The following is a 71,613-nucleotide window of genomic DNA, read 5'->3' on the forward strand; positions in this document are numbered from 1 at the left end:
CTAGGTCAAAATGTCTTCAAATGGGCTAGAAACAAGCTAAAATGCTACTCACACCCCCTATTATGCTAAAGGTACTTTATTCTAGCCTATATTTGCTATTTGGACCCCCAAAGTGAGCTCAATTATTTACAACATATTTGTAATCATTAAGAAGACCAGCAGGAAGAACTTTAGATGCTCTGGTCATCCGTTCAATTCTCCCTCTAGTGAGGTCTCTACTTTGAGATGACTTCTCTTTAAGTACTTTAGCATCCTTGGTCATCTCTTTGTGGACTTGATTTGTATCACTTATACTTGTTTTATCGTGTTTGATAAAAAAACAATTTGATTTCAGGCTCCATTCAAGACTCTCCCCCTTTCTGGAGCCAATTGTACCTACATTCAATCTATTCATGATCTTATTAAAAATATTAAAGTTGCAATGAGCGCCTAATCTAGTTGTTAGAGCATTTAGTCTTTTGGGTTGAGTGTGAAATCTTTTCAATTATTCATTTTGTGAAGTTATATTAGTGTGAGCTTTTCTTTGTATTTTTCTGTGTTTTTCTTATGAGTTCTTAATCTTGGAAGGAGGTTAAGAAGGTATAAAAAGGTGTAAATACTTGTTGAAACTTGAAGAGATGAAAATACTTGTAATAACGAGTTGGTTAGTGAAAGCTTTTAAACAATTGCTTAAGGAGACTGGATGTAGTTTGAATTTGGACGAACTAGGATAAATTTTGTGTTGATCTCTCATTACTTTTGTTGTTGCTTGTGTTTTAATTCTTACTGTTTGAAAATTTGTTAGGAAATCATACTAAACGATCTATTAAACAATCATACTAGACAATTTTTTAGACGTTTAAGACTTTATTCAACCCTTTCTAGAGTCCAGTGTACATTCATTTAAAACCAAAACCTTAATATATCTTACAAATAATTTTATTTTTTTATTTAGTTCTTTATTTTACATTATTAAATTATGATTTCATTGTTATAACTACAAATTATACATCAAGAATGTCAATTACTAACGTAACAAATTATATAATCCATAAATATAATTAACATACATTTTATATTGGATTACATAATCCAAATATAATAAATATCACTAATTAATATAATCTTTATATTAAAGCATGAGTATCTCAGACAAACAATATCTTCAAATATATATGAATTATCAAGTCTTTCTATTCCTAGATATAAATTCAAAAGAATTATCAAGATGTTCTTGGTTTAACTCAAATCAAAACATTGGAGAACAATTAGATTTAATTTGGTTTATATAAATATAATTCTAAATACAAAGTTTAATCATTAATGTATAGCTAATATTCGAAATCAGTTTATAATCACTCTCGGAATTATATTTCTTCCTTGAAACATTAAAGCACATGTATTTTCATAAAATCGGTTATGTATTGTATTTCAAATTAATTTGCAAACACATTCTATTCTTGATTTGAACAATTCATTTTGATTTAATTTATTTTCAATGAACTCACGGTATCAAAACGAGTTTAGAAAACATTTGATAAGCATTTGATCATGTAAGTAATTAAATTACTAAGTATGGAAACTTCCCTATCAAATGATTATCCAACACGTGATCGTCTGTCATAATGACTTGATCATCGTCTATCACATTACAGAGTTTTCATCGTCTAGAACTTGAGTGTTAACTCTTTCTAATACTTGTGTATTGGTCCATGGAGTTCTTCTGTAGAGATCTTCTACCATGCTTGGTGAGACCTTCGTATAACTCTTTCATCGTTTGCTCAACGTCTAATGAGTCCTTTGAGACATCGTTTTTCATTTGTATTGCTTAGCCTTGCTTTATGAATTCTTCTATGTGATTTGTCTAGTGAGTCTATTTGACTTCGTATGACGTTTTCAACTAAGACTATGTTTACTCTTTTCATTATCTCTCATGGATATATAGTATTTGACAATGTTAAATACTTGGGTAAGATAATCTTTTTCTTTCTTGGACAACATCTGTTGTTTTGGTAACTTTTCTCTTAATATTGTTGGATATCATATCACATCTTTATAGTTTTCTGTTATCATCAATACATACTTAAAGTATCTTATCATGAGATCATCTAGGGAGTCAAGGGATCATCTAAAGTCTTCACAAAAATATGATTATTTATGGGTACATATGAGATATGTAGTAGATATAATAAATTAACTATAAATAATATTAGTAGCGAGATTGAAACTAGATGCAAAAAGGAGAAGTTTAGATATTCACAACACATGTTGGGATTGAATCACTTTGTAAATATCTTTTGCTATTGTTATTTACAAATGCTTTGTTCTTCAAGTTCACTATTCCTTATGGCCAAACCAAGTTAATCCCTTAATCATGATTATCTAGAACAACAAACTATCATAATCAATCCCCTGCCTTACAATTAGCCCATTTTTGCATTAAGATAGAACAATTCAAGCCAAATACTCAATTTTCTTCCCATACATTGACATACATGGTTGATTTGAAATAGTTAAGAAAATGAATGTGTTTCCTAACATCATCCAATTTCCAAAATCATGAATGGTGATTCCTCACATATAAGCATTAAGCATTCAATCAAATCATAAGAATTGAATTTAAACAAACATTCATAAATAAAAACAACTTAAGAAATATTATATTGTTATTCAATCCCAACAAGATAAATTTAGTTACTCATGATAAAGCATACACAGAAACTCATACATGAGTAACTTGTAACAAAGGACAAGGAGCCTTGATTATTGCTTGCCAGTTGAGGTAGTTTTCCTGACTTTAGTACACATATGTTTGAACCTCCAAATGAAGTACCAAGACCTTTGTATTTATAGAATTTTAGTGAGGAGTTCCTTCAAATCAACCTTTCGCTCAGCATCAAGCCGATCCACTCAGCGAATTGGATTTCTACACTTTTAATAAACCTTTTGGCTCAAAGTCTGTGATGGGCTCAACAAAATCTAAGGTTTCGCTTCAAGTTTGATTCAGCGAAATCATCTTTCTTAAGCATGAAGAAACTTTTTGGCTTTGGATCCGCTTCAAGCCAAACTCAAGCGATTTGGATTTTTCCTACTCTTGAAGAAACCTTTTTTGCTCTGGATTAGCTTAAAGCCAAGCCTAATCGAATTTAGACTTTCTTGCACTTGAAGGATTCTTTTCTCTTAGTGCCTCTTGAATTCAATCAGCCTCCCAAACTCTACAAATGAGATTATTCTCTAGCTTAGATTCGCTCAGCGCATTCCTCCACGCTCAACACTTTCCTTAACACTCAACGCTTTAGAGATTCGTTATTTCATTGTTCTTTGTTTCTAATACGCTAGGCTAAGGGAATTGGTCATTCTGCTACTCCTTTGTTTTGTTGCAGTTTTCTTCATTTTCCTTAATGTTTCCTTCAATTAATACATTCCTTTATCTCCTTTTGGTCAAGCATGATTATTGTGTAAAAAGGCATCCTTTTCATGATATTTTACATACAATCCATTCATTTCCTAATTTGATATGAAAATTAAGAATATTCACCTAGAGAGATATAATATTTGTTGTAACTTGAAGATGTGAGAATATTTGTAACGAGTTGGTTAGTGAAAACTCTTAAATAGTTGTTTAAAATGATTAAACATAAAATGATTAAACATAATCTATACTTGAGTGAACCAGGATAATTTTTATGTTTCTCATTATTTTGTTGTTGTTTGTATTTTAATTCTTACTGTTTGACAATATGTTAGACCATCATACTATATCATCTATTACTTACTAGAGAATTTGTTGACATTTAAATCTCTATTCAACCGCTATCTAGAATTAACTACACCTTCATTTAAAACCATAACCTTAAAATATCTTTAAGTATAATTTTATTTTGTTATTTAGTTTTTTTTTAATTATTAAATGTATGATTTGATTGTTATATCTACAAATTATACATCATGAATGTCAACGTAACGAATTACATAATCCATATATATAAATATAATTAGCATACTACTCTGGATTTCATAATTCAAATATAACAAATCATATTACTTTTATGATCTAAATTTTACAAAAGAAAAACAAAACCCGTGCGTGGGACTAGTTTTCCCAGAAAATAAACAAAACATAACGTAAAATCATAATAAAAATTGAATCTAAAATAAAAATCACTAAAAATAAAATAACAATAATATCCAAATATAAATAAAAATAAGATCAAAATATACTTATATTTAATATTTATCTCCACAAAATCATCTTAACACATGAATATTTTTAGCTCGTGAAATAAAAGTGAAAATATATTAAGTGAAAACATTAATTTATTTTGACATTGAATTATTTTTTGTTATTGTTGTTAAATTAAAAATATGTGCGCCTCATTCTGTTTTTATAGTTTAATTTCCTAAATTTAAAATTTTAACTTTAACCACTTAAGTGCACATCTTGAACTAAATTAGTCAAATCTTGCATTTATCATTCTCATTTTTTCAACTTAATGATACGTAACAAAGTACCAAAAAAGGTGACGTTGTCAACATTGACACCATAACGCAAAACCATTTTTTTAACAAACTAAATAGAACCTTTAAAAATTCAAGAGATCTCATAACAAAACTATTGTTCTTTTGAAAGGCATACCCTAAGCAAAGTTAAAATTAAAATAAAAGATTAACCTTTTATTATTGAATCTATTTTTAATATCCGTTATAAAAAACAACTCTGCATAATATTTCTTTTTTCCTTTCAAACTTTTTGTAACGAATCCTTGAATAACTCTTCCCTATTGCCATCTCTCCTTTTATTCTCCTTTCATGTCATTATCCATATTTCTTTTTATTCATGTACCACTCTTTTAATTATCCACCATGTTTCTTTTACTTAAAAAATAAATAAATAAGAAAGAAAGAAACAAAATGATAAAGGAACCCACCACCACCATTCCCCCTTTTTAATTATTATAGTGATGACTTGCCCAAGATTGAAGGGTGGTCCTCTCCATTTTCTTTTATTTATTTATTTTACGTGGGACACTCTGAAGGACCACAAAGCTAACAAAATGAGTATTCATCTTCTATTTGTGAGCCATAGTTTAAATATTTGCAACCTGCTTAAGAAAAACAAGTAATGCCCCATAACAAGTACCATATTTGGTTATATCACAGTACTGAAAATTGATTATAGTATTAAAAAAATGCATTTTGCAAATCTGTTCTGGGCTAGCAAAGTACCTTATTGTTCAGGAAAATGACGTGTTTGCCATTCTTTTTTTTTTTATCAAAAAAACTAAAGACAAGAATAATTATAATCACAATGAGAAGCCAAACATCTCTCTCATGCAACATGGCCTCAATCATTAAATATTATGATTGTGTTTGATGAAAGCATAGTTAAATGAAGAGTTTAAACTAATTTCAAGTGGGGTCCAGTCACACTACACCCATGTGATTTCATTAGGGGATTCATTAAAATACAATTAGTCCAACAACTTCTAGTTCAAAGTATTATTATAAATTTATAATACAAGCGTTGGCATGCCCAAATAAAATGATACACAATGTCTTAAATATTCAGCGACGTACATATATAATAATATTATTATTAATAATATTAATAATCATAATACTAATAATGGTAATAAAAGAGTAATGAATCCAGCAACTTACTTAACCCATTATGATTGACCATAGGAGAATTATAAAATGAAGATTAGTTATACCCTATAGATACATGTGTTTGAGAGAATTTAGGTGACACGATCCTACAAAAAAAATTCAGGCTATCCTTCGTAATTATTCATAAGAGTAAAAATAACGAGGAATTCAAAACTCCAGCAGTTACAGAATTTTAGATCAGATTCATTTTCAATTAGATTTTAGCATAGATTTGGGATCCTCACTCTTTCCATCGTTATATGAGAGAGAAAAGATGATCCAAAAGTATTGCCGCAACCAAACACTACACTAGTATCTAGAGTAATTTTCAATCTCCTGAGATCAGCCGTGACAAATGGCAATCAACTATGACTTCTTTGTGCAGATTTACTAAGTAATAATAAACAAATTAAGGCATTTGATTGAAGTAGCAGGCTCTTAACGAGACATAAGGGTAATGATGCAAGTGCAAATGGGAAAAGTGTCAATGCTATGAAATGTAGAATAGAAACACTAATACCAGATTCGGTTCATAACTAAGTTGTGATGAACGGGTGATCAGATCAGTATTCAGCAACCACAATAAGTATTCATATGAATTCTTCTAGGGGAAGGGTATGCAGACAAAATGTATATCAAATGGAAATTTTGCAAACTACCAAATTAACAGAAGAAGTCACAGTGAATAATATAGGGTGCTGTTCATGAGCTATCTAAAACTACATGAGTAGTTTCATAGAGCAAATTGACCTAGTAGAGAGAAAGAGAGACTTTATCAAGGATCAAACAAAGCCTCAACTTTACAGGCTAATTAGTGTTACTTGTCAAGCATACAAGAAAAGTCCATCACTTTAGGCAATAAAAATGGGGCAAAATGCATAAATAAAATGCCCATATTTATAGAAATACACTAAATATCATAATTCATAAATTGGCATTCAGTTGCTAATTAATATGTTCACTTGCTTTACTGAAAAATAAATCCTAAAAACAGTTCATTAGCATAGAACCATGGCCAAGGCAAATTGAAGCAAGAAAGATCATAAAAAGCAGTAAGTTTTGAAGCACCTTTGAATTTAAAAATTAATTGGTAGTTCAAAGGTGCAAAAAGGCTCTCGTCAGCATCTCCAGGTTGAAACTGAGATGAGATCCTTCCTTTGCCAGCAAAGAACCAGGGAAGATTGTCTTTTCTCAACATGGAATCCCTTACCTGGAGTCCTCTGCACCAAACACTCTGCTTGAGATTCTGTAAAGTTACTAAAGGCCAATGGTGAAAACCCAGATGACATGAGAAGGTTTTTCCAAGAAAGTATTCTTTCCTGAAAACCATGTCGGCCCAAAACAAGCTTCTCCATTGCTGGTTGAAGATAATACTTCTCAATCATCTGAAGGACATCTGGGTGAACATTAACGGCATCAAGTGATTCAAGAAGCCCCGAATAAGATTGAAGTGCAAAAATCAGATGCTGAGGAAATGGTGCATCAGTTCGATCACAACTTCTATCCAATGTAACCACAACTTTTGGCATGAGCTGCTTCACAAAGCGAAGGGCCAAAGGAAGATATGATGGGTAGCTTGAGAATGAGCCAATAGGCATGTTAACCACTACAGCTTCACAATCACGAAGTGGCTGGGGCCAGGAAGCAGAATTTAAAGACTCAAAGCTCAAAATCTCAAGCTCAAAGGACATGTTTATCTCGCCAGCATATTGCTTCAAATTCTCCTGAGTGAAACTGAGCTCAATTTCATCATGGTGGGAGGGTGACAAAAATGCTGTGATCCTGAGTTCAGGTGCACCTCCATTTCTCAGTGCTAACTCTTGCATGAAAGAAGACCACTGCCCACCAAACCCAATATCAAAATCTATTATGTGAATGCGATCAAACCCTTCCACAGCTTCAAGCAGTGCTTGATTACAAGTGAAATTGGCGAACTGCAGAACTGGGGAGATTTCTGAGAATGATTTGTAGGCACCAATTTTGAGCAGAAGGCCAGTGGGTGAGAAGGTCATAGAACTGTTGTTGGCATTTGAATGAAGTCCTAATTGCAAGGCCTCTTTGAAATAAAAAGCAGCCCTCTGAAAAGGCTTCCCAAAGGGGGAAAGTTGGTGATTGAGCCGCGCCAATATCCCGTGCGCGAGTTCCAGATTACCGGCATCGATCAGCTCTGCAGTCTTGAAAAGCTGTTCAGTTATAGCCTGTTGAAGCTGGTGGGTTGCCAAATCTTCACCGCTGGGGCTCGCCATTTTCTGCTTTGGGGCCACCACCATGGATGGCCTCTGAAGCAGATGGTGAGGGAGCAGTTGAAGCTGCTGTTGCTGCCTCCGTAGTAACAGCTCTTGGCCAGAGTCCAAAAAGGGTGCCTTAGGAACCTGATAATTTGGGCCACAATTGAGGCGTTTGGCCGGAGGCTGTGGGAGAAGCTGATGATGTTCTTGCAACTGAGCATAAGTCAAAGGCAAAACCGAACCTGGGTTTGCCATAAACTGAGTTTGATTTTGGTTCAAAAAAAACTGGGGATTGAGAACTTGCAGCTTCTCATCCAGAGGCTCTATTGGTGGATTGTGTTGTTGATGTGGGTGAAGAACACCCTGAGGGAGTGAAACGGGTGAGAGATTTCTAGCCGAATCAGGGAAGGCAGGGTTTGGCAGATTCACACCAGAAGCAACTCTGGAAATATTGGAGCTAACGTTAGTGTGGGAATTGAAAGGGAAGTCGGAACAATTCCCAGGAGCAGAAGGGTGAATGGTGGTCATAAAGTTGACACTGGGAATGGGATCGAGAACAGAACTTTGATCCAGCAAACTAAAACCGACTCCAACCCCATTGAACTCAACATCCTGAGAGGCGCTTCCACCCTGCAAAAGCTTGGTCAATCCCACAGAAGGGTCCTCAATGTCTCCCATAATCAATTTCAAAATGGAATTATCTTGACCTGATGACTCAGACAACACACTCTCCCAATCCTCCATTCCCAGCCCACATCTTCCCTGCCCAACCTCTAACCCTGCTTGAGGTGGGTTGTTCTCCTTCTCAGTCGAGACCTTCGCTGCCCCAGCGCCGGTGGTGCTATCGGTCGAGCCGCAGCCTCCACCGCAGCCGCTGCTGGCGCGTGAGGAAGACAGTGTAGAGGAGGATGTGGGAGGGCTTGTTTTCCTTTTGAGGTCCAAACCAGAAGTGGGGTCAATGCCCACATAGCAATAGTTTTCCCTGTGGGGATTCCACCTTTGCAGAAATTGCTCTTGCTGTGGGAGTAACAGCGAATCTGAAACAGCAACACCACCAGAAGCAAAATCTAACACCCCGTTCCCTCTAAATTCCTGAAAGGGTAGGGGCACGGCCTTCATCTAAATCAACCCCAACAAGTTGGTAGAAGAGTAAACTCCACCCCACAAAAACCACGAAATTGGTTTTTAGTCAAGGACTCGGTGCACAAATTGATGACCTCAAAATACCAAGTAGGAAATTTGTGGTGAGAACAAAAGACAAAGATCTGAGCTTTAACACCCTAGTTGTCAAATACATGCAGTTTAGTTCAACAAACCCATTTCAGCAACAACAAACAAGAAACAACAAACAACTACAACTACAACAATAACAAACACACCTCACCTCATTCATTCTCCTCCTTCATCTTCTTTCACTGCACAGCTTCTTCTTGTTTTTCTCCAATATGTCTACTTTTTTTTTGTTTCTCTCTCTTTTATGTGATGGTTCAAAAACCCATCTTTGTTCTTCTTGTGATGTGCACAGTACAAAAAGAAAAAAGCTTTAAATGGGTTTTTCTTTCTTTCTCTTGTCTGTGGAGTACCCTTGTCCTCCTTGTGTTTTCTGCTGTGGATGGATGCGTGCAACATATAAAAGTGGTAAAGTGCTCTCTCTCTCTTTCCCTCTTTCTCTCTCTTAAATTTTATGCTTATTAATATAATATTTATGTGGCTTTTGTCTGTAGACGTTGTTATCTCGCATGGTAGGGTCTCTGTCACACTCTGTCCCCACTCGCAAATGTAGTGCGCACAATTTATAGTTTTGTTTTGAGAAAGGTGTATGTTATATTATCTCTCTATTTGTTAACATTCTGTTTTTTTAACTATTTTTTTAAATCTTATTAAATACTTGGAATGTTATAACATTCTATATTAAATACTTATAACCAAGTTTTTTTTTTATTTTAAAAAATTGATTCCATAATGTGATGTAAAAACTAAAACTGCTCATATTTTTATTACATAATTAAATGAGAAAAGTAAAAAATATGTCAATGAAAAAATATATATTCGAATAAAAATACCTAAGGTTAATGTTTATAAAATTACATAATCTCTTTAATATTGCATAAATTTTTAAAAATTCATTACTTGTATGTTTTTATATGAACTACTATAATTATATTTAATAATTATTATCTATTTTCCTTTTTTTTGTAAAATAACTTTTCCAATAACTATATATTTCAAGAACAACGATTAATCATCTTCTAAAGTCTTTAATCAAATGATACGTTTTTAAGAAAGATAAAATATAAAATCAATAAGGGAAAATTTGAAAAATATATATTTCTTAAAATATCAAAATAAAATATTACTATTTAATTGAAAAATATATATTTTTATGTAAAATAATTATAAGTTTTATACTAGTTTTGAAGAAGTTTTAAAAGATTAAAAATTGGCATAAATTTGGAAATAGTACATTAATAATTAGTGAAGATAGAATTTATTTTAGAAATATAAATTTTACAACTGTATTTATCAAATTAGATTCCTTTATTCTTTATGTTCTTAGTAAATTTACCAAAAAAAATAGAATTAATTATGATGTTCATATCTGATATGTGTATAGGTTCACTAAAAAATAATGTAATTGTATAGATTAAGAAGGCATGTATAGTACTGGAACTGGTAGTAACAATTGTCTTTGATCTCTCGGTCGTTCTCCTTTGTCTTTTTCGTACTCACTCCTACTTACTCGATCGTTCCTCCTTCACTCCTTTCGTACTCCTCAGCTCTTCAACTCTCGATCGGGAGTAAACCTGTAAAAGGTTCTCTAACGATCAAGTAAGTACTCTCTATTAAGAGTGTATGATTAAGGGTACCTTTCTCTTGTATAAAAGTCTTGTTTATAGTGTTTAGTAGTGGGCTATTTCATTCATGGGTCATATCTGATGCGTATATTCAATAAAACAGTATTAGCTTATTTATCTCATAATTCCTGGATTCATCGGGGTGCTATCCAGATTTATAGGGGTGTTACCTTGATTTGTAGGATGTTACCATACTTGTCGTGTGTTCTTTATTTGTTCTTTAATGTAGTCAATCATCCGGTCGGTCGGTCATCGAGGCCGAGTGATGTGGCTCGTTTGTCTCTGACCAGTACAAATAGGAATTCAGTTCTCGTAACCCAATTTTCCTTTTTAAAGAATAAAACAAATGAAAGTTTAAAAATAATTAATAATGAAAATAATAATAATAAATCTATATTTATATTTTGTTTGTGGATTTTAAATAGTTAATTTAATAAAAATAATTTAAATAATAAAATTGTAACATCCTTATTTATCACGTCTAATACTATATCATGCATGCAATATCTAATTAAATATGTGTAACTAAGATGAATTTCTCATGTCAGAATTCTACTGACCAACATACACATACATTTTGTTGGGAATTAATTGATAATTGGAATTGAAACTGAAATCTCTTTATTAGAAAAACTGTACTGATACAATACAAGCAATGCTATTTATAGCTGTTAAAAACAGAATGAATTAAAAACATTCTGATAACAGAAATATCTAGCTTTAAGTTTTGGATAGTTAGAGTTAACAACCTAACTCTTTTTATTTAGCTTATTTCAACACTCTTAAGCTAAATTCTGCAACACTTCTAACTCCTAACCACTCTCTTAGTTCTTCAAATCTGTCTAGTCTAAGTGGTTTGGTGAAAATATCAGCCACTTGCTCCTTGGTGTTGCAATGCTTCACTTCTAGCTTTCCTTTTCCAACTTGTTCCCTTAAGAAATGGAACTTGGTCTCTATGTGTTTACTCCTCCCATGTGAGATTGGATTCTTTGCAAGGTTGATGGCTGATTGGTTGTCCACACAAAGTTGCACAGGCTTCACATGATCCAACTTCAAATCATCAAGCACAGACTCAAGCCAAACACATTGACAAGCTGCCTCTGCTGCAACTATATACTCTGCCTCACAAGATGAGAGAGCAACTACAATTTGCTTCTTAGAACACCAAGAAATTGGTGCTTTCAAATATTTGAAAAAATATCCATAGGTGCTCTTCCTTCCCACTTTATCACCACACCAATCTGAATCACTCCAAGCCTTCAAACAGTCTTCAACTTCATTCAAGCTTACTGGAAACAGTAAGCCATACCCTGTTGTCTCCTTAAGATACCTCAATATGTGCTTTGCTGCTGCCATCTGAGGGGCTCTTGGATTACACATGAATCTGCTTATTAGTCCAACTGCATAGCTTACGTCACGCCTGTTGTTGCAGATGAACCTCAAACTTCCAACAATCTGTTTAAACAAAGTACTATCTACTGCAATCTCCTCCAAGGCTTCTGTCAGTTTCAAATTTCCAGCAGTAGGCACCCTACCTCCATTGCATTGATCCATATTGAATTTGTTGAGCACTTCTTTAATGTACTTCCTTTGATGCAGGATAATACCTTGATCTGTGTATACAAATTCCATTCTCAGAAAATAGCTAAGCATTCCCAAATCTGTCATTTCAAAAACAACCTTCAATCTATTTTTGAATTGCTCAATCTTTGTCATTGAGCTCCCTGTGATTAACAAATCATCCACATATAGACATACATAGATTAAGCTTTGACTTTGTGACTCTCTTACATACACTCCATATTCTACTGAACACTTTGTGAAGCCTAACTTGAGCAAAAATGAATCTATCAGTTTATTCCACACTCTAGGAGCTTGTTTGAGTCCATAAAGTGCCTTCTTAAGTTTGAACACTTTGTGGCTGACATCCTTTGCTTCAAAACCTGGTGGCTGAGTCACATAAATCTCCTCTTCTAAAATTCCATTCAAGAATGCAGATTTAAAATCCATTTGATAGATTTTCCTGTTTCTAGAACTGGCCACAACAATCACCAATCTAATGGTTTCCAATCTGGCCACTGGTGCATAGACTTCAGTGTAGTCTATTCCATGTTTCTGCATAAAACCCTTAGCAACTAATCTTGCTTTATGCTTGGCTATGCTGCCATCAGACTTGAGTTTTATCTTGAAAACCCATTTGACATCAATTGGTCTTTTTCCCTTTGGCAAAGCCACTAATTCCCAGGTTTCATTTCTCTCCAGTGATTCCAACTCTTCAATCATTGCACTCTTCCACTTTCTATCAACTATTGCCTCCTTCCAAGTGATTGGCTCAATGTCTGCCACAAATGCTAAGTGAACCAACTCTCCTTCATCAGTGATCAAATTATCACTGTTAACTTCATGACCTGTTCATCTAGAAGAAGGAAATCTTTGCCTTTGTGATCTTCTAGATTCTGGCTCAACTATATTTTCATGTTCTTCATATTGCTGTTGTCCACTGTCTTCTAAAAAACAATGAATCTGTTTTACATATTTACTCTAATTCCAGGATTCATTCTCATCTACAACAACATCTCTGCTGATGAGAATTTGCTGCTTTACTGGGTTGAACAACCTGTAAGCACCTGTTGGATGATATCTAATTAAGATAAGAGCTTCACTCTTATCTTCCAACTTCTTCCTCTTTTCATCTGGAATATGCCTATAGCACAAGGAACCAAATATTTTCAAATGACTAACAATTGGTTTAAGTCCAGACCAAACCGTTTCTGGTACAGCTGCCTCCAATTTTTTTGTAGGACACTTATTGAGAATATAGGCTGCAGTGGTGACAGCCTCTCCCCAAAAGCTATGAGGCAGCCCCTTGCCTTTGAGCATGCACCTTGCCATATCAAGCAAAGTTCTATTTCTTCTCTCTGCAATTCCATTATGTTGTGGAGTGTAAGGAGCTGTAACTTCATGTTCAATTCCTTTTGCAACACAAAATTCTTCCAACTCTTTGGAATTGAATTCTCCACCTCCATCAGTTCTGAAAATGGTTAAGGCATAGCCTGATTGCCTTTCAACCTTAGCACAGAATTTTACTAATCTTCCAAACACCTCACCTTTCTCCTTTAATAGGTAAATCCAAATTTTTCTAGTAAATTCATCCACAAAAGTAAGAAAATACCTATTACCTCCAAGTGAATTGCTATCAAAAGGGCCACATACATCTGAATATACAACCTCCAAAGGCCTCTTTGCTCTTTGCAGTACTGATTTCTTGAAATTCTTTCTTGATTGCTTCCCAAATAGGAAACCTTCACAAGTCTTATGAGATAGGTTGATTGGTGGCAACCCTGTGACCATTTGTTTACTGCTCAGTTTGTTCAAACTCTTGAAATTCAAATGGCCAAATCTGTAGTGCCACACCTGATTTGTTTCCTCCTTATCCCCAATTGAAGACAAGCATTGTGTAGTTGATGTATTAAGGTTACTCTTAAAGGTCCTATTTTTAGACAAAGGTGCCTTAAGAACTAACCTTGATTTCTGATCATAGATCTTGATAGAATTCTGCTCCATTGACATTTTGAATCCCTTTTCCAGTAGTTAGCCTAAGCTGAGAAGATTATTCTTCATTGATGGCACATATACGACATCATTCATGCAGCCAACTCTTCCATCTTTACAAGTGAATCTGACCTTGCCAATTCCTTCAGCAAAGATCATACTATTATATGCAAATCTCACACTGTTTTTTACAATAGAATCAAAATCGATAATCCACTTCCTGTTGCCAGTCATATGATTGGAACAGCCTGTGTCTAAGTACCAACTTGAAGCATCTTCATCCTGATTTGTAGTGGCCATTAATAACACTTGATCTAAATCAGAGTCTTCATCTTCTTGAGCTAGATGTGCCTCATCTTTCTTGAACAAATTTCCAGTGTTGTTACTGTTATCAGCTCCCCAACATTCAACTACAAAATGACCATACTTTCCACAATTATAACACTGCAGTTTTCTTTTATCCTGGAATTTCTTGGATCCATGATCTTGACTCCCTCTACCAGCAGCCAATTTTTGCTTCTGCACACTATTTTGACTCTAGTTCTGACTGCTTGAAGCAGGCCAGTCACTTGATTGACCTCCTCTTCCTCTTCCTCTTCCTTTCTTTTTCCAGCCACTTCTTCCTCTACCTCTGCCAGCAGTTTGAGCCTGGAAAACTTACTCTACTACCTTTTCTTGAAAGTAACCGTTGCTCATGTGCTTCAAGAGAATTTTGGAGTTCTTCTACTGTCATTTCATCAAGATCCTTGGATTCTTCAATTGCCACTACAATGTGATCAAAAGCAAGAGTCAAAGTTCTAAGAATCTTCCCACCACCTTTGAATCAAGCAACTACTCATCACAGCCTCGCATGGAATTTGCAATTGCTTGGATTTTACCAAAGTAATCACACACTGATTCTTGATCAGTCATGGACAACAATTCAAATTGTCTTCTGAGTGATTGAAGCCTCACCTTCTTAACCCTACCAGTATTTCCATAGGTCTGTTCCAGTATGTCCCAAATATGCTTGGCAGATTTAGCTTTTGAGATTTTCTGGAAAATGGCAGCTGAGACACACTGATGCAGTAACATCCGTGCCTTGCAATCAATCTTTTTATTTTCTTTTGATTGCTTCTCAGAATTTTTCTTCTGCTCCTCTGTTTCAAGCTTGGTTGAATCTTGAAACCAAATCTTGATAGCTTCTTCTAATTCTTGAAAACCAAGAATGGCTTCCATCTTCACAATCAAATCATCATAATCCTTCCCATCAAACACCGGAAGACTCCTTGGAACCACACCAAATGCAGCCATGACAGCTATCACCTATAGTAGTCAACCTCCAATTCTTGGCTTGCAAAACAGCAGATCCTCCTCTGCTCAAAGTTCCAGCAGCAGTCTTACCCTCACTGCCAGGAAACCACACAAGTCCCCTCCCTATGCTCTTGATACCAATCTGTTGGGAATTAATTGATAATTGGAATTGAAACTGAAATCTCTTTATTAGAAAAACTGTACTGATACAATACAAGCAATGCTATTTATATCTGTTAAAAACAGAATGAATTAAAAACATCCTGATAACAAAAATATCTAGCTTTAAGTTTTGGATAGTTAGAGTTAACAACCTAACTCTTTTTATTTAGCTTATTTCAACATTTGAGTCAACATACTTCTTTCTAGACGAATCTCAACACGGTATTTTCTTTCTTGAAAATACTATGTCTCGATTACAATTTCATATTTCATATCTCATACTACACATAACCAAACCTTTAAATCACACCAAAGCTTAGAAATTAAACAAACCAAAATTATCCAAGAAATCACATAAAAACATAAACTAAATGATTTTCAATTAGATATATAATTAAATTTTCACATAAAATTTAATTAAAATAGTAAAAAATAATACACCAGCCATTCAAAAGCAAAAATTAAATTTGAAGTGTTTTTTTAGCTTTGAGCGAAAATGGGTCTCATTCGAGCAAAAAATCTTGTCGCTTGAGCGAAAATGGGTCTCATTCGAGCAAAAAATCTTGTCGCTTGAGCAAAAATGAACCTAAAAGCACCTAAAAATTTCACCTCAGTGTAGCAAGAATCCCTTTCACTTAAGTGAAAATGGACCCGAGAGCACCTCATTTTTCACCACATTTTTCACTTGAGTGAGAATTTTTTTTCGCTTGAGGAAAAATTGGTCTGAGAGCAATTCAATTTCCAATGTCCTAATCTAGCTTGAGTGATGATCTTTTACTTGAGAGAAAATCCCTCGCTAGAGTGACAAGGGAAAAATAAAAATTCATCAAACTGGTATCTTTCAAGTTTTCTCTAAAAAATTCAACATCAAATCTATATTTTCACAAAAATATCAAATCAAAATAGATACCACTTTACTCAGTGTTATTCAGGCACTCTCATTGAGCTACTATGTTAACCGATATCTCTCTCTCTCTCTCTCTCTATATATATATATATATATTTATGACTTTAAACCAAATTCATTCAAAATTCAAAAACCAATACTCAGTAATCATTACACTTCAATTGAGTCATATAAAAATTCAAAACAAATTCATTGACTTATTCAGATCAAAATCAATTATGAAATCTACAACATCTACCATGTCTACAATTCCACATTTCAATTTCAATCAACACTCTAATTTACACAAAAACAAACAACCTTGCAAGAAAATTTGAAACTAATGACCACGTCACCACTACATCCAAATCTTCTAACCTAAGGTTCTTTTGAAAAATAAAACTAGCTTATCTTACCTGACTTTGACTAGGTGTTCTCATAAAAATCTATAATCCTACAGAACCCAAGGATAGCTTAACATGTACCACAGTTTTAATCAATGATCTAACCATATCACCAGGACTCTGAACTAATAGAGACTAATTCTTAAGCTAAAATCATCACATGTAACAAAACTAACCAAACTAACCTACAAATTAAAAACTGACTTAAAGGAAAAAAGAGCACAAATGAAATTACTCTAACTAAAATTTCGATCAAGCAATTTTGTAGTAATCGTTGCCAAAAGTCCATTGGTGGACACTGATCATGAGTCTGATGACGAATGGGGTCGCTTTCTTCTCTCAAAAAATGCAAGTTCCGCCATCTGGGCCTAGCAAGTAGCAGAATGATGTTCTAAGGTTCAAAAAGGTAGAGATAAGTCAAAGGAAGGAGAAAGAACGTTTCTAGAGAGATGATGGTTCTTTTAAAATAAAACTTGAATAACTGATTTTTCTATTTATATACTTTTTTTACTTGAGTAATAAAATATTCTTATGTCATTTTAAATATAACACTTATATTCTAAAAATTATTTCTAGATCCTTACATTCTACCCAACAAGAAAAAAAAATCCTTGAAAGTTGACTTACCAACAAAGAGGTAGGGATAAGTTTCTCTCATGGTTTATTCCATTTCCCAAGTTGAATCACCAGATTTATCATCCCACAACACTTTCACCATACATATGGTCTTGCCTCTAATTTGTTAAGTCAGTTGATCTTCAGTCCCAACTGGTTTAGGCTCAAAGGACAAGTTCTCTTTGATTTGCACATCATCCACTTCCAACACATGACTAGGATCTAGGATATACTTCCTGATGCAATCTTAGCTTGCATAACTTTGTGTCTTTTGTTTTATATTTTTGGGGTGCGAAATTTGGTGGGATTTGGTGGCTTAAATGAGTGAAAGAAACCATGAAGTATTGGTGTATGAAGAATGATAACGAAGCTTAAGAGAGATTAGGCCAACTCCTAAGAGGTTCCATGCTAAAACACTTACAAATAAGGCTAGCAAGGAGTGAGCTAAGAGACTAGTTGAGGTTGAAATTTGGCAGCATTTCAATAGTCTATTCAAAGTTGATTTACAAGGGGGGATAAGCCTTATATTTATAGTGCTATAGGCATCCAAGGTGCAATCTTTAATCCTAAAAACTCTTCACTCATAAAAGGACAAATGGCTTTCTCTAATTGGAGCAAATATTCTCAAATTAGAGATTGACAATTGTGTTCTTCTAATTGGAGAGAACCCTCTTCATTTCCATGAAGATAAATGGTCTTTTGGCATTGGTGGGAATCATCTCCATTAAGGGGATGACATGGGGACCTTCATGCCTTCCTTGCCACTCCATGCTTTCTATTTTCTCTCCAATAATTTATTTGTGCACCATAGATAGTCTAGAGTTGCATTGGGTCCAAGGAGGCCCAATTATAACTCTGCTAGACTCTTTATTTTTCTATTTACACCTGTTGAAGATGGGAAGCTTTGATGTATCAAATCGTCATGAAGCCTGAAGTTGTGGTGTGTTTTAGGTTTAGGTTTTGTTATGAGGTTTAAAATCTTTGTAAGATCAGTCTTGATTCTCAAACAAAGCTTATTTCAATCTATTTTAAAGATTTAAAGTGTTTTTCCATGCAAAGGGAAAAACAACCGATTAAAGTTTCGAGATAATCAATTGTTTGTCACTTAGCTGGCAAAGGTGTTTTGAAACTGTTTTTTGAATCAGTTGTATAACTGTCAAAATCATTCAACCGGTTAAATCGTAGTTTTAACCGATTAAATATAAGTTTTCATAACAACTTTTTGAAAACCTGTTTTAACTGATTTGGTTGTTCAAATCTGCCTTCAACGATAGCTTCTCAAGTAATACAAAACTAGTCTCCTTTCAAACGTGAAAAGATTGATGAAAAAGAAAAGTTTGATACTCTGATTTGAGATTGATTTGAGAGATTACCAATTGTTTGTGAAAAGGTGTTTTACCAAGTTTTTAGCAAGATTGCTTTTGAGCTTTACTGTGATTCAAGAACTGACCAATAGGGTTTCTGGTGTACTGTGATTCCAGGTGTTTTCTACCCTTGTTTAGGTTCTTGTAATTGTTCATATTACTCTCTGTAAAACTGTTGTAAAATCCTATAAAGTCAGTGTGATTCTGGCTTGAGGTGTTGGCTGTGTGCAAAGAGGGTGAGTAGGCTTTGTGGGATTCAAAGTGACCTATTTGTGTTGTGTGTTTGTAATCTGTGATTGGTTACATAGTGAAATACTCAGTGGTTTGACTGAGGACTGGATGTAGCTCTGGGTTAGAGTGAACCAGTATAAACCTTGTGTGTAATTCTCTCTATCTCTTCTCTCCATAACTGTTTGATATTTTCCGTTGTCATAAACAACTGGTTAAATCGTCATTTTAACTGATTATAATTTTGATATTTGTTTCTGTTTGGCAATTTGATTGGCTTTCTGAATTTCTTTTCTGAGTTGATTGTTAAAGTTTCATTCTAAGCAAAGTATTTGTGAAAATATTTTGTAAACAATTCACCCTCCCTCTTGTTCTAGCCATCGATCCTAACAACACCCTACTCTAATTCGCCCAATACATGGCCCATGAAAATTTACCCAAAACATGGCCCAAATATGATGGAGATCAAGCTCAAGTGGACATGGAGGCCAATCATCAAGAGCAAGAAGAGGTTGAGGCTCAAGTGGAGGACGCCCATGGAGGTCAAAGCCCACCTCAAAGGCTTACAAGAAGCATGTTCAAAGCTTTAGGAGCTAATGGACGTTTATTTTCTCTTTTTGTAATTTCTTTGTTTGAAGGTGCTTAGAGGGAAACATTAGAAACCTCTTTTGTTAAAGCATCTTTAGGTCTTTAGATTAGGAGTCTTAGGGGGGGTGCGTTAGTAGATAGGTGTAGGAGTAACTAGGGAGGTGCCAAAGTGAGAGAGAAGGTCACACCTTCTTCATGACCATAGTTGGCGCCACTTTCATTAGCTTTTGGGGGGGAATTTGAATTTAATTTGCCTTGCATTTCAGCACCTCTAGGCTATAAATTAAGGTGCTGCCCTTGTACATTTCAAATTTGAATTTTGATTAGAGAAACTATACTCAATTTTTGAGAGAGCATCGGAGAGCTTTGTGCCTTCTTCACTAGTCTTATCTTGAGAGTTCAATGGTTACCTCAAGTGGCGACTTGCACACTTATCTTGGAGTCTCCATCCTCCTAGTGGCGTGATCATCCAACCATTCCTCCATCTTCATGAGCTTTCTCTTCTCCTTCCTTCCTTCTCTTTAATTGTTCATGTCTTAGCTTGCTTCCTTTGAATTTCTGTTCGACATTCTTGTTGTTCTTGCTGTTCTTGCTTCGGTTTTGTATTTATGTCGTTTCATTCTTGCTTCTTTTTCATTTTCTAGCTTTTATGTTCGGTACATTTCAGTTTTATTCCATTTTGTTCAGTGCATTTGCTTTCCTTTCCATTTTAATCGGTTCAATTTGACAATAATTGGAACTTCCATATGAGTTTGGGTTTTGGTACTAGTTTTGGCGAGTTCTTGTTCATAGAACCTTGATCCAATTCTATGATAAAGTTCCTATCTCATTTCCAACTCAAGATGATTCCTAAGAATGTCAAGAATCATTCAAAGTGTGCTAGTGGAATCATATCAAAATACAAGCCCAAAATAAAGCCTATACTACTCTATACAATGTTTATAAAACTAGAGAAAAAGGGAAGAACAAACAACAATTGAGTTGCTTCTTCTACTTTCAATCTTTTTAGCCAAATGTTTTGAGCCTATAATAGTTTTCATCAACATATTTATAGCTCTTAAAACTAGCCGTTCTAGGCAGTCAATCATGAGCCAAAACAATTTTAATCCAACTGAAAACAAATCCAACAGGTTTTTGAAAAGCTGTTATGAAATGTGACAATCAACCGGTTGAAATGTCGTTTTAATAGGTTGAATTGGTTAGACAGTTAGTTAAACAAGTCAAAAATAGTTTTGAAAACCTTCAATCAAGCTAAGTGACAAACAACCGATTATATCATAGTTTCAACCGGTTGTTTTTCTCTTTGCTTAGAAAAACACTTTTCTCTTTTAAAATAGATTGAACCAGCTTGTGCAAAGGAATGATCTTTACAAGAATTCTAAACATCCTAGACTAAGCTCTTAACCAAAAGCAGCACAACATCAACCTTCAACACAGATTTGAATCATCAAAGCTTCCATGTTCTACAATCTCCCCCTATTTGATAGAGACAAATCCTTGGAAAGCTTTTTGGAATGTTCTTGTTTAGAATCTTGTTTAACCTGCATTCACAAGTAAACATAGAAATACAGGATAATCTATTCCAGTTAATCAGGCACCACAAACTAGTTTCCACTAGGTGATTTCCAGTGAGGAACATCAACCAAATCAATGTGAACAACTGGTTGAAAGAGAGAGTCGCAGTTCTGGAAGAAGATTTGAACAATTCAAAAACTGATTTTGAAAACCTTGAAATGATTTATCAAAATTCTTCTTTCAATTGTGATTCTAGTGTTTGTGAAAATTGTGAATCTCTTCAAAAGAAAGTTTTATATCTTATAAAAATTGTGGATAAGCTTTCTAAAGGGAAGTCCAATTTTGAAACTATGCTTGCCTCACAGAATTGTGTTTTTGGAAAATCTGGTTTGGGTTTTAACCCACAAAGCAAGAACAGTGACTGTTTAAAACCTTTTTCAACCATTACAGAAAATCAACTGATTAAAAAGTCGAAACAACCGGTTGTTTCTACTATATGAGAAAGGGTCATTCTGTGAGATTTTGCAAATTTCGAAAAATTCTTGTTCCCAGAGGCTTGTTAAAGTGGGTTCCTAAGATTTTAAAGGTTCATAAGGTTGCTACTAACATCATTGGACACAAATTTATGAGGGGACCAAATCTTGCTTCTTAATCTTTTCTTGTAGGTATCCTTGGTAGCCAAGAATTACTTTTGGGCTTGAAGAATGACTGCTAAAGGGAAAAACAACAAGAGTAAAGACAATTTTTGTGCCTTTGAATCAAATAATAAAGGGATCAAGATTCGGTATTTGATGGTTTTCTTTTTCAGGACTTTGCTTCCATAATGAAGAATATGTTGAAACTGGCTTTCATGGATGCAAGTTCTTGTGTTAGAACTAGTGTTATGGATTTTAGAACAGTTTGTCAAATCTGTACATGTGTTCTTAATAGAATAGTTCTTATCTCTCTTCTTTTCTTGGACAATCAATCTTAAGTTCAATTCTATGTTTTATAAAGTGTTTCTGGTTTATATCTGCCCTATTATCATTCAAATGGTGTGTGCCTGAACTTGTATATGTGTTTCTCAGGTTCTGGTGAAGGATTTGGATTTTCTCAGTTTCAAAATTTCTGTCACAGAAAATCAATCAGTTGATTATGCGAAACAACCGATTATTTTAGCCCTGAGAGTACTCTATCTGATTCAGCTTTATTTGTTTAAGCTTTGATTTGAATACTTGATGCTTTTTTGTACCGTTAGCGGTCAAATACACATTTATTGCAATGTTGAACATGGTCTTTCAGAGCAGTTATTACTTTTTAAAATAATATATTCTTATTTGTATTGGAAATCAAAATTCTTTAATGTTTAGTCAAATCTGCATGTGTTTACTGATAGCGTCTGTCAAAACAGCTTTATTGGCTTTGATTTGATTCCCTTACGTTTGAATTTAACCCACTAAATGTCAAATGCTGAGGCGTTTTTTGGAGATGTCTGGAAATATCTATCCAGACTTGGTAAAGTTTTCTACACCAAACTTCAATTTAATGGTGATAATCTTCTCTCTCATGTTAAAGGAGTAGATTTGGAAATAACCAATGAAGTATGGACTGTTGTCACTGGACTGAAGTTTTCTGGTCTAAGAATCAACAAGGGAAACATTGGAGCAGTTGATAAGTTCAACAAGATGCAATTTTATAAAAGCTGTCTCAAAAATCCACTTTTAAGGGTAAGAAGCTTTTCAGTTGGAGGACTGAAATTGAGTGAAAGGCTTATGGCTTTCATTGTCTCCTGGATTTTAACACCAAGGGCAGCAACCATTCAACCTTGTCATAAGAAGATTTGGTGCTGATTTATTGCATCATAAACCAAGTCAAGATAAACTGGATACACATAATCAAGGATCACATGCACAAAGCCACAAGGTTATGTGATTTTCATTATCCCTATGCCATTTTAGTTACTAAATTTCTTCAGTATTTTGAAGTTGACTTAGAAGAAGAGTTGGATGAAGTGGTGAAATCCTCAAGTGAGATTAATAGTGGCTCACTTAGTAAAATGGGGTTCACCAAGATCAATGGCTTTTGTGTAAGTAAAGGTGGTGATCTAGTTGCCTCAATCAGTGAAGCTAAAGAGGAACAAGATGCTACATAGGAGGTTGTTGCTGCTACTACTACTGCAGATGATGCGGGTCCAAGTGAAGGTGTTGGACAAGAAAGAATCACAACAATGTCACCTTTTGAAAGATTGATGATCAACAGGATGGACACCTTTGCTGAGAATCAAAGGAATCTCTATGATCTTTGTGAATCAAGATTTAACAATATGGATTCACGTTTCTCAACACTGGATGAACAAATTGAAGAAGTTCAGAAACAGATTATGGAACTCCAATTCGAAAGGGAGTATAGTTCTTCTTTTTAAAATTTCTGGTTTAAGTTTCTAAACAATTTGTTTTTTTTTTTTTAAATCTTCCGTTTGTCTATTTGATGAGACAAATAGGGGGAGAAGTTGGTTTTGTAATGTTCTTATTCACTGCTTTCTTTATTGCTTTGAACATTGCTGCTATGAACTGCTTTAACTGGTTTAAATTTGAATTTTGTTAAACTGTTAACTCCGATATACAAAATTTCAACTGGTTATTCCTGCGAAATAACCGATTGTTTATATGTTTTGCATCTATGTATGTGTGCTGGTTTCTCATCTGATTTGGCTAATGTTCCTGTTTTGGAAATCACCAAGAGAGAACTGGTTTCTAGTGCTTATTTGATTTGGAATAGATTACCCTATGTTTTTGTGTTTGCTCATGAATGCAGGTTGGACAGATTCAAAACAAAGAACATTCCTAAAAGCATCCCAAGGATTTGTCTCCATCAAATAGGGGGAGATTGTTGAACATGGGAGGATTGATGTTTCAAATCCACATGAAACTTGAAGTTGTGCTACTTTTAGGTTTAGGTTTAGATTAGGTTGTTTAAAATACTTTTTAAGATCAGTTCTTAATCTTACACAAAGCTTGATCAAACAGTTTTAAAAGAAACAAAGTGTTTTTCCAAGCAAAGGGAAAACAACCGGTTGAATCATCAAGATAACCAGTTGTTTGTCACTTAACTGACTTGAGGGTTTTCAAACTGCTTTTTGAATTAGTTATGCAACTGCTTGACTCATTCAACCGGTTAAATCATGGTTTCAACTGGTTAAATGTGAGTTTTCATAACAGAGTTTTGAAAACTTGTTTTAACTGATTCAGCTGATTAAAATTGCCTTAAACGATTACATTTCAAGTGCTATAAATATAGCCTTTCTTTCAAAGCAAAATATACAATCAAATATAACAAGTATTGATACAGTTTTTGAGATCAAAGAAAGAGATTCGTTTTTGAAAGAAGTTTTTCAAGTTTAGCAAGATTGTTGTTAAAGCTTTGCTCTAGTGTAAGAATTGATCATAGGGCTTCTGGTTTCTGTAATTCCAGGTGTATTCTATTCTTGCTTAGTTTCCTGTAATTGTACTTTGATAAACCTTTGTAAGTGTTGGTTAAATCTTGTAAAGTCAGTGGGATTTTGGCTTGAGGTGTGAAGTGTTGCAAAGAGGGTGAGTGGGCTTTGTGAGATTCAAAGTCACCTCTTTGTGGTGTGTTGTAGTAATCTGGATTTGATTGCTAGTGGAATACTCAGAGGTTGTTCTGAGGATTGGATATAGCTCAGGGTTGAGTGAACCAGTATAATCCGATTGTGTGAATCTCTCTATCTCTCTCTGTTATAATCTGTTTGATATTTGATTTGTTGTCATAATCAACCGGTTATTTTGTATTTTCAACCGGTTGATATTCCTGCTTTATAAACTTCTTATACTTACCTTTATCTTTGTGATATAAACAACCGATTATATCAAAATATCAATCGATTGTTTTACTGATAACAGTTTTAGTAACTCATTTCTTTTGGCTTCTCTAATTCTTCTTTTTGTAAATCATTAAAGAACTTCATTCTTAGTCATTATTTGTGAAAAACTTTCATAAACAATTCACCCCCTCTTGTTTAAGTCATCAATTCTAACAATTTTGAACTCTCCCTGCATAACATAGCTTTGACAAAATCCTCACAAAGTTTTGCTTTATAAGAACCAAATATAATATCATCCACATATATTTGTACTAAGATAACATCAGAATCAACCTTTTTAATGAACAAAGTTTTATCAACCTTCCCTCTTTCATATTGATGGGATAGAAGAAAGTGACTTAGCCTCTCATACCATTGTTGTGGTGCTTGCTTGAAGCCATAAAAAGCTTTCTTTAGCTTGTATACATGATCAGGATGTTTGTGATCTTCAAACCCAGGTGGTTGTGAAACATAGATCTCTTCATTTACAACTCCATTGAGAAAAACACTTTTCACGTCCATCTAAAATAATTTGAAACCACTCATGCAAGCAAAAGCTAATAAAAGTCTTATAGCTTCTAACCTTGCTACCGATGCAAAGTTCTCATCATAGTCAATTCCTTCAGCTTGGTTGTATCCTTTTGGCAACGAGCCTGGCTTTGTTCCATGTGATGATGTCTGAGTCATCCGATTTGTTCTTGAAAACCCACTTTGTACCTATAACATTCATTTGGGTTGTTTTCGGGACAAGGGACCACACATCATTTCTCACAAATTGGTTGAGCTCCTCATGCGTTGCTTTTGTCCAATGCTCATCCTTGAGAGCATCACAGATTAATTTTGGTTCAATCTTGGAAACAAAAGTTGTATGGTTGCAAAAGTTTGCCATACTCCTTCTTGTGGATACATCTTTGTTGATCTGGCCAATGATGCTATCAACAGATAGGTCTCTTGGGATCCTCCACTCCTTGGGTAGATCATCTTGCTACAAACTTTCAATCGGTTCTTTCGCAGAATCAACCGGTTGAATTTCTGTGCTGTTGTCAAGATTTCAGGAAGATGTCATGTTCATCTTTTTCTGTGTTGATCTTTGTTAAACCTTGTTCTGATTTGTTAGTTTCATCAAAGACAACATGTATAGATTCTTCAACAGTCATAAGCTTTTTATTATAAACCTTATACGCATGGCTAGATAAAGAATAACCAAGAAAGATACCTTTGTCGGATTTTGCATCAAACTTACCCAGACTTTCTTTGCCATTGTTTAGAATATAGCACTTACATCCAAAGACCTTCAGATGGCCTATGTTTGGCTTTCTTCCATTCAGTAGCTCATACGAGGTTTTCTTCAAGATAGGCCTGATTAGCACATGGTTCATCACATAGCAAACAGTACTCACAACATCAGCCCAAAAGCACTTAGGCAGGGAAGAGTCATTTAGAATAGCCCTTGCAAGCTCTTCTAGATATTTATTCTTCCTCTCTACCACTGCATTTTGTTGGGATGTTCTTGGTGCAAAGAAGTTGTGGAAGATTCCTAACTTGTTGCAAAAGTTGATGGACTTTTCATTTTGAAATTCTCCTCCAAGAGCGTCTAGACCCAAGCCAAGCATCTAAGACCAAGCTAGAAGCGTCTAAGATCAAGCTAGGAGCGTCTAAGACCAAGCTAGGAGCGTCTAAGATCAAGCTAGGAGCGTCTAAGACCAAGCTAGGAGCGTCTAAGATCAAGCTAGGAGCGTCTAAGATCAAGCTAGGAGCGTCTAAGACCAAGCTAGGAGCGTCTAGGACAAGAAGACTTGGATCAAGCTATGAATGGGAGAATGACATATTGGTACATGTTCCGTGAAGGCCCATCAAGTGTAGCCTAGTTTTAATTGGGGTGTAAATAGCATAGCCATGTGGACAAATGTTTATTTTTCTGCACATTAGAATTAAGGAGGAGTTAACCTTGATTAGCTAAAGGTTTCTAGAAGCCTTCACTAATCAAGTTCGGCCATGTGTAAGTTGGAGGGCCATGTGCACCCATGTGCCATGTGCTCCATGTGCCTCCATGTGCCACTTCTTTACATTTCATTTGGCTTACATTTGTGTAGCATTTAGGTCATCAAATCTGGTCCTCTTTAGCCTATAAAAAGAGGAGCCTACACCTTGTATTTTCAAGATTGAATAGAGTATTGTTATGCTGTCAATTTAGTGCCATACATTACTCCTTGCCTAGCTTCTAGGTTTTAATCTTCATTTCACCACCTTCAAAGGGGCTGGCCGAACCTCCCCATTTCCACACTCTTCATGCACCTTCAAGGTCACCACACCTCTTAGGAGGACCTTGTTCATCTCTTCCATTAAGCTTTCGCACCATCTTCAACAAACATCCAAGAAGAGCTCATAGGAAATCCATCAGGTAAGCCATGAACAAGTTCATTTGAAACAAGTTTATTTAAATGATTCATATGAATGTGTGCAATTCTTCTATGCCAAAGTTATGATTCCTCATGTTTTAAAAGACAACCTATCGATGTGGAGCTGGATATATCAAGCAAATAGATGTTTTTAGACCTCTTATCAATTAGCAAAACATCTTTTGAATTTGGCAATCGAATCTCATACAAATTCGTTCTAAAGGTGATTCGATATCCTTTGTCACAGAGTTGACTGATACTGAGTAGGTTGTGTTTCAGACCTTCAACATAGAGCACATCATGAATAAGCAAGCTATATTCATTGCCTATGGTGCCCTTACCAAGGATCTTTCCCTTGTTGTTGTCACCATAGGTTACATGCCCATCTTGTTTGAGAGAAATGTTGATGAACTAGGATGAATCTCTAGTCATATGCTTGGAACAACCACTATCTAGATACCATAGATGTTGTTTTCTCTCCAAGCAACCCTGCAAAATTTAAAATCAGGTGGCTAGATCTGGTCCCCTTACGAATTTGGGTCCATGAGTGTTAATATGTTTCCAAGGAACATTAGGATCCTTAGGAACCCATTTTAGGATACCTTTAGGAACAGAAAACTTCGTGATTTTACAGAACCTAACAGAGTGGCCCTTTTTCATGCAGTAGAAACAACAAACAACGGTTGTTTCGACTTTTTAACTGATTTAATTTTAGTGAAGGTTGAAAAAGGTTTTGAACATCCACTTTGTTTGCTTTGAGGGTTAAAGCTCAAACCATATTTTCCAAAAACACATTTTTGAGATGCTAACACATCTTCAAGATTTGATTTCCCTTTCGAAATTATATCAACAATTTTCACAAGATATAAACTTTCTTTTGAAGGGACTCAGTTTTTACAAAATCTTGAATCACATTTGCAAGATGAGTTTTGATAAACCAGTTCAAGATTTTTAAAATCAGCATTTGAATTGTGCAAATCATTTTCCAGAACTGTGATTTTTTCTTTCAACCTGTTGTTTTAACTTTTCAATCGGTTATTTAAAAGGTTTAATCATTTAGCTTCTTCATGTGTTTCTTGGAAAGCATCAAGAAGTTGAAAATAATTTTCACATTTGTTGGAAGAAGATGTACTTACTTGACTTAATCCAGATTCTTCTTTGGCCTTTAGACAAACTTCCATCTTGGTTTCTGAAGAGAATGAATTAGCAGAAGATTCTTCTTTGTCCATCAAAGCACTCCTTGGATTCTTGTGATATTTCTCAAGTGTATCCCACATTTCTTTGGTTGAGATACATTTTGAAATCTTGAGCAATTCATCAGAATCTAGAGCAGAGACAATTATATTCTTTGCTATACAGTCAAGGTGTTCTTTTTTAGATGATGCAGAGTTATTTTCAGGCATATGCATATAGGCATTGTTTGAAATAACATTCCAAATATCTGTATCTAATGATTCAATGAAGAACTTCATTCTTATGCACCAAATTGTATAATTTTGACCACAAAACAAAGGTGGTTTATTCAAAGAGGCACCTTCCCCAAATGGAAACTTGTTAGCCATATGAAACAATTTTTTAGAAAAATAGAAATAGGAACTTGAGTATTTTTCAAGAACCTAGCTCTTGATGTCAATTGTAAGAATTGATGGCTTAAACAAGAAGGGGGGGGGGGTGAATTGTTTTATGAAATATTTTTGCAAAGACTTGATTTAGAATGAATCTTTATAAAAAAAATCTAGATAAGCACTTAAGGAAAACAATCAAACAATCCAGCAGAAACATATATTAGAATTTTAATCGGTTAAAACTACGTTTTAATCGATTGTTTATACCAGCAACAAAATTATCAAATAGTTACAGAGTTTGAGAGAAAGAGAGATTTACACAATAGGTTTATACTGGTTCACTCACACATGAGCTACATCTAGTTCTCAGAACAACCTCTGAGTTCCACTAGTAATCAAAACCAGATTACAACACACACACAAAGAGGTAACCTTGCAACCTACAAGATTCACTCACCCTCTTTGAGATATCAAACACCTCAAGACAGAACAACCTCTGTCTTTGCAGGATTTCAAACACAAGCAGCAGTTAAAGGAAGTACTATTACAAGTATCTAGACAAGGATAAAAAACACCTGAATTTGCACAATACAGGAAACTCCTATGATAAGATCTTGTTACCACAACAAAGCTTGAACAACAATCTTGCACTTTGAAAAACTCCTTTCAAAAACAAATCTATTTCTTTGATCTCAAATTTGTATCAATACTTGTTGTATTTGATTGTGTATTTTTCTTTGAAAGAAGGCTATATTTATAGCTCTTGAAATTTAGCTGTTTAAGGCAATTTTAATCACTTGAAATTTAGCTGTTTAAGGCAATTTTAATCAGCTGAATCAGTTAAAACAATTTTTCAAAAATCTGTTATGAAAACACACATTTAACCGGTTGAAACCACGATTTAACCGGTTGAATGAGTCAAGAAGTTTCATAACTAATTCAAAAAGCAGTTTCAAAAACCTCAAGCCAGCTAAGTGATAAACAAACGATTATCTCGATGATTCTGTTGAATCAAGTGTGTTCAAGCTTTGAAGAATCCAAACCCCTTTGAAGGTTGATGAAAGACTGGATGTGCTTGCTGTCGCAGAGCTGTCTTTATATAGGATCTGGGGTAGAATTTATGTGTAAATCCACTCTTGATTGAATCCAAAGCTTAAGCATACTCAATCCTTTTAAAAGAAAAGTGTTTTTCAAACTAAGTGAAAAACCCGATTGTTTTATACTTAGGTGTTTTTAGAAAGGTTGAAAACTGTTTTTGATGGTTGATTTGCTGCCAAACCAAAACAATCGATTGATTCTTGAAAATAACCGATTGTTTGTTTTGGGACCGTAACAGAAAATTGTTTTGTGCTTTGACTGAGCATTAAATGATTTTATAACTGAATACGCTCCAATTTTAAATGCTTTGACCAAGCTTTGAATGCAATAAATAGTTTGTTCAGATTTTGTAATAAACAACTAAGTTTTAATCAAAGAAAAACATATTTGAGTTTTTCACTGATTTTGCTTTTTGAAGAGTTGAAGTTTGTTTTGAGATTGCTTGGATCAAAGAGAGTGTGATATAGGATTTTCATCTTTTATTGATTTCAGATTTTTTCTGTTCCAAGGCAGTGGTATGAAAGGCTTAGCAACTTCCTGTTGTCTCATGGCTATGAAAGGGGAATGATTGACAAGACTCTCTTCATCAAAAAGTCAAATTCTGAAATTATCCTTGTGCAAATCTATGTTGATGACATCATCTTTGGTGCTACACAAGATAGTTTGTGTGAAGAATTTGTGGCTGCTATGAAAGGTGAGTTTGAAATGTCTATGATGGGAGAATTTTCTTTCTTTCTTGGATTGCAGGTTAAGCAAACAAAGGATGAAATCTTTCTATGCCAATCAAAGTATTGTAAAGAGATTCTCAAGAAATTTGAAATGGAGAGTTGCAAGGAAGCAAACACACCTATGCCTTCAAGTTGCTACATGGATGTACATGCTGTTGGAAAAGGGGTAGATCAAACTAAATACAGAGGTTTGATTGGCTCTTTGCTATATCTAACAGCGATTAGACCGGACATTATGTTTGCGGTATGTCTTTGTGCAAGATATCAAGCAAATCCTAAGGAGTCACACTTCAAAGGTGCAAAAAGAATTCTGAAATATCTCAAAGGAACATCAACTGTTGGGTTATGGTATCCTTCTCACTCTCCCATTCATTTAATTGGCTATTCAGATTTTGATTTTGCAGGATGCAAGCTAGATAGGAAAAGCACAAGTGGTACTTGCCATCTTTTTGGTTCAAGCCTCATCTCATGGTATAGCAAGAAGAAAGCATGTGTAGCTCTCTCTACTGCTGAGGCTGAGTACATAGCTACTGGAAGCTGTTGTGCACAGATTCTATGGCTCAAACAACAACTTGCAGACTTTGGATTGCAAATCAGCAAGGTCCCTTTGATGTGTGACAACACAAGTGCTATCAATCTTACCAAAAATCAGATTCAACACTCAAGAACTAAGCATATTGAGATACGCCATCATTTCATCAGGGATCGTGTAAGCAATGGGGACTGTGAAGTGAAGTTTGTTGAGACTAAACTGCAGTTAGCTGATATCTTCACAAAACCATTACCGAAAGAGAGGTTCTTCTTTCTAAGAAATGAGTTAGGTATCCTTGACCTTCATAATCTTTCCTAAATCTGTTTTAATACCTGTTAGAGTCTATTTGTGAAGACAAATAGGGGAAGAATTGATTGGTTCTTGTGTATCTTTCTCTGAAACTGTTTAAATTTGCTGAAGTCTCTGAAATCAAACATGTTTCTGCTTCTGCTGATAGAAACAACCGATTGTTTCGTGTAAACAACCGATTGTTTGTCTGGAAGTTTGCTTTCAAAATGTGAAAATCTAACCTGCTGTTGTAAGAAGCATTGGATTGTATATATTCTATTTTTGCAGGAACTGCTTCAATTCAATCAAATCCAACACAAGCAACCAGGGATTTGTCTTCATCAAATAGGGGGAGATTGTTGAATCAATTGTGTTCAAGCTTTGAAGAATCCAAACCCCTTTGAAGGTTGATGAAAGACTGGATGTGCTTGTTGTTGCAGAGCTGTCTTTAGATAGGATCTGGTAGAATTTATGTGTAAATCCACTCTTGATTGAATCCAAAGCTTAAGCATACTCAATCCTTTTAAAAGAAAAGTGTTTTTCAAACTAAGTGAAAAACAACCTGTTGTTTTGTCGAAACAACCGATTGTTTATATTTAGGTGTTTTTAGAAAGGTTGAAAACTGTTTTTGATGGTTGACTTGCTGTCAAACCAAAACAACCGATTGATTTGTGAAAACAACCAATTGTTTGTTTTGGGACCATAACAGAAAACTGTTTTGTGCTTTGACTGAGCATTAAATGATTTTATAACTGAATACGCTTCAGTTTTAAATGCTTTGACCAAGCTTTGAATGCAATAAATAGTTTGTTCAGATTTTGTAACAAACAACTAAGTTTTAATCAAAGAAAAACAGATTTAAGCTTTTCACTAATTTTGCTTTTTGAAGAGTTGAAGTTTGCTTTGAGATTGCTTGGATCAAAGAGAGTGTGATATAGGATTTTCATCTTGTATTGATTTCAGATCTTTTCTGTAACAAGCGTAATCCTTTGTACCTTTGAAGAAACTCTGTGTGTGAAGCTAAGAAGTGTTGTGTGTTCTTGAGGTTGTCAAGATCAACATTCTTAATGGTGTTGTGCTGAGCCAAAGGAAGTGTGTGTCTTGAGGGGATCAAGGTCAGTTCTTTGGTGATGTTGTAAGTAATCTAGGGTTGATTGCTTAGGGATTCCCCAGTGGTTTCTGGGAAGACTGGATGTAGCTCTTGATTAAGAGTGAACCAGTATAAACCTGTGTGTTCATTCTCTCTATCCTTAAACTCTTTAAATTCAGTTTTATATTTGTGAACTGGTATAAACAACCGATTGTTTCTGCGAAACAACCGATTGTTTTTCTGCGAAACAACCGATTGTTTTTCTGGTGCTGTGCTTATTTGCTTTGTGTTTTGGCAAACTGATTTCTTAATCAAGGTTTTCACGAAGTAATTTCATTCTAGACTGAAAAGTTTGCGAAAACCCTCTTTAAATCATTCACCCCCTCTAGTTTAAAGCCATACATTCTAACAGATTCAACTAGTTGTTTTCCCTTTGTTGGAAAAACACTTTGTTTCTTTTAAAACTGTTTGATCAAGCTTTGTGTAGGATTAAGAACTGATCTTAACAAAGATTCTAAACAACCTAATGTAAACCCAAACCAAAATGCAACACAACTTCAGGCTTCATGTGGATTTGAAATATCAAAGCTCTCATGTTCAACATATATTACAACAAGTTTTGTCATTTTGTGATTTTTTTAAGTTTCAAATTCTTGAAATTAACACTTTCTTTGTGTTTTCCTTACTCTTGAATGTTTCCACGTCTAGAAACAAACACACCATTAAAGTATGAGGTGGTAGGAGAGTCTTTGCCAAAGATAAATCTACTATTGATTTGTTGCTCACCTTCATATAAAGCTGAACTACTTCATTAAGGTCTAGGACACTAATTCAACTTTATTCCTATTTATTTTATTTAGACCATTTTAAAACCTAGTTATTATACTTCTATTCATAATTGGCTGTTTTGTTTTATTTATAAAAAATTTTAACCACACCCATTTAACTCATAGGGAGGTTTTTCTTGCACCTCTATCATTTCTTCATGCACTTCCATACTCAGGGTGAAAATTTTATTTTACCTTTAATGAAATAAAAAAATTATTCCTAAGTCCTTGCACTCCCACAAGCTTATTCGTTGAATGAGAGCAACGCAAAGTAGACAATCAAAAATAACTTTCAAATTCTACAATTCAAAATGCAAATTTGTATTGCAAATTATAGAATCCAGTGCATTTTAACGACTTTCGGATTTCACAATTTGGAATATAATTTGCATTCTGAATTGTAGAATTTAGAATGCATTTTAATGAATTTCGAATTGTAGAATTCAGAATACAAAGTTGGCTTCCAATTTCTATAATCCAGAAGTGATTTTTGAATCTAGAAAATGGCTTACGAATTCTACAATTCAGAAGTCATGACTTCCGAATTTTAGAAATGACTTAGGAATTGTAAATTTTGGAAACCAACTTTGTATTTTGAATTCCCCAATTCAAATTATAAAATTTGAAATACAAATTCAAAAAGATATATTTGGTATTATAATAATTATGGGGTACAGGAAGAAATCACGGAGGTACGAGAGGAAATTCCCTAACTCATAATCTAAGGTTAGTGTGGGAGCAAGGGTGAGGAAACCCAAGCCCAATGAAAACAAGTATGGAAATTCACCCCGTGTCATGTCATACCTATGTACCAGTAGCCTATTAAACTTAATAACACTTACATTACTAGTTATTAGGGTAATCTCAATTAAATAACTTTCATTAAATAAAATACTTTTCCTAATGTAATCTCATAGTATATACTTTTAATTGTTATGATATCATATTGATGTTGTTTTCAATGTTTCTCGGACGTTAGAAGTTAAAAAAAAAATGGTTGGGAAAGTTATAAAGGAATATTAAAGAAAAAGATACCCTGAGACTAAAAATAAAAATAGTAAATTACATAACTAAAGTCATATATATTGTGTGTATAATGTGCATTCTAGATAGAGTAAGGATTAAATGATCTAAAAAATAAGTTATTTATTTTGAATGAAAAAAAAACGGCGTAAGAGCAAACATTCAAAGTTTGGGCCGTACGCAGTTGGACTGCGCATTTCCAGTTAAGTGCAAGCAATACGGATGCAACGTACACGGCCTATTAGTAATTATAATTCAAACAATTCTCGTCTCTTTTTAGTCAATAATTTATTTCAAAGTGTTTATTAATCTCATGGATTCAACTCATTGTATGCGTTATCTATGCCTTCGATTATACTACACAAAGTAATAGTTTTTTTAATTATTTGTATTGTGCATTTAGTCCATCTATCCTTATCCTAAATTACACACACATATTGGTATAATTTCAAGTTTGATTAAAGAATAGGTTGAATTTTTGTTAAGTTAATTAAACCCTTTTAATTAAGCAAAGTCATTGGCTTAACACATGCATACTCATCATCCAAAATCTTATCTTACGAAGATAATTTATATCAACAATTTATTTATCAAAGCAATCACATTCATGATGCTAGCTCATCTTTTAACTTTCTTGGTAATCATGCAATGTATATAAATGACTTGTGTTATATTGAAGCAAATGCGAAATTAAGCACTTGAGATACTATAGCCCTATTTCCATGGGTTTCTACATAATTTTTTTTATAAACTATTAAATTAACTTTTTTTTATAAGTTAAATTAATTTAGATATACGTACCAATTTAAAGAAAGCCTCCTAAACACTGCTATATATATATATATATTACATCTAGCATTCTAACATCTTCAACTATATCTCAGTTCATCTGAAGGATCAAGAAGCAGAAACCGAAAAGCGCAACTGACATTCTTAGAGAGCATTTTCCACATTAGGGAACATAACTAGAAATTATTAGAAAATGATTTGTGTTGTTGAAACAAAATTCTTGGTTATTTCATGTATCTTATGCAGTGTTTTGTTAGGGTTTTCCAATGCAGTTGTAACCTCTAGATACAATGTGGTAAAATTTGGGGCAAAAGCAGATGGAAAAACTGACTCCACTGAACCATTCATGAAAGCTTGGGAATCAGCATGTGGTAATCTGAGCCCTGCAACAATTTACGTGCCTAAAGGGAGGTACTTGCTGAGAAACACTAATTTCCGAGGTCCATGCAAGAGGAAGGTGACATTCCTCATAGATGGGACTCTTGTGGCTCCTGAAGATTACACAGCACTAGGAAATTCTGGATTCTGGATTTTATTCAATCATGTGGAGAATCTAGTTGTTTCTGGTGGAAAATTAGATGGTAAAGGAGCTGCTTTCTGGAATTGTAGGAGATCTGGAAAGAGTTGTCCTGCAGGAGCAAGAGTATGTTAAACACTTTTTTTTTTTGACAAAAATTGTTCATAACTACTTTTACAAACACAAATAAAAAATAAAATAATTTTTCATAAATTAAAATCAGTTTCTAATTTTTTTTAAAATTTAAAAATTAAAATTAGTTTATAAGTAAATTAATTTTAATTTTTAGAAAAACTTATTTTATTTTTTCTTGTTATTGTTTTCTCTCTTTAGTGGTACTTATAAAGAAAATTCTCCAATATATATACTCTGTCTTTCAAAAGAGGGAGATGTAATATATTTTATGACATCTTTTTTTTAACATATGATTAAAACTGATGAAATCGTGAGAAGCTTTTTTTTTTCTTAATAAATTTGAGTTTTTGCAAACATATTAAAACTGATCTCAAAAGCGTTTTTTTTAATATTTACGTTTCATTAAATAAATACATTTTCACAAATATTTGTAGACAGAAACACTTATTGAGTTTCTTTATGAATTACATTCAACTTATTCATTTTAGTTTAAATTCATAAATCTTACATTGATATCTATTGTTAAAAATTTATGAAGAATTTTTGATGAATATGAACCCTAAACTAGAATAAAATGTTTAACAAGTGAATATTTGGGTAATAATTGCAGTCAATGACATTCAACTGGGTGAATAACTTGGTGGTTAGTGGCATAACTTCAGTGAACAGCCAAGTAAGTCACCTTGTAATCAACACCTGCAAGAATGTTGTTGTGAAAAATGTAAGGCTTATTGCACCTGAGCAGAGCCCTAACACCGACGGCATTCACGTTGAACGCTCAACTGGGGTTACCATTACTGGATCTACCTTACAAACTGGAGATGACTGCATATCCATTGGTGATGCCACCTACAACCTCTTCATCTCCAACATAAAATGTGGCCCTGGCCATGGCGTAAGGTACCATCAACACCATTATATTACTTTAAAACAACCTTTATTTTTATGAAATATAGATCTCTTTAAAGATCCAAAATACCTAACAAAAGAAATAAATCATTCTTTCTAAAACAAACTCATCAAGATACAGAAATTGTAGCTGTGTAGAAAATAGGTGCAAATTTTTTACAACAAATATTGTAGTAATGTTTTTACAATCATGATAAAGATAAGAAGGAAAGAGAGAACTGGAAATAATATTGTACATGGACAGTGTTGCACCACTTTTATATTAACCATTAAATATATTAAAACTTAAATTTTTCACTTCCTAAACTTATTTATTGATCCAACATGTGAGATACTTCTGCATTAATAAAAAAGTATGTAATTATACTATCTGTCTCTGTTAGTACTGTTCTTGGATCGGCTATGGTATCACGAAGAAGAATATCATAATAATTTATGCAACATAATTTAAAAAATAAACTGTATACACAAAATTCTATACGAAATTTGCATAACAATAAAATGAAAAATACACAAAATTGTACAACAATCTGAGTGTACATGTTTGAAGCAGTATTGGAAGTTTAGGTCAAAAAGTGGACGAAAAAGGAGTAGAAAATGTGACTTTAACGAACGCCATCTTCTCTGGATCGGACAATGGAGTGAGGATAAAGACATGGGCCAGACCGAGCAACGGGTTCGTTAGGAATGTTCTTTTCCAAAACATCGTAATGGACAAAGTTGAGAATCCCATCATCATTGATCAGAATTACTGCCCCAATAATCAAGGTTGTCCTTCCCAGGTAATCATAAATAGTTAATGCAACCCAACATTATTATATATTTTCGATCTTTCTATGGGAATTTAAAATTTTAATTAATTAATAAAAATTCAAAGTTACTGGTATCCATGTCACAATTTTTTTGTTGGGATAACACAATTGTGTTATATTTTACAGACTTCAGGAATTAAGATCAGTGAAATCACATATTTGAACATAAATGGAAGTTCAGCAACACCAGAAGCAGTAACTTTTGATTGCAGCCCAAGTAATCCATGTCGAGGGATCAAATTTCAGGATATAAACCTAACCTACAAGAACATTGCTGCAACTTCATCGTGTAAGAACATTGAGGGGACGAGCAGTGGAACACTGGTGCCAGAAAGTTGTATATAATATTAATAGATTGTATTATATAAATTTATGTATATAAGTCTCTCTATGCTTCAAGATGAAGCAGAAGCTGGGTGGATGTATGCTGGTATTGTTTATTGTTTAATGGTTTACATGATTGTGTAAAGGTCAATTCAACCTGCTCAAACTTTTGTCTTTCAAATTTTAGGAGGCTACACCATGTTATAACAAATTGTGTGTTCACTATTTCTATCTTTTTTCCTTTTTTTCTGATTGGAAAAAAATAATGTCCTAATGTTATTAAATAGTCTTTGTTTACAACCAATTAAATAAATTAATGATCAACACAAATTATCATCTATCTTCAAAACATATGCAGTAGTAATATTTTTCTTATTGTTGGAAAATTTGCAAGAAACTATAACAACGTATTATGATGGGTCTACCTGTCATAAAAATTAATGGGGTGAATTTTTTATTAAGTGCCAAATTTTTTATACGAATTTAAAGAAGAAATAACATAATAACTAGTTAATTCTCTTTATAATAGTCATACTAAATTATTTTTACTAAGTTTTAATTCAAATCAACAGTGTAATTAGTCTTCTTTAGTTTTTCGTTCCAAAGCTTCAGACTCTCTTCCCCAACTCAAAACTCTTTTCTCAATTCTTCACTGCAAACTCTCCCTGTGGAACCTTAATTATGCACAAATTTCGTGACTCTAGACTCTGTTCTCTATTTTCCGACTGCAACCTCTCCTCTTTGAACCCTAATCGTTGGTGGAGGTGATGAATCTTTAGGTGCACTAGGCAAAACAAGAGAAATATTAACTTGATTAGATGAAGACACATAAGGAGAAGGACAAGACTTAAAGTAAAGTGAAGGCTCACTCGGATGTGACATTTGCTTAAATAAAATAATAGTAAGAGAAGGTGAAAAACATTTATATCCTTTTTGTGACCTAGTAAATCCTAAAAAGACACATTTGTGTGATATAGGAGATAATTTATGAAGACTAGGACTAAAGTTATGAACAAAGGATGTGGACCCAAAAATTTTGGGAGGTAAGGAGTGGAAGGGTCATGTGGAAATAAAATAGAATAAGGAATTTTGTCCTCTAACACGGAAGATGACATGTGATATATTAAGATAACATGCACTAAGAACAACACCCCTAAAACGCCAAGGAACATTACCATGGATTAAAATAGTATGAGTTGTTTCAATAAGATGTTTATTCTTGCGTTCAACTATCCCATTTTGTTGAGGTGTATAAGCACATGAAGTTTGATGAAGGAGATCATGAAAAGTCATAAAATTTTTAAAAGAATGAGAAAGAAACTCATTCCTAGTATCACTGTGTAAAATTAGAATGGAAATTCCAAATTGATTTTTAACTTCATTGTAAAAGATTTGAAATATCGAAAACAACTCAGAACGATTTTTCATTAAAAACACCTAAGTACATATTGAATAATCATCAATAAAAGTAACAAAATACTGAAATCCTAAATTAGACTTAATACGACTTGGTCCCCACTGTCAGAGTGAACTAAGGCGAAAGGAGATGAAATACGTTGTGAGACACTACTAAGAAAAGAACTACGAATGTGTTTCCCTAAATGACATGACTCACACACGATAAACTTGATACATTAGACAAACTTGGAATAAGTTGTTGCATCTTTGCAAGAGTAGGATGACCCAATTGAGCATGAATGAGATGGAGAATCCACAATCGTGCCAACATGTGCAGAGATCTGTAGTTGATAAAGTTAGTGAGACTCACATTCGATGCCAATCCTCCGTCCCAAACTTCGTTCCTGTAAAGAAACAAAATCTTTGGTAAAAGAAATAACACAATCAAGGGAATGAGTAAGACGACTAATGGATAATAAGTTAAATGGAGAACCAGGGACATAAAGAACATTATCATTAGATAAAGAAGGAAAAAGATTAATAGTACCAACACCATGTGATGGTACCCTAGACATTGGCCATGGTAACTGAAGGTAAATAACCTATAGTAGATAGGGAAGAGAAAAAAGGTTTATTATCAATAATGTGATATGTTGAACTTGAATCTAGAACCCAATGGCTAAGGGAAGTAAAGGGTTAGGCCAACAAAAGATGTACCTGAATGTGTGACAGAAGTAGTGGAACCAGAGTTCTAACGATCCTCATACCATTTAAGAAATTCATTAAAAATATCAGGCTAGCCTGAGGTACCAAATGAAGTATGATCCACATTAGAAGGTTGCATAAGAGTAATTTGGACAACCACAATAGATTTAGGAGGACGACCATGTAAGGCATAACATCTGTCAATTTTGTGACCAAGTTTGCCACAATGGTCACACTTTTGATGCCCTTTGCTCGACTTGTGAGGGCGAGTATGATCATTATGCCGAGAGACTAAAGTAGAAGAGTTATCAACATAAGGCGTTATATCAGTGATGTGTTTACCTGACACACGCAGAAAGGTAGAACAAGTAGAAGTAAAATTTGGCATGATAGGAGATCCCAAAATTTGATCACGGACATGAGAATAATCATAAAAAAGGCCATGTAAGCCTAATAACATGAAACACTTGGATCTTTACTTTAGTTCTTGAGAAGGAGTGGAGGCAGGAGGAAAAAACTTATTAAAATCATGAAGAAGAGCATGGAGTTTACCCATATATTTTGCCATTGTACCATCAAGACAATTTGGAGCAACAACTGTGAGGAGATTTTGACACACACCATAAAGACGTTAAGTATAATTGGTGTATAATAATTTTTCCTGTTCCCAAACTTCTGAACATGTCTCATATGTTCGAAAAATTGTTTTAAAGATGAATGAATGGTTGATTTGATAACGATGCATAATTGAGCATCAATTTTCAACCAACGAAAAACCTCATCTTCAGCAACCCTGGGACGAGTAAGATGATCAACATAACTATGTCTCTTAAGCCATAATTTAATATCTGAGACCCAAGTGTCATAATTGATTCCATCCGATTTGTCAATGGAGAGATGAACATTGACATAATTAGTATAAATAGACGGTTCAAGTATAGTGGCAGTGGAAGAAGCCATAAATGACAAGGACAAATCCAATCACCGGCCAATTGGTGGCAACTCTGGAGAGAATCTGGTGGCGGCTTTGGGGAAACTCCAGTGGTGGCTTTGGCGAAACTCTAGTGGCGGCTCCGACGTCAAGGAGGCGGTGGGACGACGACTGGAAAATACCTGTGAATAATGGGTTCACAAATTTGTTTTTTGAATTATAACCCTATGCTCTATATACCATATTAAAATAAAAGAAAAGAAGAATAAGATAAATCCTTTGTGTATATTGAACACATAGGGTTATGTTTATATAGAAAAAGAAACATATGCACTAAGCCCATTACATAAATAGAAACATCTAATAATATCTCATAATATCTAATAATATCTAACACAAATAAATAAGTGATGGAAACTCGACATTTGTGATTTGAGATCCCATGAATAAGGTTCATATGGGTAAAAATAAATCACTGGTTAGTTTTGCTAGCATTACAATCGATTTAAAATCAACTTTGTCCATTCCTATGGTGTGTCAAAGTGGTAGATACCACATCATTACAAGGATAAAATTTACAGTTAAATTTTATGTGGTATATGAAATTTTAAATTTTACAAATATTTTAATGATTTTCATATCCTTTACATGCAGTGTATGATTTACAACACACGAATGTCAAGTTGGGCCGTTTGCATGAAATTTTGGTAAGATCTCTAGAGCACTCATCAATATCAGACATGTGCATGACCTAGTAAGCAGAACACAATGTTAACTGCAAGAATTGTGTGGGTGTATTTGATTGACTATCCTCTAGCACACATTAAGTGTTCTTTTATTCATATAGCTTGTTATAATATCTCTGGTGCATTACATTGTAATATTTTCTTCTTTCTTTCTCTCTCTCTCTCTCTCTCTCTTTCTTTCTCTTTCCTTTTGCAATTTGTGGGGGATTGTTGTGCATAATGGGCATTATAAAAGGAAAAATAGTCCCACATTGCTTACTTACACTCTCAAAGGGTTTATATACCAAGACACTCCATACACACCTTCACTCACTCTTTTCTCTTTCCTTATCCTTTGTTATATGCTTTAAGAATTTTCTAGTTTTGTGATCCTCGTCATACCATTCTAGAAGCTCGTGTTGTACCTTGGGGGATATCAGTATAGTGATACTAATCCAAAAAGGAACTATAAACTCCTAGAAAAAAAAGTTACTTCTTGAAATAAATGGCTTAATGAATTGATTATTAGTCATTCACATAATTGATCAATTTATAGCTAACACAATTTTATCACACACACACACACATATATATATATATATAATACAGGGAATATTCCATTAAGAAAAAATGTATTAAAAGGCCTACCATTTTCACCAAAATGTGGTGCTCTGAGGAGCAAATGAATGAAGGGGTATTTTTTTAATTTGATGGAGACTTGACCTTTATTTTGGTAGATGAAGGCCATGTTACTCATACCCCTGAAAATCCACTTGCTAAGGTGATGTGAGTTTATTTTTAGATATTTTCATTTATGGTGACACTTTTACTTAAGGTTGAGATTTTAACAATTAATGGTGAGGACCTATGGAAGATTCCCACTGGACACGAATTTAACCAAGTGGTTAAGTAACTGTAAAGGTTCACTTCATAGAGGCAAAGATGAAAAACAAGATATAGTGAGGATTATATGCAATTTGTGAAAATGGAATGGCCACAGGTAAACATCAATGGTGGTCAAGGCCTTCCAATGATGCACCATACTCATAATTATGAGTGAAACCCAAGAGCAACAAATAAGAAAATTAAGAGACAAGAACATAAATGGAATGGAGAAATGAAAGGAAAATGGAATGAGAAAACTTATGATGGTGGGTGAGCAATGTCACGCCACTTGGAGGGTCATGTGCTCCAAGATGAGTGTGTTGACCGCCACTTGAGAGCTTCCCAATCACTCAAAATAAGACCTCAAACCTAAGAGGACATAAGCCTCACTAAAAGCTCACACAATTTGTGTAGAGTTTCTTTACTTCATTCAAATTCAACTTGTAAAATACAATGGGTAGGCCTCCTATTTATAGGTGAAGGAGCCTTGGAAAACAAGCATGAGGGGTAGGATGGGAAAAGGGAAAAAAGGGGCAGCCTTAGGGTTTGACTAAGTCAAACCCGAACCCTAGGCTTTTGCTTCTAGAAACTAGGTCAAAACTCATTCCTAAAGGATTAGGAACAAGCTAAAATGATAACTACACCACCTATTATTATAAAGGCACCTTATTCTAGCCTATCTTTGTTATTTGGACCCCTTAAGTGAGCCCAAAATTATTTACAACATATTTTATCTTTTAAGAAGACCAAAAGGAAGAAAAGTTGGTGCTCTGGTTTATGCCCACCTCCTCTGGTCGAGTCTATGAGATCCTTGGTGGGGTCTTTAATTGTTTGATGAGATGACTGCTTGCCATGTGCTTTTTCTTTTGCTTCCTTGGTCATCTTCATAACTACTTGGTTTGTATCATGCCCCCTAAGTTCGAGAGAATTCAACCTCGAATTTAGAACTCCTGTAGATAACATAATTAGTTTGTTCACATATAAGATAGTGCAAGGATTGTGATGTGAACTCAACTTATGTTCCTTAAGTGTTGGGAGTGCATAAGATGGGGTTCTATATACATACCAAGTTTGAAAAGAATGTTTAGGAATGATAAATATTTGTGATGAAATCCTCTTAAAAGGTGGAAACCTTTAGGAGGTGTTTGAAAATCATTCCTAAAATTCTTTAAGAAAGATGGTAAGTAAGTAGAAACCTTTGGTAATGAAAAAGAGAAGGAAGAAGTATACCATGAAGGCGCAATTATTTTTGTGAGGTCTAACAAGATGAGACTCTTTTTACTTTCCTTGGTTTTTTCATTTTCATTTTTTTTTATTTGTATTTGTTCTTTAGTTGCCAACTTGGTGCTTTTAGTTGGACAGTTGGCGGCGATGTGCCCAAAATCTAAACGTTTAAAACATTTCATATTGGGGGTTTTGGTTGCGACTTAGTGGTAGAGGTAGAAAGGTAGTCTTTAGAAACCTTTTGGTGAGTAGTGATTTCTTTTGAAAAATGGGAAGGAGAAGTTTTTGTATCCTTCCCATAAGATTTGTAGAAATCATCATTAGGAGTGTTTTTGAAAGTTGTTTTCTTTGAAATTTGTGATTCCACCTTGATGGCTAGGTGAACCAAGTTCTTTAAAGAACAATACTCATAAACTTCTACAACATCTCAAATTTCTCTCCTTAAACCACTCACAAACCGAGTTATCTTTGACTCATCACTTTAGGCATATTAAATTTAGTCAAAGTTGTTTCTAAGTCTTCAAAATATTCCTTTACCGTCCTAGGTCCTTGATGAAGCCGTTGGAGCTTCAATAAGTGTTCCTTCCTATGAGGAGGAACAAACTGCACGCGCATACATGCTTTCAAATCATACCAAGAGAACACGACTGACCTCTTGTTTAGCCCAATGTCCATTACAGTTTGTTGCCACCATTGGATGACATAGTCTAAAAAAACTAGGGAACCTAACCTAACCTTTTGGTCCTCGGTGACCTAATACACATTAAAAAGATGTTCAACTTTAGCTTCCCATTCTAAATACAAAGTAGGGTCATTGGACCCATTAAAACTAGGTAACTTTACAAAATCAAAAGAATGTTGTGGTTATTGTTGGTGTTGATGGTGATGTTTGTCAAAATTGTGCACTTGCCAATCATGTTCTTGACTCCCAAAGTGCATGGAATGTCTAGTTGTTTTTGGCAGCTCCTATCTCTTTGTTGAGTTTTCATTGCTTGAGCTTCTTGTAGTCTTTGCAATATTTTTGCTAGTTGGCTTATTTCCTCATCTTTGTGGACCATTCGCTACTTGACCTCCACAAGTTCTCCCAAAAGGTGGGCTTTGTGATGCTATTGCGATTTTGAAGATTCACCTAAAGACAAATGACCCATAATATTTGCACAAAGGAATCAAACAATTAGTGAAAAAGAAGTTAGAATAGACTCTCTCAAGTTTGCATCACTTTTGGTGAAAAGAAATCAAGAGGAGAACACTCAAAGCACTCAAAAAGAATTTTATCCTCTCAAAAAATGTCTATCTTGGTGTTGAAAATTTCTCAACTGAAAGATGACAAAGCCAAACACACTTGATCTCAAAGAACCACAACAAAACTTAAGAAATTTGAAAAGATAATCAAGAAAAGCTCAAAACAAGAAAGCTAAACCAAATTTGTGAAAGAGATTATGACAAAACTTGAAAAGGAAGACAAGCAAGAAAAAGACACACAAAAAGACTCTAAGATACTTACTAAACTTTTAACAATGAAAATTTATTTAGAAATTTGTCAAAGCAAAAGGATAAAAATTCCACAAAGGTTGAAATTAATTTGCCAATCAAGATGAACCCAAAATTTTGAAAATGTTACCCTTTGAAAGATTGGAACAAAAACATTTTTTGTTGGCGCAAATTCCCTTTTCTCTTTTTTTTAATACTTGTTTTTGGATTATGGAAATGAAATGTCCATAGTTTTGATCATACATATTTTCATATAACTCCAATTTTCACAAAAATTTTGGGATTCAAAACAATTGATCACTTGAAATCTTTTGTTTGGAACTCAAATCTACTTCTACTAAAACTAGTTTCTAATTACTTATAAACTTTCACAATTAAAAGCAAGTAAGTAGAGGAAAAAAATATAAGGACTCTTAGAACACTAAAGAACATATGACTCAAGGCAAAGAGGTAAAAACAATATAAGACATAAAGGAACATTAAAAAAGCGAAACAATGCTATTGAATAAGGTAAATGCCGAATTTAAAAGTAAGAAAGTAAATGGTTGACATTAAAAGTGCTTGAAAGTAAAGACAAGAATTTAAAGGGGCTTGAATGTAAAGACAAGGAATTAAAGATGCAAGAAAGTAAAGTGCCAATCAACTCTAAACAAGATAAGCTAAAAAACCTAAGCTCTGAATACCACATGATGTGAGTTGATTTTTAGATGTTTTCATTTATGGTGACACTTTTACTTAAGGTTGAGATTTTAATAATTAATGGTCAGCACCTAAGGAAGATTCCCACTGGACATGAACTTAACCAAGTGGTTAAGTAAGTGTGAAGGTTCACTTCACATAGGCAAAGATGAAAAACAAGATATAGTGAGGAGGAGATGCAATTTGCGAAAATGGAATGGGATCAAGGTAAAAATCAATGGTGCTCAAGGCCTCCCAAATGATGCACCATACTCATAATTATGAGTGAAACCCAAGAGCTACAAATAAGAAAACTAAGAGACGAAGGGGTTTTTTAATGAGGTCATCTAGTGATAATTTTTTTCTTAAATGATGGTGCATTAATTCAGTTGATATAGTTGAGTTAACACACGAAGAGACGACCTAACTCGACGTCAGTATGACTATCCGAGTACAAGCGCCCTGTGCGTGAAAGGGTTATCTAATGTCATGGTTAGATGACCTAGATCGTAATGAATAGAGTCATCCGAGTATAAGTGCCTTGTGAAGATGAATTTGTTGTTGAGTACATGGTAAGACGACCTAGATCGAAATGAATAGAGTCATCCGAGTATAGGCGCCCTGTTAAGATGAATCTATCTGATGAAGTACATGGCAAGACAACTTAGCTCGGTGTAAGCACGACTACCCGAATATAAGCGCCACGTGAGATGAGTTTATTTTTGTAAATGAATTACTTGATGTGAGGCTTGGTAAGACGTAACTCGAGTAACCAAGTAGGCGCACTGCATTGGCAAGCAATAAGGCACGGTAAGACGTAGCTCGATCATCCGAGTAGGCGCACTACATTAACAAGCAACAAGGCACGATAAGACGTAACTCGGTCAGCCAAGTAGGCGCACTGCATTGGCAAGGAATAACACATGGTAAGACATAACTCGGTCAGCTGAGTAGGCACACTGCATTGGCAAGCAATAAGGCATGGTAAGACATAACTCGGTTGGCCGAGTAGGCGTACTGCATTGGTAAACAATAAGGCATGGTAAGACGTCCTAGTCCGAAGTGAATAAAGTCATATGGGCATAGACGCTCTGTGGACGTAAGGTTATTGCAGTTCGTACATGGTAAGGTGACCTATCTTGAAATGAATAGAGTCATTCGAGTATAGACGCCCTGTGAAGATGAGTTATTCAATTTGGTACGTTCTAACACAATCTAGCTCAGAATGAATAGAGTCATTTGAGTATAGACGCTCTAAGAAGATGAGACTACTTAGTATGATATATGTGTTGAACCAAGTGGTGTTCAAGCTTTGAAGAATCCAAACCCTTTGAAGGATGATGAAGGTTGGTTGTGCTTGCTGTTGCTGAGTTGTCCTTTAGATAGGATTTGGGGTAGATTTAATGTGTAATCCACTCTTGATTGAATCCAAAGCATAAGCACTCTCAATCCTTTTAAAAGAAAAGTGTTTTTCAAGCTAAGTGAAAAACAATCTTTTGTTTTGTCGAAACAACCGATTGTTTTATACTTAGGTCTTTTTAGAAAAGGTTGAGAACTGTTTTTATGGTTGACTTGCTGTCAAAACCAAAACAACTGATTGATTCGTGGAAACAACCGATTGTTTATTTTGGTACCATAACAGAAAACTGTTTTGTGCTTTGACTAAGCATTAAATTTTTTTCCAACTGTTTACGCTCCAGTTTTTAATGCTTTGACCAATCTTTGAATGCAATTAATAGTTTGTTAATATTTGATAACAAACAACAACTTTGTTTTACAAATAGAAAAACAGATTTGAGTTTTTCATAGATTTTGAGATTTGAACAGATTTTGAAAGAGTTGTGATTGCTTAGAGATTGAGTTTTATCAAAGTGTGTGAGATAGGATTTTCTCTTGTATTGATTTTAGATTTAATTCTGTAACAAGTGTAATCCTTGTATCTGTTGAAAGAAACCTTGTGTGTTTGCTGAGAAGTGTTGTGTGTTCTTGAGTGGATCAAGATCGACATTCTTGGTGTTGGTGTGTTGACCAAGAGGAGTGTGTGTCTTGAGGGGATCAATGTCACTTCCTTGGTTGTGGTGTAAGTGATATAGGTTTGATTGCTTAGTGGAATTTCTCAGTGGTTTCTGAGAAGACTGGATGTGGCTTTGGGTTTAGAGTGAACCAGTATAAACATCTCACTACAAAAAAATGTGTAAAAAGTGGCGGTTTTAATATGGCGGTTATTAATAACCGCCACAAATTTCAGTATAATACGTCATTTCATTAACCGCCACAATTATCTTTCAAATTATGTCATTTTTAACTGTCATAATTTTCCTTCAGAATTGAAATTGCTTTATTCCTTTATTCCTATATTCACATTTTTTATTTAAAAATCCTTCAGTTTTTCAATTGAAAATAATTTTTTTTTTGAAAACTTAAGAAAATAATTTTTTTTTTTAATTTCAGGAAACCAGAGTGAACCTAACTCCTAACTCTTCACTCTCGTCTCTCTCTGCCTCACGAACCCTAACTCTTCACTCTCGTCTCTCTCTGCCTCACGAACCCTAACTCTTCACTCTCGTCTCTCTTTGCCTCACGAACCCTAACTCTTCACTCTCTCCTCTCTCTGCCTCACGAACCCTAGCGCTCTCTGCCTACTCACGAACCCTACCGCTCTCGGCCCCCACACGAACCCTAGCGCTCTCGGCCTCCACACGAACCCTAGCGCTTTCTACATGGAACCGATTTGAAGGTAATTAAATGCTCGCACGTTCTCTTATCAATGTCGACCATCAACTTCATTCAACTTTATCCTTTACATTTTAGGTTTTATGCAATGAACCCGCGCTCTCTGCCTCCACACGAATCCGCGCATCATTCTTCTTGTTGAGATGTTGCAGGTAACATGAATGTCAGCTCGTCCTGTGGTTTCTATGGTCATATAATTTTTAGTCTGTCTGTGTCTGGTTGTGATTGTAATTCAAGTTAGGTTCCAATGAATGCAGTAGTCTAACAAACAGAGGAGCTACTGTTGGGTAGGTTTGGGTGAGTAGCTGCCAAATTTAGAGACAATGCAATTAAAGTTCTCACTTTCTGTTTGTAAAATATTATGTCATTAGATTCTAAAACCCACACAATTTGTTCTGACCACCTTTTGGTCTCATGTCCGACAGCAAACTCTGTCACCGACCATTTATGAATCTTCTAGTTGTATATTACATAATGGTAAACTAAGTGCTATTTCTTGGTTTGCTAACTGGACAAACTCTTCTAACAGAGAGGTATGGCTAATTACAAAATGAAAATAAACCAAATTATCAAGGGAAAATAGAACAGAAAGAAATCAAACTGTCTGAATAGTTTGCACTTAATTGGTGTTCACTAGCGCTTTAAAAAGAATGCTCACGATTCAGTGTGAATTGAATGGGCTCATTTCTCCAGAAATTTCCCAGATCTATTTGCCACACACTCACCCCGTACCTTTTTTAAAAAATATTTTGCTCCTTTTTGATTTTGGATTTGGCCCACATCATGTGGCTTTGCTAGATTTCCTTATCTTGTTAGATACTATATGAAATGAAAAGAATAGTAGGTCAAAAATGATACATGAATGGTTATGTTTACAGATAATTGTTCCAGTGAGAAAGACATTCATTTAAGAGAAACTGTGTTCCTACACCATCTAATTTATCATTTTAAGCTAAAAAATTAAAATTGGACCTACCTTTTCCTTGGCTTTAACTCTTCAAGTTGCCAAAATTATGAAATAGTAATCTTCCGGACAGAGCCATTAACATTGTTACCCCATTTTCTGCTTCTAGTAAATGACATGTTGGCATTACAAAGACCTATCCTTCCCTTCAAATCGCATTCTTACAACTAAGTTCGGACAACAAACATTGATGGGTTTTAATGAAATGTTAGTTCGCATGCCCACTGTTCTCACAACTACTACTTCCATTAGGGTCCTTACTTGAGACACTAATGGGGTCATTTCTTCATGTCAGTCCATCTGGAAAGTACAAATTTTACAGTACAATTACATCATACATAGTCATGAACTAAAGAAACTCTATAGCCTAGAAATTCACCCCTTACAGCTCTGTATTTTTTTTGTAATGAAAATGGCATCTATGACCTCTAGTTTACAAAGATGAGAATCATAATCTTATTAAACCAAACTAGCTATCTGCTTCACCGATTTCTGAACTGTGTTTCATGCCTGAAGTATAGGCATGAGTAATACTATTTCCTGCATTAATTTCCTCATCAGCATCGTTCTTTGATGCTTCCAAATTCACTTCAACAGTGTTATCTTCTACGTATGTGACTTCATATATGTGTCCTCTGAGCCAACTTCCTTTACTAACACTTGACAGGTTTTCTTCATGCCGGATGTGTGCCCGACCAAATACTATTTCAGTTTCATTGACATCAGGTGGGACACCATTTTCATCATGAAAGCTTTGGACCTCATCTATTTCTTCTGTCAATTCAGCATTTGTGGCACCCTCCACCACATTTTTTTGTATCCCGGTTTTCTTTTCTCTAATTATTGGCCATTCATCTCCATCATTCTCTTTTTCTGAGAAATCTAATGTAGCATTCTGTCTAGCAGGCACATCATTTAGCTGTTTCCTGAGTTGTACTTCTTTTTCTTTGCCATTACTTTTAGAATCATTTACTATTGATCCCTTTGGGTATTTCACATCACCATGCTCTTTGTGACCTGACTCAATTCTCCTTGATTCTATACCAACCTTTCCGCCATTCTATAAAAATTTAAAAAGTATTCTATAAAAATTTAAAAAGTATTTACAGTTAAAATAAGTTGAACTATGGATAAAGAATATTATTAAAAAACAAAGGGGGCTTGAACATTTTTATATCATAAAAAAATGAATTAAATTAAATACAACATTTTAGTGTATTCCAACTGATTCCCAACAAAATCTGTTTTTCAAATTTACAATTGAAAACATGAATGCAATGTTAGGGGAGGAGTTTGAGTGAGTATGTATAAAGGAAAGGAAAATAGTTAGTTATTTGAGAAATGTAGGGGAAGGAGATTGCATAGAAGAAGTGGAGCAGTTTGGAGCTAACTAGAATATTTGGTTGTTAGTGATAGTATGAAAGTGAAGAGAGAGTGACAGGGAGAGAAAGGTGAAAACTGATGTGTCCCTAACAATGGAAGATTAGAGAGTATTGATGGGAGAAGTTAATGCAGGAAAGGAAAATGGTGGAAAGCATAAGGGTCTGAAGTCAGCGGATACAGCTTGGGTGGCAGATGAATCCATCATAAATATACTCATACAATTTTTGCAGTACTGGAAAGCAACAAAAGCGAGAAACAAAAGCCAAGACATGGTTACAATACATGAATAAATGAAACTACACCAACAACTCTCTACCATCTACTCCCCCTAATCTTCCTAGAGCCTACGCAATTCATGCTTCGAAAGCGACCTGACACCAACATAGCCCAACGGTTTTATCAGACCCTGTGTCACCCTGTGTTCTTCTTCTTCCATAACCCAAGACTAATACACTACTACCCTCCAACTTCTTTTTATTTACTTTCACATGTTCACCTCTCTGTATTACAATTTGCATGTTTTTTTATTAGTTTTTGAGTTGTGTTGTGGTCCAAAAAAAAAAAAGATGAAGGGGGGGGTTTGGTTTGCATGATTTGAAGGCTGAAAAATGGAAACTGTAATAACATATGCTTCAACAGCTACCTACCTAGCTGCAGGCTGAAGCTATACTATTTATATATTGTGTGCACTTGATGTGTCTCTTACATTTAGTTATACATGCTCTTCAAATGGAATTATTGGGTAAGCTCACCACCACTGAATAAAGTTCCTTTTTCCAGCAATCTGGTTGATTTGAATGTGTCCCCATTCCCTTACATATGGTCCCACCCTCTATTTCTGTGGTCTCCCTTTATCCCATGGTGGTGCCAGATTTTTTGGATCATTGAGTCTGTGATAGATCAATGATGTTTTGTCCTTTTGATAAACTCTCCCTCATCAGATCATTTTGTCCCATCTGTATGCATTGGCTAATGGCTATTTTGGTAGGGCTATCCTCTTTCATCAACTCCATCCCTCATCTCATCATTTTTTTTTTCTCTCTCTCTCTCAATATAGCTATTTTTCATATATATAGATTTATGTTTGAAAATCTTATTTTGTGAATCAGGACATTTTTGGAAAACCGCCATTCTGAGTAGAAAATCCCAACACTTTCTGGAGGTGGTGTTGCAAATGATCTTAAGTATCTAGCTCAAGGTCCAACAACACATGCTAGAAGAATTTCTGCCTTTAATGTAAATGGTTTCAAATTTAGAATTGAAAGTCGAGAACATGACCTAAAAACCCAAAACTGTGGAGTGTTCTTAACTTCTTCAACATCATGTGTTGTAAGTGGTGTGGATCAAAATATTAGACAAGCAGATTTGGCATATTATGGAAAATTAGAAGATATAATTGAGCTTAATTACTATGGTCATTTTAAGGTTATCTTGTTCAAATGTAAATGGGCTGACACCACAAGGGACTGTGGGTTGAGGAAGGATCCTTGGGGTTTCACTTGTATTAATTTTTCAAGGTTAATTCACACGGGAGATCGTGAGGAGCATGATCCATACATTGAAGCTTCACAAGCTGGAATGGTATATTATATAGATGATGAGGTGAATAAGGAATGGTCAATTGTTGTCCATTTGAAACCACGAGACTTGTATGATATGGGAGAAGGAGATGGTGAAGTTTGTGAAGTAGAACCGTGTCCACAACAAGACTTACATGAATTTTTCAGCAACTCTGACCAATTGGCATTATTTAGGGAGGATGAAGATGATGAATTACTAAATGAGGACAACAATGATGATGAACTTCATGAAAATGACTCAATGTCAGAGTAATAATAACCTTGGTTCAGCTGCACTATTAATATGTTCATTCATCTACTATGTGCATGTATGAAGCTTTTAATATATCTCCACTTTTAATATATCTTCAAATTTAAATTATGTTGTTGATTACTTCAATTTTATGTGCAGATATGCCTAAACCTAAAAGGATCAAGAACTTGCTTAAGTCAGTTGCTGGTTCAGACAAATTTGTGGCCAACTATGTAAACATTAATGCTACGCCTTCTACTACACAGGACCAGACAAGAACTACTTCTGCAAGTCCATTTGGATCTCTACTACCACAAGCTTCTCAATCTATTCATCAACAAACCTCACAACCTACACAATCACAAACTTCACAAGTTCCACAATCACAAGCTTCACAAGTTCCACAACCACAGACTGAATCTGAAAATCTTGAATCATCTGAATCTGTACCTCCAGCAACTTCTGAATCTGCACCTGCACAACCAACTTCTGAGTCTGAAAGAGTGCAACCAAGAAAATCAAGGCAATCAAACCACTATTGGTTTGTTGATGCTATAGGTAAAATCTTTTGTTTTTTTTTCTTTACATGTAATAAGTTTCACTGCACATGAAATAATGTATTTGGATTTTTATAGATGGCGAAGGAGTTAGTCAAAAACTAAAGGTGAAGGTTAGGGATGCTCATAACTTACCTACCGGATTACGTGTGGTGGTGAACTATGATGACAATTTTCAACCAATTGGAGAAGCATCTGGTTTACTTGCTGGAGTTTGTGGACAACTAGCAGCAAATCATGTATTGTTCCCTATTAGTTTTGAAAAGTGGTCAACTTTGCCAGATACTTACAAGGATACAGTGTGGGAGAGTGTACTAAAGGTAATATAACTTACATTGAAATAACTTTAATTTATTCAATACATTTGTACTAACTTCTTTTCTTTTTTTGAAGTCTCGATTTTGTTTCAAAGTAAATGAAGATTTGGCTAAAAGAGATGTTATGTTTAAAATTGGGAAACTGTGGAGGGAATACAGATGCAAGCTTTGGAATGAATTTTATGACCCTCTTATGAGCAGAAGTGACCTCATCAAGAATGTTCCAGCTGGATTAAACATGGAACAATGGGCTGTTTTTGTTGATTATCGTTTGAGGCCTTCTACAGTGGTATAGTAAACTCTGTTTTTTATTATTATTAATAAGCTTACTTTAAGTTTACACAAAACTGATTTCATTTTCACTTTGTAGAACATGTGTAATAGAAATAAAGATATAAGGAAGAGACAAATTATTCCTCACACTGGTGGTGCTATGTCTTTGTCAAGAAGAAGAAATAATTTGGTATTTGTTTACTTATATTGTGCTCTTTATTTTAATATATTACAATTTCCACCACATTATACTTATATTATTATTGTTGAACATATAGAAAATTGAGACTGGTAAAAATATTGGACGAGCTGAAATGTGGAAGATCACACATAAGAGGAAAAATGGCATATATGTGAATGAAGAGGCGCTGGAAATTGGGGTAAGTGTTTGGACTACTTTGATGATGATGTATTGATCATAGAAATATATTGGACTGCTTTGATGATGATGTATTGATCATGGAAATATACTGGACTACTTTGATGATGATGTATTGATCATGGAAATATACTGGACTGCTTTGATGATGTATTGATCATGATGATATATTGATCTGCTTTGATGATGATGTATTGATCATGATGATATATTGAACTGCTTTGATGATGATGTATTGATATGGGAAGTGGTGGATAGGAAAAAGAAAAAGCAGGAAATCTAGAAATAGTAATAATAATAAGAATTATAATGATAAAAATGAATGGTAGTTTATGTGATGGTGACCGGCACAAAGAGGTATGATAGCATGAACTTAAGTGGAATCAGGGGTGGGTAATTGTTATTTATAGATGAATAGGTGCATCTATATTTAGGGGTATGATTTTACAGATTTTGTCTCTAAGGTTCCAACCACATGGTCTTAATTTGGATAGTGATTGATGAGTGAGAATGCTATCATATAGATTTTAGCACTAGATTGATTGATGACCAAACACATGGTCTGTTCTTAATCGCACTAGATTTTAGCATGCTATGGGAAATTAATAATGGAGTGCAGGTATAAAGAACCTTTTACCACAAGGGAATTTTAAAATTAATCAATATTTTCTTTTATAGCATGCTTTAATTATTACGTACCATTATTCCAAACACAATCACATTATTATGTATAAATAATTAATAACCAAATGATAAAGTCACTAATCAATATCTGCATGCATGCTCCCCTTTTTCTTTAGTCAGTATATTCAGGCCTTTAATTTCTCAGTTTTTTTTCTTACCTTTTTACCTTCTTTGGGTTTTAAGTCACTGTCATCAAAATTGTAGAGAATTGGGATGAACTTTGGATGGTTTCTTTTATACCTTACTCTCATTCTATGTTGTAGTTGAGAGTTCAACCATTTCATTATGTTTACTGCTGCTGCCATGATATATTTTCAATTTTATCCAGGAAAAAATTGATGAACTAATATTGACAAATCCAAAAGGTGGTTCAAATATATCTCCAGAAGATCCAATTGGTGTCATATTTGGTAAGGAGCATCCGGGTCGAGTTAGAGGGCTATCATATGGAGCTTGTCCCAGCCTTGCTTTCAAAGGATCCACAACAAGGCTAAGTGGTATGAACCATGCTTCCTCTAGTTCAACTTCATCAAATGTGGAGGACAAGATAACTCAAATGGAAAATGAGCTTGCAACTGTGAAAAATCAAATGAACACTTTGCTTGCTTATATTGCTTCAAGAAAAGACGTTCCAGAACATTTTGCTGCAATAGCAGCTAATTTGGTTCATGCATCCACCAATGAGGTATTAATATATTTAAATATTTATTGGTGTCTTTTATTTTATAATTATAAACATACAAATTCATTAACTTAAAATTATTTATTTCAGGCATCAGATTATGGAAGTGGTGCTCCATCACCTAATCAAGTAATAGGATCAAGTGCCGGAAGCAAAACTGATTAGAGATGTGTGTTTTAATTTTAAACTTGACTAGGAATGTATGAACTTTTGAACAACTATGTGTTGGAATTTTAAACTTAATTAGGGATGTATGAACTTTTTATGTGTTTTAAACTTTTGAACATTATTATGTGTGTTTTAACTTTCAATTACATATAAACATTTGAACATTATTATGTGTGCTTTAATTTTTAATGAAATGAATGGATGATTATAACTTTATACATTATTTTATTTTATTTTGAAAAAGTGGTGGTTAAATTTTATAATTGTATAAAACAGATTATAAAAAAGATTATAGAAAAGTGGTGGTTAAATTTTATAATTGTATAAAACAGATTATAAAAAAAATTATAAAAAAGATTATAAAAAAGTGGTTAAATTTTCCTTATTCAGTAATAAAATTACGTCAGTTAAAAACGCCACTACTTACGAATATTATGGTGTCAGAATCTTCTTCAATGATTGTAAATTGTGACAGTTATAACTGACACTACTTACAGATAAAAACCGCCACTACTTACACTATGTTTAAAGTGGCGGGTGTTGCGGCGGGTAACATAAAACCGCCACATTAAACTTTGTGGCGGCCAGTTCTATGGCGGTTTGGGAAACCGCCACAAGCGTATATTGTGGCGGTTATAAACGCCACTTTATACGAAAAAAACCGCCACAATATACACTTTTTTTTTGTAGTGTCTGTGTGCATTCTCTCTATCCTTAATCTCTTTAAATTTAGTTTTAATATTTGCAAACTGGTATAAACAACCGATTGTTTTTCTGGTGCTGTTGTTTTTGCTTTGTGTTTTGGCAAACTGAATTTCTTATCATTTGTTTCTCGAAGTATTTTGATTCTTGGCTTAAAAGTTTGTGAAAACCCTCTTTAAACCATTCACCCCCCTTCTAGTTTAAAGCCATCCTTTCTAACAATTGGCATCAAGAGCTTGGTTCTTGAAAGTTAATCAAGTTGATCATAAAAACTGTTCTTCAAATGGCTGATAGACTACCTTTTGGGGAAGGTGCTTCAATGAACAGACCACCTTTGTTTTGTAGTTTGAACTACCAATTTTGGAAAGTGAGAATGAAAATCTTTGTGGAATCACTTGACAAAGGAATTTGGGATGCAATTGAAAATGGTCCTTTTGTCCCAAAGTTTGAAAAAGATGGATCTTCCATTGAAAAGCCTTGGTCTCAATGGACTTATTTTGAAAGCAAGAAGGCCAAATTTGATTGCATTGCCAAAAACATAATAACCTCTGCTTTGAATTCATATAAGTTTTTCAGGGTCTCTCAATGCAAATCTGCAAAAGAAATGTGGGACACCTTGGAGGTAACTCATGAAGGTACAAATGACGTGAAGAGAGCTAGGAAGCATACTCTAATCCAAGAGTATGAGATGTTCAGAATGCTCAAAGGTGAAACAATTGCTGAAGTGCAGAAAAGATTCACGCACATCATCAATCATCTCATGAGCCTTGACAAGACCTTTGAAAAGAAAGAGCTAAACATCAAGATTTTGAAATGTCTTGATAGAGCATGGCAACCAAAGGTAACTGCTATATCCGAATCTAAAGATCTAACATCCTTGAGTATGGCTTCTTTGTTTGGCAAGCTTAGGGAACATGAGTTAGAGATGAATCGACTCAATGTTCAAGAAAGCGAAGACAAGCACGTAAGGAGTATAACCTTAAAAGCTTCCAAGCACAAAGGCAAACAAGAATCCAGCGATGATAGTGATGAAGAACACCTTAGCTTGCTATCCAGAAAGTTTAGCAAATTCTTGAAGAGGAACCACAACAAGGACAACAACAAAGATAGGTATTGAAACAAGAAATCTAATGATTTTAATTCCAATAACTATACTTGTTTTGGTTGTGGTGAGCAAGGTCACATAAAGGCAGATTGCCCAAACAAAAGCAAGGAGAAAAAGGCTAGCTACAAGGAAAAGAAGAGCAAGACAAAGTGATGAGAATCAACTAAAGGTGGCTTTTTATAATGAAGAACAAGATCATTCGCCTTCATATTTAAAGTTTTACTTGTTAATATTAGCAAAAGATAAAGCCCAAGCCCAAGCCCAAGCCCAAGAAGGCCAAAGCCCACAAAAGCCCAAAGTCCATCCCATGAAGGGCAAGGCCAAGTATTAAATAAATATTGTTTAGAAAGGTGCTTAGAGGGAAACATTAGAAACCTCTATTGTTAAAGCATCTTTTAGTCTTTAGTTAGGAGTCTTAGGGGGTGTGTGTTAGTAGATAGGTGTAGGAGTAGAAAAGGAGGTGCCAAAGTGAAGGAAGAGGTCACACCTTCCTCATGCTTTGTTTTAGGCGCAAATTCTAGAAGCTTTTTGGGAGGGAGTTTTTTGAATTTGTGTAGCTTATATTTCAGCACCTTAGGCTATAAATAGAGGTGCTCCCTTTGTAAAATTCAGATTTGAAATTTAGAGAAAAGAAACTATACTCAAATTTTGAGTGATCATTGGAGAGCTTTTGAGCCTTCTTCTCTAGTCTTATCTTGAAGGATCCATGGAGTCCTTAAGTGGCGGCAACACTCTCATCTAGGAGCATTCCACACTTCTAGTGGCGAGATCATCCATCATCCTTCCATCTTCATGAGCAATTCTTCTCTCCTTCCTTTCTTCTTTGTTAATTCCTTGTTCTAGCTTGTTGTCTTGTTGTTTGGTTCGGCTGTTCTTGTTTTTCCAGCACCTATTTTTCTGTTCTTTGCCTTTTAATTTCACTTTGTTCGGTTCAGATTGCTTGTCATCCTTTTCTGTTCGGTGTGTTTTAATTTTACCTCTCTTTGTTGATTCAATTTGACAATATGAGGAACATCCAAATGAGTTTGGGATTTGGTACTAGTTTTTGGTGAGTTCTTGTCTTAGAACATTGATCCAACTCTAAGAAAAGTGCCTAAATAATGTCCAGCTCAAGGTGATTCCCAAGAGTGTCAAGAATCATTCTATTCTATGCTATTGGAATCACATCACAAAGAGAGCCTACATAGCTTGGGATGAGAATGAAGTATCATCATCAAGCTCTTCATCAAGTGAAGATGAGAAAACAAATATCTGTTTGATTGCTGAAGATGATGATGAATCTTGCAGCTCAAGTGAAGTAAGTTCTTGTGCTTCTTTAAATGAACAGAATTATATTGAATTTCTTGAAGCTTTTCAAGAAACTCACGATGAAGCTAATCGATTGGTGCTTTCAAACAACCGATTGAAAGAACTTAACAGCTGGCTGGAAAAGAGAGTAAAATCACTTGAAGATGAGATTGAAAAATCTAAAAATGATTTAAAAAATCTGGAAACAAATTTCAAAAATTCTTCTTGCAAGTGTGACACTCTCATTTGCGAAAATTGTGAAAACCTTGAGAAGAAAGTGCATTATCTTGTTGACACTGTGGACAAGCTTTCGAAAGGGAAATCTAACTTTGAGAATGTCTTGGCATCCTAAAGCTGTGTTTTTGGAAAGGCTGGTTTAGACTTTAATCCACAAAACAAACAAGATAAGTTTTCAATTTTTTTTTCAAGAAAGCCAGTAAAACAACCGATTGTTAAGAACCGGTTGTTACATGCTTTTATTGCATGAAAAAGGGCCATTCGGTTAGATTCTGCAAAATAAGAAAGTTTTATGTTCCCAGGGGCTTCATGAAATGGATTCCTAAAGGATGTGAGGTTCCAAATGAGAAAAAGAAATCAATTGGACACACATTTGTGAAGGGGCCAAATCTTGTTGCTTGAACTCATGCTTGTGCAGGAATTCTAAAGAAGTGTGAAGGACTGAGTCATCTGATCAAGTTCTTGGATGAAAAATGTTAGAAAAGATGGCTTTAAACTAGAGGGGGGGTGAATTGTTTAAAGGGGTTTTCGCAAACTTTTCAAAGCTAGAATGAACTTATTTCAGAAACCAATTGATTCAGCTATTCAGTTAGCCAAAACAGGAAGCAAAATTGTAATACTAGGAAAAACAATCGGTTGTTTCTTCGAAACAATCGGTTGTTTATACCAGCAAGCAACAAACAAACTGGAATTAAAGAGTTAGGGATAGAGAAATTGTACACAGTTGTTTATACTGGTTCACTCCAAACTAGAGCTACATCCAGTCTTCTCAGAAACCCTGAGGATATCCACTAAGCAATCACACCTTGATTACTTACACAACAACCAAGAGAATGACCTTGAACACCTCATGAAACACACTCTCCTTGGCCAACACTAAGATTGCTGATCTTGAACACCTCAAGAACACACAGCCAATCTCAGCAAAACACACACACAAATTGTTCAGCAGTTTACAAAGATTACACTTGTTACAGATGAAAATCTGAAATCAATACAAGTAGAATCCTATTCAGCACCTTGATCAATCTCTCAACTCTTAAGCAATCTCAGAACTCTTTGAAAAACTCTCTTAGATCAAAAACTTTGTTTCAAGATTCTTAAAACATAAAAACAGTTTTTCAGAATATATCTAAGAATATAGCTTGTTATCAAATCTTAACAAACTCTTAATTGCATTTAAAACAGATTGGTCAAAGCATTTAATGACTGGAGCGCATTCAGTTAAAGCATTTAAAGCTCAGTCAAAGAAAATAGTTTTTCTGTTATGGTTTCAAAACAAACAATCGGTTGTTTCCTCGAATCAATCGGTTGTTTTGTTACTTAACAAAATTCACCATTCAAAAACAGTTTTCAAACTTTCTCAAAACACCTAAGTGTAAACAATCGGTTGTTTCGACAAAACAATCGGTTGTTTCAACTTAGTTTAAAAAACATTTTGCTTTGTTAAAATTGAGATGCTAATTTCTTTGAGATTTAATCTAAGGGTTGATTACAATATTTAAACTACCCCAAAACAAAGCTAAAACCAGCACAGCAGCATCAAGCAAAGCAGAGGCTTCATCATCCTTCAAAGGATTTGGATTCTTCAAAACATTGAACACCACTTGGTTCAACAATCTCCCCCTATTTGATGAAGACAAATCCCTGATGCTTGTGTTGTTCTTGATTAAATCTGAAGCAATTCCTGCAATAGAACTTTGAGCAATACATTGAACTTCTGATATTCTGTTAGTATACAAATAAACAATTAAAGCTTAAAACATCTAATATCAGAACCAAATAACATCACCCAAACTGTTTTTAACAACTTGAAAAACAGAAACTTAAAACAAATTGGAAACACAACATATATCTCCCCCTATTTGTCTTCACAAATAGACAAAGATATTTCAATCTTCTTCATCAGCAAACTGAAGATCAAAGATTTGATTCTGGACAACTTCAATCTGTTCGTCCAGAGTCATAAACCTTGCACCCATGTTGTCAAACCAGGTGTCAATCCTCTGAAAGTTACTAACACACAGATCATGAAGGCTCCTTTGATTTTCAGCAAAGGTATCTAGCCTATTCACCATGAGTCTTTCAAAAGGAGACATGGTTTGCATTCTTTCTCCTTGATGTTTAGCATCAGCACTAGGACCTGCATCTTGAAAATCTTCAGTTGGATCTTCATGTTGAACATCCTTGTCAGCAGGTTCATCTTGTTCAAGATGAGCAGCACCACTAGATGAGGCACCATGATCACCATCCTTACTTATCCATTTTCCACCTACTTTTGTAAAGCCCATCTTGCTTAGTGATCCATTGTTCAACTCTTGAGTTGACTTGACCAGCTCAGAAGTTTCATCTTCAAGATTAACTTCAAAATAGAGTAGAAACTTAGATATTAAAACAGCATAGGGATAGTGGTAATCGCCTAACCTCATGGCTTTTTGCATATGTTCTTTGATTTTGTGAATCCAATTGATCTTCACTTTCTTGGTGATGCAGAAGATATAAACCAGATCTTCTTCAGTCAACACAGAGTGGTTACTCCCCCTTGGATTTAGAATCCAAGTTACAATGAGAGCAAGCAACCTCTCATCAAGCTTCAAACCTCCAACCGAGCATGTGCTAACTTGAGATTAATTGTTCTTCAAGCAACTTTTGTAGAACTGGATTTTGTTGAAATCTTCAACCACACCAAGGTTTCCTTTATTGATTCTTAATCCAGAGAACTTAAGCCCAACAATAGCTGCCCAAACCTCATGGGTTATCTCCATCTCCACACCTTTCACATGAGAGACTAAGTTGTTTCCCTCAAACTTCAAGTTGGTGTAGAAAACCCTCACCAAATCTGGATATATGTTCCCTTTGAGCTCCAGAAACTTTCTGAGTGATTGGTCCTTGAGAAGCCTCCTCACATTGTCAAGCTTTTGACTTTTCAGCCAGTCAAAGCACACAACCTTGGGGTTGTTTATCTTCTTGACACTTGTTTCATATCTATACTTCTCAATGAGATCGGTGTCACCAGAAAACCAGCTTTCAAGCCTTCCTCCAGACCTTACAGCTCTGGTTTTGACTCTTTTAGAGGTGGGAGGGGTTGATTCCATGACAGCAGAGACGAAAACTCACTTCACAGAAATTTTGCAAGAGATGGTGCAAGAGATGTTGCAATTGGTTGTTCTTGATGAAAGAAATCTGCACCTGATTTTATAGTAGAAAGAGAATCAATTTGAATTTAATTTCATTCAATGGGTACCTGATTTTTCAGAGAGAGGACTTGACTCTGTTTTGCACTGAAAATGTCAGAAAAAGTTGAAAATCACATGGTCTTCACATGTGATCTTTGACTAGTCATTAAGGCTCTTGAATTTCCAAGATTTTGGAATATATTCTTTTATGACTGTTGTAAATTCTTTCTGAACGTGATCAGCTTTCAACACAGATCCTTTGACCAAGATTCTCCCTTTGAAAAATATCTGCAACGGCTAGAAATTCAAAAAGCAGTTAAATCAATTTCTTCACAGTGCTGTCAGACTCAAAACAATTGGTTGTTTTTCTGCAGCAGATAAAAAAACTTGATTTTGTAGTTTTTAACCATAAACAGAAACAGATTAAAGTACATAACATTGATTAAAAGACAATTAATCATAAGAAAGAACTTTGAAACAGAAATTGAGAACAAATAAAAGGAAGGTCTTATCCTTGTGTTGTTTCTTCAATGAGCCAATTGCTTGTTGATCAAGAAAACTTCTTTTCACTGTTTTGACCTTTTGCATAGCATTGATTCAGCTTCAATGACTGCCTTTTTCTTCAACAGCTTGATCAGAAGGCTCAATTCTTCCTTTTCTCTTCATTTTTCCTGCATAAACAAATTCAAGTTGCAAGATTTGGTCCCCTTACAAATTTGGGTCCATTTGGCTTTTCTTTGCTGTTAGAAACATCACATCCCTTAGGAATCCATTTCATAAAACCTTTATGAACATAATATTTTCTAATTTTGCAGAATCTAACAGAGTGGCCTTTCTTCATGCAGTAAAAGCATGTAACAACCGGTTGTTTCGTCTTAACAATCAGTTGTTTTTCAGATTTTCTTAAAAAGCTTTTTGAAAACCTATCTTGCTTGTTCTGTGGATTGAAGCCTAAACCAGCCTTTCCAAAAACACAGCTTTGAGATGCTAGGACATTCTCAAAGTTTGACTTCCCTTTTGAAAGCTTGTCCACAGTTTCAACAAGATAGTGAACCTTTTTCTCAAGATTTTCACAATTTGTGCAATTGAGAGTATCACATTTGCAAGAGGCATTTTTGAAATCATTTTCCAATTTTTCAAAATCACTTTTTGCTTTTCTCAGTTCCTCTTCAAGTGATTTAACTTTCTTTTCAAGTCCATTGTTAAGATCTTTCAATCGGTTGTTTGAAAGAAGCAATCTATTAGCTTCATCATGTGTTTCTTGAAAAGCTTCAAGCAATTCACTATAGTTTTGTTCATTTAAGGAAGCACATGAACTTACCTCACTTGAACTGCAAGAATCATCATCATCATCCTCAGCAACTAAGCATATGTTGGCTTTTTCATCTTCACTTGATGATGACACCTCATTTTCATCCCAAGCTATGTAGGCTCTTTTTGTCTTGCCTTTCTTCTCCTTGTAGCTTGTCTTTTTCTCTTTGCTCTTGTTGGGATAATCTGCCTTTATGTGACCTTGCTCACCACAACCAAAACAAGTATAGTTATTTGAATTAAATTCATTAGGTTTCTTGTTTCCATACCTATCGTTGTTGTTGTCTTTGTTGCGGTTTCTTTTTAGGAATTTGCTGAATTTTCTTGACAGCAAACTAAGATTTTCCTCATCACTATCATCACTTGAATCTTGCTTTCCCTTATGTTTGGATGCTTTCAAGGCTATGCTCCTTGTGTGCTTATCTTCACTTTCTTGAACATTGAGTCTATTCATTTCTAGCTAATGTTCCCTAAGCTTTCCAAACAAAGAGGCAACACTTAATGATGTTAGATCTTTAGATTCGGAAATAGCAGTTACCTTTGGTTGCCATGCTCTATCAAGACATTTCAAGATCTTGATGTTCAGCTCTTCTTTATCAAACGTCTTGTCTAGGCTCATAAGGTGATTGATGATGTGTGTAAACCTTTTCTGTACTTCAGCTATGGTTTCACCTTTAAGCATTCTAAACATCTCATACTCTTGGATGAGAGCATGCTTGCTAGCTCTTTTCACCTCATTTGTTCCTTCATGAGTGACTTCCAAAGTATCCCACATTTCTTTTGATGATTTGCATTGTGAGACCCTGAAAAACTCATCAGAATTTAAAGCAAAGGTTATAATATTTTTGGCAATGCAATCGAATTTGGCCTTTTTACTTTCTACATCATTCCATTGAGACCATGGCTTCTCAATGACAAAACCATCTTTTTCAAACATTGGGATAAAAGGGCCATTTTCAATTGCATCCCAAATTCCTTTGTCAAGAGATTCCATAAATATTTTCATTCTAACTTTCCAAAACTGGTAATTCAAACCACAAAACAAGGGTGGTCTGTTTATTGAGGCACCTTCCCCAAACGGTAGTCTATCAGCCATTTTGAAAGATTTTAGGATCAACTTGAATGACTTTCAAGAACCAAGCTCTTGATGCCAATTGTTAGAAAAGATGGCTTTAAACTAGAGGGGGGGGGTGGGTGAATTGTTTAAAGGGGTTTTCGCAAACTTTTCAAAGCTAGAATGAACTTATTTCAGAAACCAATTGCTTCAGCAATTCAGTTAGCCAAAACAGGAAGCAAAATTGTAATACTAGGAAAAACAATCGGTTGTTTCTTCGAAACAATCGGTTGTTTATACCAGCAAGTAACAAACAAACTGAAATTAAAGAGTTAGGGAAAGAGAAATTGTACACAGTTGTTTATACTGGTTCACTCCAAACTAGAGCTACATCCAGTCTTCTCAGAAACCCTGAGGATATCCACTAAGCAATCACACCTTGATTACTTACACAATAACCAAGAGAATGACCTTGAACACCTCAAGAAACACACTCTCCTTGGCCAACACTAAGATTGCTGATCTTGAACACCTCAAGAACACACAGCCAATCTCAGCAAAACACACACACGAATTGTTTAGCAGTTTACAAAGATTACACTTGTTACAGATGAAAATCTGAAATCAATACAAGTAAAATCCTATTCAGCACCTTGATCAATCTCTCAACTCTTAAGCAATCTTAGAACTCTTTGAAAAACTCTCTTAGATCAAAAACTTTGTTTCAAGATTCTTAAAACATAAAAACAGTTTTTCAGAATATATCTAAGAATATAGTTTGTTATCAAATCTTAACAAACTCTTAATTGCATTTAAAACAGATTGGTCAAAGCATTTAATGACTGGAGCGTATCCAGTTAAAGCATTTAAAGCTCAGTCAAAGAAAACAGTTTTTCTGTTATGGTTTCAAAACAAACAATCGATTGTTTCCTCGAATCAATCGGTTGTTTTGTTACTTAACAAAATTCACCATTCAAAAACAGTTTTCAAACTTTCTCAAAACACCTAAGTGTAAACAATCGGTTGTTTCGAAAAAACAATCGGTTGTTTCAACTTAGTTTAAAAAACATTTTGCTTTGTTAAAATTGAGATGCTAATTGCTTTGAGATTTAATCTAAGGGTTGATTACAATATTTAAACTACCCCAAAACAAAGCTAAAACCAGCACAGCAGTATCAAGCAAAGTAGAGGCTTCATCATCCTTCAAAGGATTTGGATTCTTCAAAACATTGAACACCACTTGGTTCAACAAAAAAGACCAACATTAAAGTTGAATCAATGTTCTGCATCTGTCCAAAGGCCCTCAACAGTTAAAAGAGGCTTCTTGATCACAAAGCAAATGGCTCATTGAAAGAGCAACATAAAGGATAAGACCTTCCTTTTCTCTATTCTTAATTTCTGTTTTAAGTTCTTTTTCATGTTTAAATATCTTCTTTAAGATGTTTATTTTCATCTGCTTTGAATTCTTTATGCTCATAGTTAAAATTCAAAATCAGTTTTAACTGCTTTAGAAAAACAATCGATTGTTTCCTCGAAACAACCGATTGTTTTGAGTCTGTCAACATTGTGAAGAAATCAATTTAATTTGTTTTTTGAATTTCTATCCGTTGTAGATCAAATTAAAGAAAGAATCCTTGGTCAACGAACCTGTGTTGAAAGCTGATTACGCTCAGAAGGAAGTTACAACAGTCATAAAGGAATATATTCCACAATTTTGAAAATATAAGAGCTTTTATGACCAGTCAAAGATCACATGTGAAGACCATGTGATTTTCTGCTTTTTCTGACGTTTTCAGCGCAGGGCATGGTCAAGTCTTCTCCTTCTGAAAATCTGGTACCCACTCATGTCATTGAATGTTTTTTTATTCTATAATTTCTATAAAATCTGTTGCAGCTGATCTCTTCCACAAGAACAACCAATTGCAACATCTCTTGCATTTCTTGTGTGAGCTTCTCTCTGTTTCTTCTTTTCCAATCATGGACTCAACTCCTCCCACCTCAAGAAGAGTCAAATCCAGAGTAGTAAGGTCTGGAGGAAGGCTGGAAGGATGGTTTTCTGGTGATAATGATCTAATTGAGAGATATAGGTTTGAGACTAGCACCAAAGTGATTAACAACCCCAAGGTTGTTTGCTTTGATTGGCTGAAAAGCATAAGCAGATCAGAAGGCTCCTCAAAGATCAATCCCTCAGAAAGTTCTTGGAGACGAAGGCGAACATCTAGCCAGATTTGATAAGAGTTTTCTACATAATCTCAAGTTTGAGGGAAACAACCTTGTTTCTCATGTAAAAGGTGTAGATATGGAGATCACACATGATGTGTAAAATGCAGTAGCTGGTCTTAAGTACACTGGCCTCAGAATCAATAAGGGGAACCTTGGAGTAGTGGAGGATTTCAACAAAGTCCAATACTACAAAAGCTGCTTGAAGAACCAAAATGCTAAAGTTAGGACTTGTTCGGTTGGTGGCTTAAGGCTTGATGAAAGGTTGCTAGCCCTCATTGTGACTTGGATTCTAACTCCAAGGGGGAGTAATTATTCTGTTCTTACAGAGGAGGACCTAGTGTACATCTTCTGCATTATGAAGAAGATTAGAATAAATTGGATCCACATCATCAAAGAGCACATGCAAAAGGCAATGAGGTTAAGTGACTATCACTATCCATATGCTATTTTGGTTTCTAAATTTCTTCTCTATTTTGAAGTGAACCTAGAGGATGAAACATCTGAGTTGGTCAAGTCAACTCAAGAGTTGAACAATGGATCACTCAGTAAAATGGGATTCACCAAATTAGGTGGCAAATGGATTAGCAAAGATGGTGATCTTGGTGCCTCATCAAGTGCTGCTGCTGATATTGAAGAAGGTGAATATGTTGATGACATGGAATTTCAACATGAAGATCAACCTGAAGCAAATCAAGATGCTGGACCAAGTGCTGGTGCTGGAAATCAAGAAGAAAGAATGCCAACCATGTCTTCTTTTGAGAGATACATGGTCAATAGGCTTGATGGCTTTGCGGAGAACCAAAGGAATCTCCATGATCTATGTGTCAGCAATTTCCAGAGCATTGATAACAGGTTTAACAGCATGGATGCACGCTTCATGACCTTAGATGAACATATTGAGGCAGTTCAGAACCAGATATTTGATCTTCAATACGCTGATGATGAGTGAAGAGGAAAAACAATCGGTTGATGTATCCAAACAACCGATTGTTTTTTATGTTTGTATCAGTTTCTCTTGTTTTCTGCTTTTTAAATCTGATGTATTAAGAACAATTATCTTTTTCATCTCTTCTTTTTTGTCTATTTGTGAAGACAAATAGGGGGAGATTTATGTTGTGTTTAGTTTTAATTTTTTGCAAAATAGTTTGTTTGGGTGAAACCTTAAAGGTTTTTGCTCTTATATTGTTTGTGTTTTTTGCTCTGATATTATGCTCTGAATTTCTGTTTTTGTTTCTGTACTAACAAAATATCAGAAGTTCTATGCTTTGCTTAAAACTGTATCTTGTAGTAACTGCTTCAGATTTAATCAGGTATAACACAAGCATAAGGGATTTGTCTTCATCAAATAGGGCGAGATTGTTGAACCAAGTGGTGTTCAAGCTTTGAAGAATCCAAACCCTTTGAAGGATGATGAAGGCTGGCTGTGCTTGCTATTGTTGAGTTGTCCTTTACATAGGATCTCGGGTAGATTTAATGTGTAATCCACTCTTGATTGAATCCAAAGCATAAGCACTCTCAATCCTTTTAAAAGAAAAGTGTTTTTCAAGCTAAGTGAAAAACAATCTATTGTTTTGTCGAAACAACCGATTGTTTTATACTTAGGTGTTTTTAGAAAAGGTTGAAAATTGTTTTTATGGTTGACTTGCTGTCAAAACCAAAACAACTGATTGATTCGTGGAAACAACCGATTGTTTGTTTTGGTACCATAACAGAAAACTGTTTTGTGCTTTGACTGCGCATTAAATGTTTTTCCAACTGTTTACGCTCTAGTTTTTAATGCTTTGACCAATCTTTGAATGCAATTAATAGCTTGTTAAGATTTGATAACAAACAACAACTTTGTTTTACAAATAAAAAAACAGATTTGAGTTTTTCATAGATTTTGATATTTGAACATATTTTGAAAGAGTTGAGATTGCTTAGAGATTGAGTTTGATCAAAGTGTGTGAGATAGGATTTTCTCTTGTATTGATTTCAGATTTCATTCTGTAACAAGTGTAATCCTTGTATCTGTTGAAAGAAACCTTGTGTGTTTGCTGAGAAGTGTTGTGTGTTCTTGAGGGGATCAAGATCAGCATTCTTAGTGTTGGTGTGTTGACCAAGAGAAATGTGTGTCTTGAGGGGATCAAGGTCACTTCCTTGGTTGTGGTGTAAGTGATCTAGGTTTGATTGCTTAGTGGAATTCCTCAGTGGTTTCTGAGAAGACTGGATGTAGCTCTGGGTTTAGAGTGAACCAGTATAAACATCTGTGTGCATTCTCTCTATCCTTAATCTCTTTAAATTGAGTTTTAATATTTGCAAATTGGTATAAACAACCGAATGTTTCTGCGAAACAACCGATTGTTTTTCTGGTGCTGTTGTTTTTGCTTTGTGTTTTGGCAAACTGAATTTCTTATCATTTGTTTCTCAAAGTATTTTCATTCTTGGCTTAAAAGTTTGCGAAAACCCTCTTTAAACCATTCTCCCCCCTCTAGTTTAAAGCCATCCTTTCTAACAATATGATCAAGATGATCGAGCTTGAGATAGGTGCAACTACTTGAATGGGCACCCTATGAAGTTAGGCATCGAGAAATCGATACAGTAGTTAGTTGAACTAGAGAGTTGTTCTAACTACAAAGGCATCACTACTTAAGGGTAGACGGTTCAGTCAAGATATGTAAGTAAACTCCTCACCTACGCTCTGTGGAAGTGTCATGTTAGCTGCCAACGCCGGTAAGACTCTTCGCCTAGACAAGCTCGGTTCGAGCCTAGGGGCTTGTGTACTGGACAAGAGTGCTTGTGTGCTCGGGACCTCGATTCAAGCATTTGGTCGTGGTCAGCTCGGTCTTGAACCCAAAAGCGGGTCATGGGCTCAACCTAGTTTTGTTGGTAAGCCCGGTGGAGAATAATTTGTTAAAATTAATGGCCTAAACAAGAGAAGTGATGGATTTCCTATGAGCTCTTCTTGGATGTTTGTAGAAGATGGTGCGGAAGCTTAATGGAGGAGATGGACAAGGTCCTCCTAAGAGGTGTGGTGACCTTGAAGGTGCATGAAGAGTGTGGAAATGGGGAGGTTTGGCCAGCCCCTTTTAAGGTGGTGAAATGAAGATTAAAACCTAGAAGCTAGGCAAGGAGTAATGTATGGCACTAAATTGGAAGCATAACAATACTATATTCAATCTTCAAAATACAAGGTGTAGGCTCCTCCTTTTATAGGCTAAGGAGGACCATAATGCAACCCTAATGCTAATCAAAATGAAATGCAAATTTACATCACATGGAGCACATGGCCATGTGGAGAATCCTTCTAGAAAGTGACCAAATCTTTAGCAAATCTAGGTCAAGTCTCATGGAATCAAGTTTATGCTATTTACACCACAACTAATACTAAGCTATCCTTAATGGGCCTTCATGTAGCATATACAAGTTGCTTCTTCTCCCATCCATAGCTTGGCCCCAGTCTCACATCCGTAGCTTGGTCATGGACCTAGTAATAGGTCCTAGACGGTCTACCCTTCCTTCTAGACGCTCTTCACTTTGGCCCAGACGCTCCTTCCTTTGGTCTAGACGCTCTTGGTTTGGCTTTGGATGCTCACGTCTTGGCTCTTGTCTTTTTATATGAGGTTGTGCTTGGCCCTCTTCCATCATCCCCTCCCTCTTGAAAAGGATTTGTCCTCAAATCCAACGATTTTTCTTCAACTAGGGGAATGGATGTGGCTGGATGGTGTCCATCATCTCCTCCTTCTTGAGAAGATCTATCCTCAGATCTACGGACTTGGTCTCGAATAGCAGCCTCTTGTTTCGCCAAAGCTTGTCCTCCTGGATCAAACGTCCACCTATAGAAATCATCAAATAAAGCATAGGTGTTAGTTTGAAAATCAATTTTACTATGTTGCCATTTTTGTTTTTCTTTTGGTTTTGGCAACTTTGGACAATGTTTCTCTTTTGATTGTTGTATGTGTTCTCTAATCATCTTATGCATTTTGAAATGTTCATTTGTGGTTACTTTCTCTTTAGGCATAAATCCTATAGGAGATGGTAACAACTTAAAAGGAGAAAGATGATTTAGCCCACATATAACCTCAAAAGTAGAAATACAAGTAGTTTTGTGAACTACTTTATGGTGTGTATGCTCATCTCTAGAGTTGTGTTTGTCCTTTATGATTATTCTAGGCATAGAAGAAAGAGCTAGATTTTCAAATGTATTTTGACCATGCCTTTGAGGATGATAAGAATTTAAAGTGTACAACTTAGTTGCAAGTTTTCCAAAGAGAATCCTCAAATCATGGTTTGCAAAATTTGGAGCTTTATCCAACACTATGTTTGAGGATAAACCA

The 71,613-nt window shown here is 34.9% G+C and overlaps 5 protein-coding genes across 10 annotated transcripts; 3 read left to right on the plus strand and 2 right to left on the minus strand.

The window, feature by feature from the left end:
• Positions 1 to 6,507: 6,507 nt before the first annotated feature.
• On the minus strand, positions 6,508 to 9,561 carry LOC137823642 (scarecrow-like protein 6). 4 transcript variants are annotated; one of them, XM_068628857.1, is made up of 2 exons: positions 9,241 to 9,561; positions 6,508 to 9,136 (listed from the first exon to the last, which is right to left on the minus strand). In XM_068628857.1, the coding sequence occupies exon 2, from the start codon at positions 8,973 to 8,975 to the stop codon at positions 6,747 to 6,749; it is 2,229 nt and encodes a 742-aa protein (XP_068484958.1). In that variant the 5' UTR covers positions 8,976 to 9,136; positions 9,241 to 9,561; the 3' UTR covers positions 6,508 to 6,746. The 4 variants fall into 4 exon arrangements, with proteins under 4 accessions (XP_068484958.1, XP_068484959.1, XP_068484960.1 ...); XM_068628858.1 differs by having other exon boundaries at positions 9,236 to 9,525; XM_068628859.1 differs by having other exon boundaries at positions 6,508 to 9,073; positions 9,241 to 9,461.
• Positions 9,562 to 14,302: 4,741 nt separating this feature from the next.
• LOC137824922 (uncharacterized) lies at positions 14,303 to 15,556 on the minus strand. The gene is made up of 3 exons (XM_068630598.1): positions 15,142 to 15,556; positions 14,933 to 15,028; positions 14,303 to 14,673 (listed from the first exon to the last, which is right to left on the minus strand). The coding sequence occupies exons 1-3, from the start codon at positions 15,554 to 15,556 to the stop codon at positions 14,303 to 14,305; spliced, it is 882 nt and encodes a 293-aa protein (XP_068486699.1).
• Positions 15,557 to 31,058: 15,502 nt separating this feature from the next.
• On the plus strand, positions 31,059 to 31,817 carry LOC137824923 (uncharacterized mitochondrial protein AtMg00810-like). The gene is made up of 3 exons (XM_068630599.1): positions 31,059 to 31,263; positions 31,372 to 31,486; positions 31,670 to 31,817. Exons 1-3 carry the CDS (start codon positions 31,059 to 31,061, stop codon positions 31,815 to 31,817), a joined length of 468 nt encoding a protein of 155 aa, XP_068486700.1.
• A 3,775-nt stretch (positions 31,818 to 35,592) lies between these two features.
• Positions 35,593 to 38,424, plus strand: LOC137825570 (polygalacturonase-like). Its single transcript, XM_068631264.1, has 4 exons — positions 35,593 to 36,159; positions 36,779 to 37,068; positions 37,631 to 37,859; positions 38,016 to 38,424. The coding sequence occupies exons 1-4, from the start codon at positions 35,710 to 35,712 to the stop codon at positions 38,232 to 38,234; spliced, it is 1,188 nt and encodes a 395-aa protein (XP_068487365.1). The 5' UTR covers positions 35,593 to 35,709; the 3' UTR covers positions 38,235 to 38,424.
• Positions 38,425 to 48,806: 10,382 nt separating this feature from the next.
• On the plus strand, positions 48,807 to 56,369 carry LOC137826845 (uncharacterized). Of its 3 annotated transcripts, XM_068632990.1 has the most exons (10): positions 48,807 to 48,987; positions 49,062 to 49,135; positions 50,615 to 50,673; positions 53,302 to 53,700; positions 53,778 to 54,019; positions 54,093 to 54,305; positions 54,387 to 54,479; positions 54,568 to 54,669; positions 55,681 to 56,037; positions 56,125 to 56,369. In XM_068632990.1, the coding sequence occupies exons 3-10, from the start codon at positions 50,631 to 50,633 to the stop codon at positions 56,197 to 56,199; spliced, it is 1,524 nt and encodes a 507-aa protein (XP_068489091.1). In that variant the 5' UTR covers positions 48,807 to 48,987; positions 49,062 to 49,135; positions 50,615 to 50,630; the 3' UTR covers positions 56,200 to 56,369. The 3 variants fall into 3 exon arrangements, with proteins under 3 accessions (XP_068489091.1, XP_068489094.1, XP_068489093.1); XM_068632993.1 differs by lacking the exon at positions 50,615 to 50,673 and having other exon boundaries at positions 48,809 to 48,987; XM_068632992.1 differs by lacking the exons at positions 48,807 to 48,987; positions 49,062 to 49,135; positions 50,615 to 50,673 and adding an exon at positions 52,629 to 53,218.
• The last annotated feature ends 15,244 nt before the right edge of the window (positions 56,370 to 71,613 follow it).

This window comes from Phaseolus vulgaris, chromosome 8 (genome assembly GCF_000499845.2).
Source record: "Phaseolus vulgaris cultivar G19833 chromosome 8, P. vulgaris v2.0, whole genome shotgun sequence".
Taxonomy (NCBI): Eukaryota; Viridiplantae; Streptophyta; class Magnoliopsida; order Fabales; family Fabaceae; genus Phaseolus; species Phaseolus vulgaris.

Bases quoted from the DNA above. Each gene is read 5' to 3' on its own strand.
- LOC137825570 (XM_068631264.1), top strand. From the start codon at position 35,710: ATGATTTGTGTTGTTGAAACAAAATTCTTGGTTATTTCATGTATCTTA. The intron at 36,160-36,778 runs GTATGTTAAACA...TAATAATTGCAG, and splicing joins GTTGTCCTGCAGGAGCAAGA to TCAATGACATTCAACTGGGT. The intron at 37,069-37,630 runs GTACCATCAACA...TGTTTGAAGCAG, and splicing joins GGCCCTGGCCATGGCGTAAG to TATTGGAAGTTTAGGTCAAA.
- LOC137824922 (XM_068630598.1), bottom strand. From the start codon at position 15,556: ATGGCTGCATTTGGTGTGGTTCCAAGGAGTCTTCCGGTGTTTGATGGG. The intron at 15,029-15,141 runs GTAAAATCCAAG...ATCACATTGTAG, and splicing joins ATCAGTGTGTGATTACTTTG to TGGCAATTGAAGAATCCAAG. The intron at 14,674-14,932 runs GTAGTAGAGTAA...GTCATTTTGTAG, and splicing joins ACGGTTACTTTCAAGAAAAG to TTGAATGTTGGGGAGCTGAT.
- LOC137826845 (XM_068632990.1), top strand. From the start codon at position 50,631: ATGTGTGCCCGACCAAATACTATTTCAGTTTCATTGACATCAG. The intron at 50,674-53,301 runs GTGGGACACCAT...TTTTATGTGCAG, and splicing joins TTCAGTTTCATTGACATCAG to ATATGCCTAAACCTAAAAGG. The intron at 54,020-54,092 runs GTAATATAACTT...CTTTTTTTGAAG, and splicing joins TGTGGGAGAGTGTACTAAAG to TCTCGATTTTGTTTCAAAGT.
- LOC137824923 (XM_068630599.1), top strand. From the start codon at position 31,059: ATGGAGAGTTGCAAGGAAGCAAACACACCTATGCCTTCAAGTTGCTAC. The intron at 31,264-31,371 runs GTGCAAAAAGAA...TTGATTTTGCAG, and splicing joins TAAGGAGTCACACTTCAAAG to GATGCAAGCTAGATAGGAAA. The intron at 31,487-31,669 runs GTACATAGCTAC...TCATTTCATCAG, and splicing joins CTCTCTACTGCTGAGGCTGA to GGATCGTGTAAGCAATGGGG.
- LOC137823642 (XM_068628857.1), bottom strand. From the start codon at position 8,975: ATGAAGGCCGTGCCCCTACCCTTTCAGGAATTTAGAGGGAACGGGGTG.